Here is a 70,381-nt window from a genome sequence, read left to right as displayed (position 1 = left end):
GTTTGGTGTTGGCTTTTATTCAGCATTTCTTGTTTCTGATAAGGTATATTGTTAACTTATTATACTTATCGTCTTAGATGTGAGTTCAGAAGTTCTCCTGTGCCAGTTGCTAATGTAGTTGATTGTATTTGTAGGTTGTTGTCTCAACAAAGAGTCCAAAATCTGATAAGCAATATGTTTGGGAAGGAGAGGCAAATGCTAGCTCTTATACTATTCGGGAGGAGACAGACCCAGGGAGTCTCATTCCTAGAGGAACACGTCTTACATTGTATCTTAAGGTCTCTTAAGTAACAAACAATAGTTTAGTATCTTTATCCCTTATAAATCTTGAACTTAGTTTGTTTCTTGTTCTATGTGTGCTTTCAGCGTGATGACAAAGGTTTTGCACATCCAGAACGGATTCAAAAGCTTGTGAAGAACTATTCACAGTTTGTTTCGTTCCCAATCTATACTTGGCAGGAGAAGGGAATCACTAAAGAGGTGCTGTCAATATTTGCATTTTTCTTGATGACGTCAATCAACTAGTCTTTGGGATAACTAATCTGTTATGTTTGGCTTTTCACAGGTTGAAGTTGATGAGGACCCAGTTGAAGCCAAAGAGGATGGTCAAGATGAAAATACTGAAGTGGTTACCTTGTTTTATTATACTTTTCTGTGACATCATCTATAGGCTGGTTTGTAACATGCATGTGATTGTTGTATAACTTTGATGTAACAGAAGAAGAAGAAAACTAAAAAAGTTGTTGAGAGGTTTTGGGATTGGGAGCTTGCAAATGAGACTCAACCAATTTGGGTAAGTTGTAGAATTGGTTAATTTATGTGTTTGCACCTATAAAATGTTTCATATATTTCATTATGGTTAAATTCATTTTTGCAGCTTCGCAACCCTAAGGAGGTGACAACGGAAGAATACAACGATTTCTACAAGAAAACTTTTAATGAATACTCAGATCCACTGGCATCATCACACTTCACGACTGAGGTAGTAACAGGGATTATCATTTAGTAGGAAGCTATTTGCATCAACTATGAAAACTTTCTGCAATAAATTTTGGATAGCAATTGTCTGGAGTCAAGAAATTTGACTACGGCTTTACTGTCCTTTGAAGATAATGTTGCTGAAAAGATGTGCAACTGTAATAGGGCACTTGCAGCACTCATCTAAAGCGTTTCTTATTTCACTTTGTAAGTTTAAACATTGCTTTTGCAGGGTGAGGTGGAGTTTCGTTCTGTACTTTACGTTCCAGCTGTTGCTCCGATGGGAAAGGATGACATAATCAATCCCAAGACAAAGAATATAAGACTCTATGTTAAGAGGGTCTTCATTTCAGATGATTTTGATGGAGAATTGGTAATCAAATGTCTTTCCTTGATATGCATGAGAGGAATGTACTTGGTTGAAATGAAATCTGACTTGCGTATGCTTTTTTGTGTTCTCTGTTCAATAGTTCCCTCGATATCTAAGCTTTGTGAAGGGTGTTGTAGACTCAAATGACCTTCCGCTCAATGTTTCCCGTGAAATTCTTCAAGAAAGTCGCATTGTATGTCTTGATAGTGCTTTCTTTTTCTTTTTTTCCAAAAGTCTTATTAGTTATTGAAAAAGAAACTTTTTTTGTCAAAATTCTTCTAACTATAACCTTTTGCTGTTCTTGAAGGTACGAATCATGAGGAAACGTTTGGTTCGAAAAGCTTTTGACATGATTCTGGGAATATCCATGAGTGAAAATAGAGGAGTATGCCTGATAAACCTTTCGTCTCTCTTCATCTCTGCATTGTTCTCCGATTTATCTCCTATGTGACTGAGACTTAAACCAAAGCATGGCTTATTGTGGAATTTAATTTTTCATTTTGTGAGCAAATATGAATCAAGCAGCGTCTTATGCCATTATGTTTTTGTGTGCTTAACATCTGCTTGCATTGTAGGATTATGAGACATTTTGGGAGAATTTTGGAAAACATTTGAAGTTGGGATGCATAGAAGATCGTGAAAATCACAAGCGTCTCGCACCATTGCTTAGGTTCTTCTCTTCCCAAAGTGAGGAGGAGATGATTAGCTTAGATGAGTATGTTGAGAACATGAAACCTGAGCAGAAGGATATTTATTATATTGCTGCTGACAGTGTGACTAGTGCTCGGAATGCACCTTTTCTGGAAAGACTTCTTGAGAAGGATCTTGAAGTATACCTCTTTCTTTAAAATAATCAAAATCTATATTGACTATTTTCTTGAGCTTCATTTTACATGAATATTTTTGGGTGCTATCTTCCTAGGTCCTCTATTTGGTTGATCCCATTGATGAGGTTGCCATTCAAAATCTTAAATCATACAAGGAGAAGAATTTTGTAGACATTAGCAAGGAAGACTTGGATTTAGGTTAGTGTGTGAATCTTCTTGATCTCATGAAGTTTGACATTTTATCATTGGGTGTTCACTAAAGTTTTCAATCATCCTTGTACCAGCTTACTCCTGTGAATGACTTGGCTGTTAGAACATTAATTCTCATAATAGTGGTTACATTTTCCCCATATGTTTGTGGTTTGATTTCTATAGGTGATAAGAATGAGGAAAAAGAGAAAGTGGTCAAAGAGGAATTTGGCCAAACTTGTGATTGGATTAAGAAACGGTTGGGTGAAAAAGTTGCCAGTGTTCAAATCTCAAACCGTCTGAGTTCATCACCCTGTGTTTTGGTATCTGGGAAGTTTGGTTGGTCTGCCAACATGGAAAGGTGAATATTCTCTTGTTTAAGTTGCTGTTGTGATTAAGAATTTTCTTTAGCATTAGTTAACACGGAACTGGTTCTTTTGTAGACTGATGAAGGCACAAACAGTTGGTGATACATCTACTTTGGAGTTCATGAAAGGGAGAAAGGTGTTTGAAATCAATCCAGAGCACCCAATTATTAGAGACTTGAATGTATGGTGACGGAACAATAAACTTAATCTTACCCCATGCATTATCTTTTTGATTTTAACTTCTTGCACCGTTTGCAGGCTGCATATAGGAGTAATCCAGATGATGAAGATGCCTTGAGAGCTATAGATCTTTTGCATGATGCAGCACTTGTTTCTAGTGGATATACGGTGAGTTTGGTCACATTTTCTATAGTTTTCTCTGAGTTGCATAGTATGTTGCACTAATTTAGAATATAGCTGTTTCTTTACATCATACAAATTTTATGATAGTTTATTCTATAGGCTGAAGACACCTTGCCTTAGAGCTTTGTAGATGTCAAAGATTTGAAAGTTTCAGTTATTGATTGTTGTAAACAATGTCAGTCGTCTTGTGAATGTGTTAATAGTCCTCAAATGTATTTTTTGCCTAACTTTGATATGTGATTATGCAGCCTGACAATCCAGCTCAACTTGGTGGTAAGATATATGAGATGATGGGAATGGCTCTTTCAGGCAAATGGTCAACACCTGAAGTCCAGCATTCAGGATTGCAACCTCCCCGCACAGAGACATTGGAAGCTGAGGTGGTTGAGCCTGTTCAAGCTGGTGGTCAGAAATGAAAAGTGCATGGTTTTGTTTTTCCTCGCTCCCTCTATATGCATATATCAATATATTCAGTAAAGTTTGCCAGGGCTTCGTTACTAAGTTATGGTGTAGTGCCTAAGGTTTTTTTTTTTTTTTTTCTGTTGGCACAATCTGGTGCTAAGTTGAGCGAATACTTGGTTCATAAGTGCCATTGAGAGTTTGAGTAGATCTGACTTGGACGAAAATGTGAACCTTTATGCTCTCTGGCCCATTCTATAGCCGCTTAGCCTTAGGTTGCTGTTTCATGATTTATGCAAGAAAACTAAATGAGAAATAGATTAACTTGCATTCTTTCTTCTGTCTTTATAGTTTGCTTTTCTTTTTTTTTTTTTGCAAAAAAGGGGATATATGGCAGATCAAGTGGTCCGAGCCTAGTGATTGCTTTATCAAAGCAAATAATTCTTCTGACCAGTGAAGAAGCCCGGTTGCCTTGTAACCAAATGAAATCTAGAGTGCAAAAAAGGTGTGGTTTAGTTGAAGAATCTCAGCTGATCCGGAGTGTAACCCATTGGCTAAAATTGATATAAGCCGTTTTCGAACTCCTCCACCAAGTCCACTTCAACCACGAGACTAGACTTCCGCTGGAAACACTAAACCTCCTCGGTATGCCTAGGACTTCTGTTCCAAAGGATTTGCCTGAGCTTGGCAGTACCTCCACCTGTAGAGCCGTTTCTTGTTTCAGGGATGTTAGAAATATCTAATTATGAGTTTGAAACAGGTGGAGCAGGCAGGGTATTACCCAATGGTGCGCCTGCATTCTTGTCAAGATTTCCAGAATCAATATGTAATTTTCATGTATTGCGCTTGGTCCAAATAGCCTAAACACCCCAGAGATATACTGAACATGCACTCACACTAAACTAAGTTTATTACTTCTTTCTTGCTTTCTTCCCTTTATCCATCAACTTACTAACTGTAAAATATTTTGCCTCCAATACCATTATTCGAGGATAGATTGGTCCCTCAGTAAGTCCAAGTGTTTATTGACCAACTGAATACATCATTTCTTATAAAATCTGTCAATTATTTTGACAAAATTCAAATGAATATTTATTCTCTTGTTAAGTATATATACTTTTCTCTTCCGGCTGTTAGCAGGAGGCTTTCTGATGTACTAGGCTTGTTGTCATCTGGACAACCTACTTGCCCACGGGTATTAATCACATAATCATTTATAGAGAAGCAAAGGAGGTCTGGGCGTGTGGATCGGGCATGCAACTTCGTCTCCACACCCCACGTTGATCACTTTAGGAATGACCCAAAACTGTTTACAAGTCAGCTCAGCCTGTTTTTGGAGGACTGCGTGCTTACTTGTTGTAAACATTCTTGATTAAGTACATTGAAGCACTGACCATATCCAAATTTCTTGTTGGTAGTCCCCAAAGGGAAAAACCCATAGTTATATACTCACAAAGCATGTAGTGAACAATAGTTCATGTTTTTTTTTAAAAAATATTTATATTTTTATTTTGAGCTAAATAGGTCTTATAATTAATGGTTGATTAATAATTATTAAGTAAAACATTATTTATCATTTTATGTCATGTAGTGTTTATGTAACATGTTGATATTTTATAGTTAATAATGATATGACATGTTTATATGACGTAATGACATAATTACGTAATATTTTTTATCTTTCACATCAATATCACGTGAGCATAAAATAACAAATGACGTTTGGATTAACGTCACGTTATCAACCGTTAGTTAAAAGAATTTATTTGATCCAAGATATAAGTGAAGAAGACTTGACTGAAAGCAATAAAAGAATAAAAATTTATTTAATTTTTTTAAATAATTTATAATTTTTTTTAAAGTAGAAAGAATTAGAGAACAATTAAACACATCATAGGGATAGTTTATCTACAATATAATATTTATTTGATTACAACTTCATGGTTCTGGTTCATACATCAATCAACTCTTAACTCGCACTACAATTTTATTAATTAACAACAATATTAATAAAAAAAATGTTGACGGATATATATAATTACTGCATTATTCCTGATGAGAAAATAAATACATTGAATAACAACTTAAGAAATGGTCATAGACATAATTACACAAGCTGTATCTTAGTTGTTTTATTTTTATTTTCATGTTGACCCACTCAATTCATCTACTAAAAGAAATTTTATTTCATTATTAAAGTAGGCCCCCAAAACCTCTAAAAACTACATCTTTATCCCACGTCGGCATCATCGTTGCATATTCAGGAAACAAACGTGAGCCTTTGGATCAAAAAAGGCTATAAATCAAATGTCCCCATTTTCTTGAGCGACTCTCCGACTCGGGTCAATCTCTCCTTCTCCAGTCTCCGCCGATCGGACTCTACGACTCGATCCTCGTTAAAGGTATAACCTTTCCTTCAATTCTACTCTTTTAATTTTAGGGTTTTGTTTCATGATTTTAGTTTCATATGAGTTTCGAGTTTGTTTGATTAGTGAAATGCGCTGGTTTTTAGTTTTTGGTTTCTGGATTAGGTAAACATTTCCTAGTTGGTTGAATTTGGAATTGGGTTTTTTGCTAGGTTTTGACTTAGATTAGGGTTTTGACGCATCGATATCACATAGTTGACTGTACGGGATCAGAAGAACTTATGTTTGAAACGGATTTGTTTAGGATTTTTTTTGGGTTATTTTGTAAGATAGGTTTTTCTTTTTTTTTCTTTTTTTTCTTTTGAAAGGAACGAATTTGGGGTGGTTTTGAAAAGCCTTGAGTGTTTGGATGTTGACATCAATTTTGAATTTTGGATTAAACTCTTTGGTCAATTTAGTTGGGGTCACGAAGTAGATATGAACAAAACCACAATTTTTTCTAAGTATTGAGGATAGAGAATTGGTTATCTGTAATGTGGACTGTTTTAAATGTAATTTTTAGTGCTGAAATATATGATCTTAGTTTTATATGGAACAATTATATTGGAATAGAATTACATGTTAATCAGGTCTTTATTTTAAATCAATCATGATTTTGTTTTTTATTATTTGCTTTTGCTTTTGCTTTAAAACAACTTTTGAAGAAGTAAAGAAGCATATAGCGAAAATCAAGCAGCAATCAATCGGGAGCCTTAGTAGAAAGACACTTAAATTTATATTATTATGATACTAAGTCGTGCTTAGATAATGACTCAGAAGTTGCTCTTAGTTACAGAGTAATCAAGATTTTATCTATGGGAACATCATCTGGTTCTAATATTAACCACCAGCATTCGTCGAAGATGTTGCCCCCACGTCAACAACCACGACCAGGGAGCTTACAAACTTCGTTGTCCTTAGTATCCTCAGATCCTCGCTTATCACCCGATGCCCAAGAACCCAGATCAAACTCAGATAACATTCATGAGTCTCCTACCGAGAGTGCCAGCTCACGAGAGACTTGGCCTACTGCTGATGCTGTCACAGCCAAGAAAATGGAAAATGGGAAAACTGAAAATGATTGCCCTGAGCAGTCTGTCATTCGCCGTGTTTCTAGTGCTGATAAGATAACACTTCGAGACATTGCAAGAGAAAGAGTTGATGTTATCTCTGAAAAGATGCAGCACCTACCTGATGAGTTTCTAGATGAGCTAAAGAATCAACTCAGGGCTATCCTGGAGGGCAATGGTGGTTCACAAAACAGGGAGGAGTTTTTGATTTTGCAGAAGTTTGTTCAAAGTAGATCTGATTTAACAGCTAAGACATTGATTAGAGCACACCGGGCACAACTGGAAATCCTTGTTGCAATAAATATGGGAATTCAGGCATTCTTGCATCCAAACATCAGTTTGTCCCAAACTTCTCTCATTGAGGTTTTTGTGTACAAAAGATGCAGAAATATAGCATGCCAAAACCAGCTACCTGCAGATGACTGCACCTGTGAAATATGTGCCAATAGGAATGGATTTTGCAATCTTTGTATGTGTGTTATCTGCAACAAGTTCGATTTTGAAGTAAATACCTGCCGCTGGATTGGTTGTGATTTGTGTTCTCATTGGACTCATACTGATTGTGCTATTCGTGATGGGCAAATTTGTATGGGTCCTTCCGTTAAGAGTGGAGCAGGTCCTACTGAAATGCTTTTTCGGTGCCGAGCTTGTAATCGAACATCTGAGCTGTTAGGTTGGGTTAAAGATGTCTTCCAACATTGTGCTCCAGCCTGGGATAGGGAGGCTCTTATGAGAGAACTTGATTTTGTTAGTAGGATTTTTCACGGAAGTGATGACCCCAGAGGGAAGAAACTCTTTTGGAAGTGTGAGGATCTTATAGAAAAAATGAGGGGTGGACAAGCAGAGTCCGCAGCTTGCAGATTGATATTAATATTTTTCCAAGGTACAATGTCTACTAAGTTATTCAATTATCTTGCAAAATATTGTTTGAAACTTATTTGTTATTCGGTGAAAAATGTATGGGGAATGAAAAATACAACTCAGTCTTGCATGTACTTTTCTTCTATGTTCCATGGCATTTGATGAACATGAGAATTAATTTCATACTGCATCTGAAAGGAGTAGGGAAGAACCAGTTAGTTGCCATAAAAATTATCATTTGTTCATCAACCTTTTGATGATCCTGCTTTCCCACAGTTGAGCATCTCATACATTATTCATGCCATCCGGCTTTGATTAAAACCCTAATTTGGACTGATGCCTTTTGTTTGGACTTTAAATTTTTTTGGACATGAAAATTATTTGAAATGGCTGAAATGCAAGTTGGTTTTATCATTTGAGTTACATGATAATCATGATAAATATTACTTATTTGGTGCATGTGATTTTTCTATTTTTAATACTGGCTTATCAGTTTTAAATTTTTTGGTCCATCACATATGCTATAGTCTAGCTGAAATTCTGTGTGCTTTTTTTGAGAAATTTGCACTTCTCATCATGATTCTGATAAACGCAAGCCTCTGCTCTGTTTTTGGTTGGGATCTCCTTTTAATTTCGTGATTGATGTAGGATAGCAAGGGAGGGTTGTATAAAAAGTTTTTATATTGTGAGCTAAATGTTGTGATTTTACGACTTAGTTGGATTAGAAAAGATAATAGAGTTTGAGGGTTTCTGTAGGATGGAAAAGATTCAATCCTGACAGCTGCAAGCAAACAGAAAGGGAAAAAAACCTGCCCATTGCTCTGGTTGTGAACAGTCCCTGTCGACAGTAACTTGGGGTTGGGTTGAAATGTGATGTTTATTTTGTTGTGGGTTAGGTTGGACTATGTGGAAATCAGGTCAAGAGTTTCAGATAAACGATTTTAAAGTCTCAAAGGCTTCAGCACCTAGAATTAATTCATGCAATTATAAGGAGAGTATAATAGCACCTGAAATTCTCATAAATATTTTCTATGTTAATCAGGAGAAGTTGCTATTCCTGTACTAAAGCTTCTCCCACTAGTTGAAGGACTTGGACTCCACATCAGAAAGTCCAAAGAGCAAATTTCTGACAATTGTTAGACTTGGAATAAAAGAAGACTCAAAATCTGCAATTTTCAGTAAATCTAGAAATTAACAGGAGTCTTAAATCAGTATGATATTAAAGAAAGATCATAAGCTTCAGATATTCATGACATGTGATTCCGGCTTTGACTCTTTTTGTCTGAATCAAGAATGTCATGTTGCGTGAAAGTTCTCTTTTCGTTTTCTTAAAGCTTTTTATTTTTTTTTTGGTATAGAGCTTGATATGGATTCTCCAACAAGCTTGGAAAATGGTGAAGCTGGGCGGTTGATAGCACCACAAGAGGCATGCAATCGAATTGCAGATGTAGTGCAGGAGGCCATGAGGAAGATGGAAATGGTGGCTGATGAGAAGATGAGGATGTTCAAGAAAGCTCGCTTGTCTCTTGATGCTTGTGACCGTGAGCTTGAGGACAAGGCCAAGGAAGTAGCAGAACTGAAGCTGGAGAGACAAAAAAAGAAGCTGCAGATAGAAGAGCTGGAGAGAATCGTAAGGCTTAAACAGGCAGAGGCTGATATGTTCCAGCTTAAGGCCAATGAGGCGAAACGAGAGGCTGAGAGGCTTCAAAGAATTGCTCTTGCAAAGTCAGATAAATCAGAGGAAGAGTACGCTAGCTGTTACCTGAAACTTCGTTTGAGTGAGGCAGAAGCTGAGAAGCAGTTTTTGTTTGAAAAGATAAAGCTGCAGGAGAGCTCACGTGCATCGCAGAGCAGTAGTGGAGGTGATCCTTCACAGGTGTTGATGTATTCCAAAATCCATGATCTGCTCCACGGATACAATATACCCTCTAAGACAGAGTCCCAGCCAAATGAGCGCCACAGTTTTAGAACAAATCCCTAATGAATTCTGAATAGTATGTTATTCATTGAAGCAAGCTATGTGACTTACAAATGTGTTGCTTTGTTGGGAAACTAGAGTGTAAGATTTGCTATTTCATTTGATCTATGAACCTTCAATCAACGTCATTTAGTTTGTTATCCTATAAAAGTAATTACTAGTTGTAAAGTTGGCTTCTTTTTTGTTTTTTCCTTCTAGTTTTTGTAATATATCGGGGTGAGTATCATCCCGTCTTGTTCTTATGTATGAAATTACTCTTCTATGGCTTTATCTGCAGCGGTAATGCTCCAGCTTCGTGTATTTGCAAATCATGTTAATGTGTTTTGACAGGAATTTTATTCTGTGACTAACTGCACCATGCAACACTTACATAACATTTCTCATGTCTTAATATTGTTCAGTAGAATATATTGGAGGGCTAGATATATGGCAGTTTCAACAATTCAAGAATGAATTTATTTTACCTAATGCATGCTGCTCTATTTATTTCTTTTCTTATTGAAATAGTTGTTTATACCTGGCTTTCCTGCATGATAATGACATTTCCATGAGCATTAATTTCTCGGCACTGTGCTTTTGGATTGGTTAAGTGCAGATATGGAGTTAATTTTGCCTTTGTCATTTGCTTTCAGAGAACTCCTGAGCTCTTGTGCAGGGAGATTGACGGGTAAGGTTCCTCAGAGAGAAACGACACAGCTCTGCTGGTTCCATGACAGCTTATCAGAGATGTTAACATCAGTCTGGAGCAATGAGTCCTGCATTGGTTCATAATCGTGCCTGATCTTTCATGGTGGTTTATGCTCAGCCCTTGCCTGGGATGCTTGAAGTTGAAGGTACAATAGTATCGAAAAATGGAAGTCGTTAAAAATATAATCACTGTCGAAATTGGGTGACAGAAAATCAAATATCAGAAATGATCTCACAAAATGGCAACTCAAGGCAGTTCCTCGTCAATTAGCATCAGAAATTATATCTGCATTCTTTAACAAGTTGGGGATATCATTACATTCGAGTATTTGGTTCATTGATTAGTATATGATCTTTACTTAAAAAATAGAATTCGAATCTTACTTCCTCAATTCAAAAAAAAAAAAAGTTGGAATGTGATTCTGAAGGTCGAGGATAATAAATCCACAGTAAGACAGACCATCACCATACTGTGTGTGTCAACCATTGATACCTGCAGATCAGTTCGGTTGATTGATTTATGAGATTTGACAAATCCAACAAGTTGGACAAAGATAAACAGCCCCAGAGGCAGCCGGTGGGACTTTGGGATTGGAAGCAAGTTCTGTTGGGAGATGCTTTTTAAGATGCTAATTATTAATTCGAAATGCTTACTGCCTCGTAGCTAGGATACAAAGTCACGCGGTTTGGATTCTTAAAAAATTGAGATAGGGCACATGGAGCATGGCATATTTGCTGCACAAATTCATTTTCAAGGTTGGTGGGTATGTACTTTGTGCATCACAAGCTCCCCTTGTCCTTTCTCCGACTCCCCTTTTGCTTTTATGTTTTGGATGAATTTCTTTCCAGCTATTTCTAGATTAGGACTGTGAATTTCTACCTTCTGCTGCTCCTCCCCAGTCGATTAGAGAAGCCCCGGAAGCGAATTGGCAAGATTTCATTCTGGTTTCGGAAGCCCAAAATTGTTAGTCTCTCGGTACAAGTAGCGTGAGCATGATTTATGGACCATCAAGTTTTTCTGCTGAATCTGCAACCTTGGGCCTTTAGCAGTGGAGGGAGCTCCTACAACTTTTCAACCAAAATTATACATAATATCAAAACTAGCATCTTTCCTGTACTGTGTATTCATTTAGACGAGGTTAACAGAACTAATGGATCAAACCCCAGAAAACGAAAAAAAAACACACACAAAAATCAATTTGAAGCCATGCATGGAAGAATACACAAACTGCATGGCTGACCTTTTTGTGGCATGAGTAGCAGCCATGTGAAGGGTCAGAAATGGTTGAATGTTCATATCATGTGTCGTGTAACCCTTTAAACTGCCCTTTCACAGCTCTAAATAAAACCAAAAAAAAGGGCTGGGGACCCAATACTTGCAACTTCTTGGAGATTGACTTGGGACCATTTTTGGAGACTGCAGAGATTTGATAAGCTTTTTTCTAATATTCTTGTTCATGAGTTGATTACATCAAGTACCTGCAGGAAGACAAAATCCCTATACCTAACAAATCCAGCGTTCAAAGCTTCATTTTTGACCAGGGAAATAGTAATTGATAATATCATAAACATGTATACGTATGGACAAAGGCTGCAGATTATAATCTTCCTCCCTATTACACTACAGATATCTTTAATGGCCACTTTCTACTAGGAATGACTTCACCCACACTTTCTACTAGCAATTATAATCTGGTTGGAGAGGTCTACAGAGTGTATTTAACGTAATTCCTGTCCTTAGTTGATATATAATTGTATACACAGTTTAGAAAATCAAAGGAGTATACGGGCTTGTACTAACCACATGAGGAAGGGCATCAATCAAAAATTGTCAACATCCCATCCCAAGGGGGAAAAATGGAGAGAAAAGATGGTTAGGTGATGAACAGCTTTTCCCCATGTTTGCACCTTTCTTGTCCCTTGCCTCTTTTGACTACATTGTCACCTTCTTCTTGGTGTCAACTAAGAGCTTGTTTCATCCATGTTCTTGATGTTTTCTGCTTTTATGCACTGCTGACATATATGTTAATTAAATAACAATAACCAAGGTCAAATTTAATATTCGTCTAATCTTTTAAGGTATTTCTTACTTGTAAGTAAGAAACTGTGCTCATTAATAGGACAAAAACCATTTGATTATCATAATCTCGAAGGACCAATTACCACCTTGTACATATATATATATATATATATATTGTATGTGTATTGGGTTTTCTTGTACGACAGGGCTTGCATTTCCTTTCGTACTGATCATGTCATTTTCGTTTTTATGTGTTGGGCTACGTGTCACTGTCGAATTCAAAGGCATTATATATTTAAGGTTAACTAACTCTTAAACCAAAAACATCAAGGCTTTTCCATTTATATATGTATATGTCTATGATTGATAAACTTACTGGGGAGGGAGGGCTAGCTAGCTACATCTTTGATTTGAAATATAACTAAACTTTACCCATCGTTCATCATCCCTAAACTTTAACCTTACACTTCGAAACATGCATATTTTTGTCTTCAAACTTTTAATTTGTATTAAAGAAATCTTTTCATTACTCTAACCATCAACAAATTGTTAATAATATACATTAGATTTTCTCATATAATCAAAATGTGGAATTATTTTTATTTATTTTTATCAAATTCAAGTTAAATTGATTTAGTTTGGATAATGAGATAACATTATAACGTATAATATGATTTAATAAAATGAATTAGGTTTCAATATTTTACATGGGTTTAATGGTGTAGGTCTGTGTAAAAAATCCTTAATCTTATGATGAGTAGCATTAGAGATTTAAGTTTCCTCTCTTGTCTAGGCCATAGTGTATAGAGAGTTTAGCAATTAATCTATTGATTATGTTATTTTTAATTACATCAAAATCACAGATCAAAAATCATAATAGCTTTTAGATATTCTAAATTTCTATATATTATATGATAGATTCTGAATAAGCCGTATAGAAAAAAGATAATAGCATCATGCAAAAGTAGATTAATAGTGAACAAACATTCAATATATTTTTTTTAGCAATCTCATGCCAAAAAGCACTTGTTTTTGGATGAAGACAACCTTAAAAAGACCTGAAGGAAAAGAAAAAGGAAGAGTTGATCCATGTGCCACAGAGACCAATTATATCCATAAAATTGTTTATTAGGTTGCCTGGGATGTTAGTCCAAGATTCGATTAGGCCATACCACCTTCAGCAATCCATGCAAACTACATATAGATAATTAGCAGCTAATTAGTTGTCCTCTTTTTGCTTCACCACTTCAACATTTTGTTAATATCAAAGTCAAAAATGACAATCAAATCCAGAGACAACTGCTTGCACTCGAGCATTAGGTTCATTGGTTAGTACTTAATACCCTATTTAAAGAGTAAGATTCGAATTTTTTTTTTCCAATTATATTAATTAAGTTACAAAATGAAAGATTAATAGATGATTGTTATTTCATCCTTATATCTTCTCCACTTTAATACTTGTTAAATTCGAGTTTAAAATCTTATGGTAAATTTTGTTTAATTCAAATCATATAATAACGTTGTTTTTATTGTATGCATGAGATTGAAATCGATATCCAAACCTACAAAGAAACAACAACCAAAGAATAAAATCCAAGAATGTTAGGTTTTAAGCTCTCAAAATCTCTCTTTTTTTTTTAATTTTATTTTGTTTGTTTAAGCATTCAAATTCCTTGTCCCTCCCCAGGAGAACTTGGAGAAAATTAAGATACCTATATACAGCTTGTAGATAATATGCTCTATGTTAAAGTGAGCCTCTCTCCCAAGTGCAATGGCTAGAAGATTTTGTCATTAGTTTATTCCTAAAGTTGATTCTGTTTTGTAATGATTCATGACTTCTCTCTTTTCCTATTTAATTTACATTTAGATAAAGGTAAAGCCTATCCAATTTAATTATATTATCATTGAAATGTAAATTGCGATTAATTTATATATAATATTAGGGGGCCTGAAAAGAATCTTCTCCCTTTCCCCCTCTCCCATATCTTCTCACATGGCACACAATAAGATCTCATGCAATATTTATGTTCAAAGCCCATTGTTCTAAATTAACATAATTGCAAATGATTCTTTGTTATGTCTTTCCAGCCTCATAACTCACATGGAAAAGTATCTAACTTTACAATATTTGTCAATGGATTTAATTAAAGAATGTAAGATTGTAGGTAAACTAGTATATTAGTTTCAACTCATTGTACTCCTGAGTTTTTGAAAGATTGTTAGTAGCAATGGTGCAATGAATTTATTTATATTGGGAGGAGGGTCAAGTCAGTGCTATGAATAAAATGTATAAGTCTAATAACAAGTAAGAGAGCTAATGTTTCAAGGCTTAAATACTAATTAAAAAAAAACTTATGAAATCATATCAATTTACGCAATTGAATTCATATGTTTTCATTTCACTTAAAGAAATCTTTGTCTTTTAATACAGATTCAAAAAAGTTTCTATTCTTTTATTGAATCTATATAAACTCTTAATTTATAATAAAAAATTAACAATCATTAAACTCAATATTAATCGATATTTTATATTCACATGACATATAATGTGATCACTTGATAATTGATGTGAATTTATTTTCTCTTTCCCCTTTAACAACCACCACATGATATATGACGAAATTTGATGATGTAATCACGTAATAGTTGAAGTGATTACATTATCAAGCCATATCATATGCTACATAAATAAAAACATATCTATTGGTGTTAGGTCTGACCGTTGTTAATTTTTTTTACGAATTAAGGATTTAAGTGAATATAATAAAAGAATATAAAATTTTTTTATACAAATTAAAAGATAAAAAATTTTCTGGATGTAATAAAAATATAGTAATACATTTATATAAACTAATATAGTTCAAGGGTGTTTTTTTTATTATTTAAGTGATCATATTTCAATGGCTATTATTCTTTTATTGAAAAGAAAGAGAGAGAGTTGAGTGATTATGTATGGTTAATTCAATTTATTCAAAAACAACTCTTAGAAATATACTCCTAATTTAGTCATTAATTAGAGGATTATATAACAGTATTTTCCTCCTTTTTCTTTTCTTCCTTTGCTAATGGAAAAGGTTTTTAATCTAAAAGCTCTTAAATTAGGGTCAATGTGTTGTTTCCAATAAATTGTACAAAGAAAAATGGTTTTCGCAAATTAGACATAAAAAGAATATATGAGCTCATGCGTATAGGTATAGCTTCAAAATTTAAATAAAACTGTAAGATTAGTTTTTTTTTTAATTAAAAGAAAGAGATTCAAATATTACTCTTTAAGTAGGAGATTATATATCAATCAATAAGTTAAATGCTAAGGTGCAACTATAAAATTAGTTTATTGATGAACATATTCCCTCTTGCATGTTGAATTAACAAACATGATACATCGAAAGAAGTCCCTCAATTTCACAAAAATAATAATAATTCATGATTCTCTCAAAGATCTCATAAAAGAAACTCCATTGGTTTAACCATATAAAGCAGGACCCATGGCAAAGGTAATTAATTAGAATTAATTAAGAAAGTTTAAGGAAATATTAAACTTAAGATTTGAAATTCATTTTGAAAAATCTTTTATTGAAATCTTAAGATAAACAAGGCAAAAGGGGAAATTCACTTGAGGGGTAATCCCTTTTTAAATATAATTATTACATTTTACCACTTCCCCCCCTTTTTGGCAACCTAATGGAGCAGTTGGAAGATTCCTGCCTAAAAAAAGTTGAATGGGCTTCACTCGAACCGTTGGCATTGTTGCGGCCAATAGTGGACTCTCTGTAGATTAAAAAAGTTAATGCATGAACAGCAACTCCAATGATTTGAGAAGACAACCGATGAAGTCAAATGAAGCTCAGGACAGCCGTATGCCCAACAAAGTTCAAACATACTGGTAAAATTGCATACATGATTTCTGTCTTCCGATCCATGAAGAACTAAACAAGACGAAAGAGAGAAAGGGCAGCTAGACATTTCGATTAGTGGGTTTTAAGGACTCAATTGAACCGAGTTGAATTACACATTTTGGTGAAAGCTCGAGAGCTTTTTCTCAAGGAATGATCTCCAAGGACAAGAGGTTGGACTTTAATTTTGGATAGGAACCAGGTTGTGGGAATCTTGGTGAATTGAATAACTTAGGCCACTTGGTTTAGGAAGGACAAGGTTTGTTGGTAGATGGTATAAAGTCAGGAGCAGTAAATTTTAACAACATGCTGGGGCATTTATTGTGTCAAAGATGATTGTTGGATTATCAATTATGAGAAGTGCCCTTTATATGTGTACAAAAACATGTCCTCTCCAATTAATGTGGAAAACGTTACAACCCTAAAAATTAAATTACATGCCCTTCCTACTCCCCCAATGGTTTTTAGACGGCAGCAGGTAGTGTTGGCCAACACCCAACAATTGGGTATCGTATATTTAGAGCTAATATTCTGCTCTTAACATATGTAGCTCTGCAATAAAACCTAACCCCTTTGCTCTCTAATAAGTGTTGACACCTAGTGATTGGGGTATTGACATTTGGCCAATTTAGATTGGTTCAATATGTTACTTTCACATACGGTTCTTTGTTTGTGTGCTTGGGATGAGGTTGGGGTTTATTTTGGGTTGTTGGCTGGGTGTTTCCACAGATGGAATATTTGGGTCATTGCATTTTTCTCTTAATTTATTCTATTTTGTTGGCCTTGATTTACAATTTTGATAATTTGAAACAATTTTAAGGACATATTCAGTTTTAATAATAATTCACTTCAAAAATGTATTTATTCATATCTAATATCATCCTTCTTATTTGTCGCGTGCCTTGAGATGCAAATGCGTACATCAAAATTCAATAGATAAGGAAACTACTCATTTAAAAAAACAAAAAAATTGACTGCGAAGAATAAAGAGTAAACAAATATAAAGGCACAAAAGGATCGAGGAGGGCAAAATAGTACTTTCATAAAACCTAGGAAAACACTGTAACACATGTGTACAGTTTACTTCCAACTTTTGTCGCATAGCGCAATGGGGACTTTTCTCTGTCGGGTCCCCCCCCTTCGTTGGCTTCCCGTACGAGTTATAACCGAAGCGAAGCTGTTTTTTTTCATGTGGGACCCTTTTTTATAATTGACGTGTCACTCTTACATGTATTCGGGCCTTTTTTTTTTACTAATTTCGTGCACATAATAATAATAATAATCGGGGTGAATGTTAAAAAAAAAGAAGGAACGTGATTTGTCAGATCGAGCTGTCATGGGGTCCACCTGCTACAGTCACGACTCCCGTAGATATCTCCCCGCCTTAATATTTTAATACATTTAAACAAACAAGAATAGAAAAAGGACGTTTGGTTTGCGCCGATTAGGAACCCTTTTGGCTCGGCGTTGTTGAAATGTAGTGTGCGGCGTAGAGACATGATATGAAATGAAAATTCATTCATGTTTTCTTTTTCTTTCGATTCTTAAATAATTTCTCTAATTAAATAGGTTGGGTGTTCTGTCTGTTCTTTAGATTTGCTTTTCATCCCTTGTTGGATCACAAAATTTGAGGAAATTTTAATTAGATTTAAATAGATGAGTCAATAGGGTTGGGGGGGGGGGGGGGGTTTATACTAGTTATGGATCTATTATGATATTGTTTTTTTGTTAGGGTAATATCATGATTACTTGAATTCCATACGAAATTATAAAAGTAATTTTGAGATCAGAATTTCATACCTTTATTAGAAATGTTGTTGTTGTTATTATTATTTGGTAAAATCACTAAATCAGTGCCATTTTCACCTTTTTCTATAATTTGCGCTTTTATCTAAATCATATAGGGGAAGTATATTTAGTGTCATTGCCAGATTAAGCGAGGAAAGTGGATTACGAAGGAAGCCTTGCCTCAAGCATGTGTAAGAAGGCATAATTATGAAGAAGATGATAAAGATTTGAGAAGTAGCACAGTGAATGGGGTTTAGAGGAGAAATGATTGGCCAAGGTAAGTACTTGACCTCAAAAGAAAGCAAGAATAATAACTAAGTGTATATATATCTCTAAATTCCAGATCAAAGCCTCAAAATGCTTAGTGCTCCTTAATCATACCCATTCCATTTAACAGTTCCTTAACAACTTGAAGAAATCATGAGAGATAAGAGATAAGATAACTCCCTTCTAAAATTGATTAAAATTAAAATTAAAATTATAAAAAAAATTCAAGACATGCTTTTTCTGAATCCCTCATAATTTTGCTTATGAAAAGTGAAAAATGGATAGGTTAAAATAATTAGCTTCAACATTCATCAAAGAAAGGGAAAAAAAAAAATAAAGAAATCTTCATTGGGGGAAGAATACACAAAGTGGTGGGTCAATGTCCAACTGGATTTTGCAATAATTGAACCTAAATGTTGTTGCTTAAGATGGCCCATGCAATGAGGCACTTGCTGCAAGTACTTTGGGGAGTTCCCAGTCGCTAGAAATTGAAGGGGAAAAGAAAAACAGAAAAGAAAAGAAAAGGGATTCGCTTTGCTAATTGCTACTACATCTCTATAGCCTTCAATTCAATGACATTATATCCTAGTGGCTTACAACATAGAGGCATGGCCCTATCTTTTCAGCCATTATTTTATTGTTGAGGAGATTCTTGACAAAACAATGTCATTCAGCCAGTTAACCCTTGAATTGGACGGTCAAGAAAAATTAGAGTCCCATGATTTTTGGGCAAAAAGACTGGCAACAACTAGACTTCTTCCCTTTCTTTCTTGTTGGGGATGGATTGAGTATTGCTAGCATTTCACCCCTGCTAGTTGTCACCCTCCCCATTCTCACATTAGACATGATAAAGGGGTTTTGGCATTCATTGATATAACCAAAATTTCTTTGTTTGCCACACAAAATGCCACATCAATGTCAACTTTTTCAGTATGTTATTTTACCAAACATTGGGAGAGATGTTAAATTTAGAATCTCTTTTGCTGCTCATACAATTTTTGTACTTTTCTTCCTCTCCCAACCAGTCATATCTTGTCTTAAACACACGTTACTGTTCTATTTAGTATTTTTTTTAAGACATTATAAATCTTAATTACTAATTTTTTTTAAAAAATACATCTCAACAGTTAAAATTCGAGATTTACTCGATTTAAAATTAATCCTAATTAGGAAAAAAAGAGGGGGGGGGGGGGGGGGAACTTGATGGTCCACTAATGAATTGCTCAACGTGCATTCTTATTCACGAATTATTGAGAAAGGGTTTTGGTGATGGATCATAGTAGACAAAGGCATGATCATAACTTCAACCAATATGCTCTCAAGTTGAACGCCTACCAACTTCAAACCAGTTGCACCAATCAACCTTGTTTGAAGAAAAATGCACCAATGTTTTCACCAACTTTTAAAGAAAATGCAAGTCTACAAAAAGAAAAGCTAGTACAATTTTTTGACATTAATTGTTGGGGTAACGCATAAGGAAGGCATGTGCCACATTTCCTAATGTGATTAAAAGCCATAAAGTATTTGGACTGACTTTAAATCCAAAGAATTAAACCCCATACATGAACTGCGTGAATCAGTTGAGCGAAGTCCAAAACTCAAAATGCATAAAATATCAGTGTAATAATGGTCAAACTAATCATAACATTGATATAAAATGATTATTTTAATCCTTGCTTTAGTGCATTGTCATTTTATAATTTTTTCTCTCTTATTTGTTTAATGCTGGTGGGTAAGGTATATAGCCGACAAACATCTTCCTTGATGCCCACATCATCAATAATATTCCCATAAAGAATGGTGCACACATTAAACCCCCTTCCCCCCCGTGCGCAGGTTAGCACTAGCCGTCGCAACTGCCGATTTTTTCTCCCATTTTATTCCGCTCTTTTTTTTTTTTTTGTTTTCTCCTTTTTTTTTTATTTGTGGGCACGGAATAGATGCTGCCATCATTAGCAGAAGTTTTGATCACAATTTATGTGCAAAAAGATAATAATAGAAAGTATAAATAAAGTGTAAAAATTTTCAAAACTGGAGTCTGAAGTCTGAAGTGGAAGAGTGGAAGGCTAGGGGTATCTGGCGTGGCTTCTGTGGGGGGATGTGAAATACCAAATTTAGCCTTCCACAGTGTCTGACTCTGACTCTCGCTTCGATACTGTGTCTGAATCCGTATTCCTGAGCTGCACAACAGCAGAGAAAACAAATACCCTTCCCCCCATCTTTAAACGCTGAATGGTGCAGTCTCTTTCAACTCACAAAAAAGCAAAAGACACCCTCAGAAATTAAAATAAAAAAAAAAAGTCCCCCAAAAAAACAAAAATGAAAGTGGTGAAAAAGTTTAAGACTTTGATGTGATATTAAGTAATAAATTAATGAAAAAACAAATAAATGGGAGAGGAGAATACTTTTTTTTTTTTTTTTGTTGTTGTTGTTGGAAGGGTGGTTTCTGATGTAGGAGTTTGTTTGCTTTTGGGGCCTAAAACCTTCCCCACTAGATGATGAGATAATCATGTACCCCCAAGAACCTCATTTTCAAATGCTGGACACCAAACTGAGTATAGAGAGAAAGCTGGGGCCAGTGGGAGTGTTAAAAGGGAAAAAGAAGAAGTTACCCACCTCTTTTTTATCCAAAGTTTGATGATTGATTCCAGTTGGGTTATCTTAGAAACCAACTGGGTTAAAGTCCAAAATTTTGGTTTCAAGATGAGATTTTTTATAAAAAAGTTACAATCTTGATATCTTCTTTTGGTCTTACAGATTTTGAGGCAAGGTTGAGAGAGCTAGGCATAGAAAAAAGCCAAATTTTTTACTTACTTCATTTAATGATTCCCTTACAGGTTGCCGAAAAAAACACTGGGTTGGGTTCAGATTGTTTGTTTTGGCATGATTGCTAATCCTTTTTGGTGTTGTTTCAAAAGAAAGGCTTGGTTTTTGATGGGTGAAAGAAAAAAAAACCTCCTCATATTTGAACTATAAAGTGGATGGTAAAGAGAGAAGGCAAAGAGGTTTGGAGTTTGGACCACTTTGCTTTCTTGGTATGGTGCTAATTGGAGCTTGTTTTTGTTGAGAAATGAGCTCAGTTTTCTGCTGAGTTTGTGTACTTGGTTAGGTGAAGAATTTTCTTGGTTTCATTTTGGCAAATTTGAATCTGCTATGGAATTTTGATCTTGGGGTCACCTTAGAGGTTCTATTTTCATGAGTTGTTCTTCTGGAACTGGGAATTTTGTGAAGCTCTCAAGGCTCCTTGGGGAAATACGTAAGTGTGCTTTGGTCAAGATGTCTATGAACGGCAAGCTTTCTGGTTCTAATTGTAGATTATCAGCAAATTTCAGGCTGAAGAAGGCAAAAGAGACTATGCATGGGCCCAATTCTTTCAGGAAATGGAAGAGAAACCTTCTCTTTCTCTGGCTTTTAGGCTTTGTTTCGACAGGAATTATTTGGTTTTTCTTGAGTTTCAATAGTGTAGCTTCGGAGAGGAATGAGAAAAGTCCTGATTCTTGTGATGAGAAGGCAAGAATCTTGCTCCAACATTTCAATGTTAGCAAGAACCAGTTTCATGCTCTAGCTTCTTTCTTCTACGAATCAGATCAGGTAATTTTGTATCTTTGATAGCTTTAGACTTTCCCTGTTTTTGGTTTAATTTGTTTGGTTTTTAGTTTGGAATTAGTGTATACTGACAAAAACTTTTTTTTTAAGAAGGTTCTTGTTTGGGTTTATAAAGGCTGAATTCGGCAAATATAATAGGATAAGACAAATGTGGCTTTGTTCTATCGGGTTTTTCCTTTGTCGACGATGGTAATTGGTTTTTCTTAGTTTTAATTGTAGTTGTGCTGGAAAGCATTGAAACCATGAATCTGAAAATGGGATTATGATATGGTAACCTATTTTCTTATCCTGTTATTCTGGCCTCGTATAGTTGAATAAATGATTCCCAAAAACGAGTACAATCTTCCTAAAATTTAAATATGTAGAGTGGTTTAAACTCATGCATTACTCCTCATTTTCATTCAAGCCTGATGGGTGAGATCCCTTTGAATTGTTCACTTTCTCTGCTACGATGTTATTCTTCAAAAAGAATTCTTTTATAAAGGAAATGTTTTCTAAGTCTCTTTCCTTTTTTCCTTCAGAATTACATAATCTGAATGTTTTGATAGAGTGGAATTGTATGAACCTGTCCTATTATGAAATAATGGAAGCAAGCACTGGAGAAAGCATACTTTAGATCTTTTCTTGCTAGGAAATGCTTTATGATTTATAACTTGATAAATTACAGATTCCTTATTCTCTGACATCATAGAGAACTTTGAACAGTATATAAACCTATGTAAGTGGTTGAGATCAGGAGTGTCTGAAGTTTCTTTTGTGAAAAGGTAAGTGAGTCTGCATAAAGATAGTTGTATCCTGCCATTTATAGCCAAAGGAAGGTTTTCATGTTATGTATATTAAATTTTATAGAAAGGTTATGAACTTATGATGCTTTAGTTCCCACATGAATTGAGTTTTTGACTCTATCTTCCCCTTTTCAAATGATGACACACGGTTTTGTTTGTTGCGGAGTTGAACACCGTCTTTCTCACTACAAATGTTGTTGCAAAGATGAATGTCTTAGATTTTCTACATGTAATGTCTTTCATTCTCTCATTAGTCTGCTTATTACAGATAAAATTCCTCGAATGTACCAGAGATTCAGGACCTAAAAAGCCATCAAGTGATGGTATTGCCTGTGCTCTTAAGGTACTGTGTTCAGAGCACCAAGACCTCAGAAAGCAGCAGATGTGGGTTGTAAGAAATACAGAACTTAAGGATCAATGCCCAGTCCAAGTTGAGAATATTCCCAGCGAGCATGACTTGTCATTGCTGGAGCACGATACCTTATCATTTGTCTCACAAATTGCAGTTTCATTAGTATCATGGGAGCATCACAGTGGTGGAAAGGTAGCGGCCAGATTTTTTAAAACATCTGCAGTAAATATTCAACCTTTTAAATTCAAAAGCAAAATTAATGCTAAAATAATTCTTCTATCTGATGGGAAAAATTTTAACTTATTTCCCTTCCCCCTGGAGCGAAAAGAAAAAAAGAAAAGAGAAAAAAGAAAAAGAATGGACCATACGTGGCTATTAAATAAATGGTATGAAAAAATAAGTTGTTTAGACTTGTGGAGCTGTTTTTGGCTGCACAAAATTTCTGAAAAGAAGCTGATGTATTTATGCTGATTTAGTTAGGTTTATATGTGCTCCTAAAACTATTATGTGTAGAGTGAAGCAACATAAAATGTTAAAGACAATTCCATTACTAAGGGAATGCAATGAATTTTTACAATCCTTGGTTGCTGAATCCTGATTATCTTTATGAGTGATATAATGAAATTTGTTGTATGAGTTGTGAACTTAACTGTCAGGACCATACATATCATACAGTCAAGCATATGCATGTGAATTGAACATGAAGTAAAATGGCATTTATCCAAAAGAAAAACAAAAGGATGGAAAATGCCTATTTTTTGCCCCTCCAAACTCTTTTCGTTAATCAATAATGCCTGGGTCGTCTATGTATAGATAAACATACTGAAATTGCTTGTTGAAAGTGCTAAATAATTGGGATTATGCCAAATCCAGATATCCATGAATCCATGAATAATGCTATTAAATTTACTTCTTTTTGGTTGGTTTGTCATTAAGCAGAACATCTCACAAAGAAGTGCACTAGGAGTCGAATCAAAAGACAATTGTGAGAACTTGTCATTTTGTATGGTGAAAGGATGTTGGTTGCTTCTTGTTGGAGTGATACTGAGCTGGAAGATTCCTGGAGTTCGTTTGAAGCTCTGGAGGAACAGAAAGAATGAGCCAGCTCTGCTGCAGCCTGTGGCTCAGCAACTACCGCTGCTGCTGCAACAGAAGCAGCAGCAAACCCAGAGCCCTCCTAAAGGTGCAGGGAAGTGGAGAAAGAAACTCTTAATAACATTTGTATTTGTGGGGATCTTTACATCCTTCTGGTTATTTTGGCATTTAAACCAAAAGATCATTTTAAGGAGAGAAGAGACACTTGCCAACATGTGTGATGAAAGAGCACGGATGTTGCAGGATCAGTTCAATGTTAGCATGAATCATGTTCATGCGTTGGCTATTCTCGTATCCACTTTTCACCATGGGAAGCATCCATCTGCTATTGATCAGGTGATATTCTATATGCTTGGACCTTAATATCAAATGCTTTTCTAATTTAATTCATATAAATAAGACCATGCTAATGGATGATGGCAAGTCTCCATTATACTGTATATCTTACATCACTTTGCTTCGATTAACTGATTGACATGGTAATCAACCACTATGGAACTATAATTATTGGCTTGAATTGTATATGAAAGTCAGTGGCTTACCAAGTAGACAAATCTAGTTCTACTTGTATGTTGACTTGAACTACTAATTTAAAATCTGCAGAAAACATTTGGTGAATATACTGAAAGAACAGCTTTTGAGAGGCCACTTACTAGTGGTGTCGCTTATGCACTGAAAGTTCTTCACTCAGAGAGGGAGCAGTTTGAGAAGCAGCATGGATGGACAATAAAGAAAATGGAAACTGAGGACCAGACTTTGGTCCAAGATTGCCTGACAGAAAATTTGGATCCTGCACCCATTAAAGATGAATATGCACCAGTAATATTTTCACAAGAAACTGTGTCTCATATTGTTTCTATTGACATGATGTCTGGAAAGGTATGTTTTGTTTACCTTAGGCTGCAATCTCTATCTAATTTCCTTTTATAAACAACCTCTGCACTTCCAAACAACAAAATAAAGAAAGGGTCAAATTCTTCCTTTTATCTTTTTTACTGTTTTTATTTGAAATTCTGACACATTATTAAGGGTGCATTTGTCATTACTTCTTATTAATACTTACTTTCGAGTAAAACTATCTTACTCTCAATTAGAGCTATCTATGTTTGTGTGGGGCACGTGTGCTGGCATTAAGTGTGTGTGAGCATGCATTTGTGCTGATGCGTGCACACAGACACAGGCACACATCCATTTCCCGTTCTTAGAACTGCCCTCTTACATTATCTGGCTGACTTTGAATTTTGTCTATTGGATATAACCTAGTTTCTTTTGAAGCTCATAATGGAGATCAAGCTATATGATTGCAAGCGTGCATTAAATTTTGTGATTAATCAAATTATATGTTGTACTCCTACAAAATCTGTTATAAAAAGCTTAATGGATTCGCAATTACACTACTTGATAGTGATGCTGCTGGAATATTGTTTTATACAGCTGGTATGTGTGTGCCATGTGCTTTATTTAAAATTTTGACAGGAAAGTTAGGCACCTTTTAACTAGATATCAGTTTTAAATTTTGTGCGAAGGTGAGGAGAATCATAGGGAAGCATTAGTGCTGTACCAACCCAAAATGGACAAGAAAGAATGAAGTCCTTTAGCCTTTGAGACACCTTTGAGTTTGGAATTTTAGAAAAAAATCAGTTGAACCATGAGAAGGACAAATTCAAGAAATCAACTCGTAGTGAAGGTCATTGTGGTAAATAAATTTGCCAAATATGATCCTAAGCGTTGCACTTGGAATCAATTAAGTGTAAGTATTGCTTGGACTATTGGGTCTGCCTGGGACTGAAAGGGCCAAAGACAATGATAATACACAAGATAGACAATGATCGTCTGTGTGAGCTTATCAATGTGGCTTTCATGGTGAACCATGTTGTCATTGTCTTCTTGGTTGTCAGTGCATTCTTCCACTTTCAATTTCTCTCAACATTGATTGACCACAACTTTCACATGATCTTGGGGGCTTCAGAATGACATAGGGCTAGTACATGGAGCTATTCCTAGATGTGATGTGGATGATGTAGGAGGTTTAGAGCAAATGAACTATAGTCATGTTTTGTAAATGATGTTAGAAGTAACTAAAATCTGAGGTTTGAAATTACGGGTTGAGATCTGGTTGTATTCTTCGTTTTGGACCATAATCAAGGGGTGTGAAATAATAACTATTAACTATTAGCCTCACTAGGTCATTCTAGGAATATCCGAAGTAGAAGGAAGTGTTACGCATGATAAGCTTTAAAGAAACAAAATACTTCCTGAATTGTGATAATACTTAAGCTGTAAAGACTGCAAATATAAAAAGCTTATGCAGTTTCTCCATTGTTGTTATCCTAATAACAATTAATTCTTGACCTTTGAAGCTAAAACATCTGGAGCAAAACAATATAAACTGGGAAAAGAAAAGGTAAAAGACCTTAAATCTTCTAGAAAGAGTCAAAAACAAAAAAAACTGTTAATTAGCTTGCAACATAAAATTTAGAAGAAAGAAAAAAGGGATTCTGTGGGCATCTCTGCTATGCTGTGAATGATTCCTGCTAGGTGGTATGAAAGTACTTGGTACAGCAAGGGAGAAGAAAGCGAGTAGGGAGAGGAAGAAGATATGAAAGAGGGAGAAAAGGGAGAACGAAAGGAACTAGAGAGAGGAAAGACGAGGATTTAATTATCCCAAATTCAAAGTGACTGAAAATGAAAATAGAAAGTATTGATAGTTAGAACCCTTGTAACTCAAGTTCTTAACAAGTAGGAAATTTCAAGAATAACCCTTCCTATAAGTAAAGCTTAATAACCTAATGGAGGTGTTGCAAATTATCCCATTTCAGGAGGAAGAAACAAGTTCATCATCCAGCATTTCTGCAATCCCTTAAATTCCTGCAGAAAAACTATGAAACAGAGCAGGAGGCTTTAAAGTACCTTGGTTCATATCCTCCCCATTGAAAGCAGTACTAACATTTAAAGAGTAGGCAATCGGGTAAATTTGCTATAATTTCAAGTTTTTTGAATGATGAAAATGGTTCAATGGTTGTGGCATGCAATTTCTTGAAGCTATCCAGTAAACATTCAGGATGGGTTCATACTGTGACAATATTACTAAAACTAAATTTCTCAGCCATGCAATGCACAGTAGCAACAATTCTGTGATCCACATTATCCATAACAACGTTTTGTTCAATCTCAACACAAAAACATGAACGTAATAGGCAAAGGGATCGACAAGCTTGGAAACACAAGTATTAGGAGGGAGGACGAAATTGATAGGGGTATGGTGTTTATAATCATAGTACTCAATTCAATTTTTCTCAGAGACCAAATATAAGATTTAATAATCAACAAATCCCTTTTGTCCTGTTAAAATTGTAGGCCTACTATTTTAGTTGGTTCCCACTAGTAGGAATACATGCTCACTTGCCTAGTTGTAATGTTGAATACCATTTGCTGAAGGTTTTTACACATAAAAGAACACTCCTTAGAAGTGTGTCTACTTCTTCATTCTCTCTCTTCTTCATTTAGCCAATAATGGTAAGTTAATTTGCTCTTTCTACTGTTATACAGGAAGACCGTGAGAACATCCTGCGGGCAAGGGCAACTGGAAAGGGAGTATTGACATCTCCTTTTAAGCTGTTAAAATCCAATCACCTTGGTGTTGTTCTCACATTTGCTGTTTATAACAAGGATTTGCCTCCAAGTGCTACACCAAGGCAACGAACTGAAGCTACTGTGGGGTAATTGTCCCTTCAATTATCTTGATTTTCTATACAATAATTTTGGAGAAGTATTTTTATTGTTGTGAAGTAGCTTATTTTTATTTTTTAAGAAAATTTTTCAATGATGAATCTCGATTACAGGTACCTGGGTGCGTCTTATGATGTCCCCTCTCTGGTGGAGAAGCTTCTGCACCAACTTGCCAGCAAGCAAACCATTGTTGTCAATGTTTACGACACAACCAATGCATCTGCTGCCATCAGCATGTACGGTACTGATGTAACTGATACTGGCCTACTGCATGTCAGTAGCCTTGATTTTGGAGATCCATTAAGGAAGCATGAGATGCACTGCAGGTTAGTTTTCCCAAAAATTAAAAAGAAAATATTGGCAAAAAGGTGTAGGATGGTATATTTTCTCAAGTGTTTTTCTCTTGTAGGTTCAAGCAAAAACCCCCGTTACCTTGGACAGCAATTAATGCATCAGTAGGAGTCCTAGTTATTACTTTGCTTGTCGGTCATATCTTCCATGCTGCTATATGTCGAATTGCAAAAGTAGAGAATGACTACCGTGAGATGATGGAGCTCAAAGCTCGTGCTGAAGCTGCAGATGTGGCCAAATCTCAGGTGCATTTGCTACCACTAGCTAACAAGTTTCCCTCCTTTCTAGAAATTTGGCTTAATTGTATGAAAATTTTTTTCTCTAGTGATTTTCCATTTTGCATGTAAAAGTTTCTCCTAGAAAATTGGCTATAAAGGAGTAATTCTGCAGTGTTTTCTAACTTAACGGTTTTCCCTTTTGTAGTTTCTAGCAACTGTTTCCCATGAGATCAGGACTCCGATGAATGGTGTTTTAGGTGATTAGAAAGCCTTTCATTTGTATAAATATAATTCTCTATTCCAGCAAAACTAACATAATACTTATGTTTCTTTTCATAGGTATGCTGAAAATGCTGATGGATACAGAGCTTGATGCGATCCAAAGGGACTATGCTGAGACTGCTCATGCTAGTGGGAAAGATCTTATCTCACTGATAAATGAGGTCCTTGATCAGGCTAAGATAGAATCAGGCAGGCTTGAGCTTGAGGATGTGCCCTTTGATCTACGCACTCTTCTTGATAACGTCCTCTCACTTTCCTCAGACAAATCTAATTATAAAGGGATTGAGGTAAAATCAAGATATTCCTCTACTATATATATTTTAAAATTCATCTGATTTCTCTTTGTCTTTCTGCTTTTCTTGATTTCCTTGCATAATCTTGTTTGTTTGTGTTCTTTGAACATGAGAAGTTGGCAGTTTATGTATCCGATCGGGTTCCTGAAGTTGTTGTTGGTGATCCCGGGCGGTTTCGGCAAATAATTACAAATCTTGTTGGAAATTCAATTAAGGTTGGTTATGTTTGAATTTCCCTGTTTTCTCCCTTTCAATTTCATCATATAATTAAAACTTTAATTGCCACAAGACTAGGAAAATAATAAGTACTTGAACTGGATGCATTTTTCTTGCGGATAATTGAGGGAGGCTATCACCTCATCTTTTTTGTCAGGTTCTCAATCCTATTAAGTTCAGTTTGGCTCTGACCCTGTTTTGATGACTTAATTAGTTGATAGCGGTAGAGGTGGACTTTCCCAGGACAACACATGCCTTAAAGTAGAATATTCTTTGCAAATGAGAGAAGAACACAATTTTGATTGTTAATATTTACCGCTTAAAATAATTTTAAAAATGAATGCAGCTATATGGTAACTTAATGTAGCCAAGGTTTTCAACTCATGAATGCACGGAATTCACCATTCCATGGTTCTCTCATGTTTAACTTGCACTAGAAATCCAGGAAATCAGATGAATATTTAGGTTCATCTGTTATTTCCAGTTTCAGATCTTTGTAATTGTATGGTGAGTTGCTTGAGTGTGTTCCCTAATTTATTGCTCCTTAAAATTGCAGTTCACGCAGGATAAGGGACATATTTTTGTCTCAGTGCATCTGGTAGATGAAGTGAAGGGTGCATTTGATGTGGGAGACAAGGTGCTGCAACCAGGCTTGAACTTAGTTCAAGACATGTCAAGCAAAACATATAATACGTTAAGTGGGTTTCTAGTGGTGGACAGGTGGAGAAGCTGGGAGAACTTTACAATACTAAATGGCAAAGACTCAATGGAGGATCCTGAAAAGATTAAATTACTAGTAACAGTTGAGGACACAGGTGTGGGAATTCGTTTAGATGCACAGGATCGAATTTTCACTCCTTTTGTGCAAGCTGACAGTTCCACTTCACGACATTATGGTGGGACTGGAATAGGATTGAGCATCAGCAAACGTCTTGTACAACTCATGCATGGGGAGATCGGGTTTGTGAGTGAACCTGGCACTGGCAGTACTTTCTCATTCACTGCAGCTTTTGGAAAAGGTGAAGCGAGTTCTCTGGATTCAAAGTGGAAGCAATATGATCCAGTGATTTCGGAGTTCCAAGGTTTGGGAGCACTGATTATTGATAATAGAAGCATCCGAGCTGAGGTTACAAGATACCATCTTCGGAGATTGGGAATATCTGTGGATATAACTTCCAGTATGGAGTTAGCGTACACCTATCTGTCAAGCACTTGTGGCACAAGGTAGATAGAATAGTTATGGTGGTACTTAGAAGATTGAAGGCTTTTGATATTCTACACGAACATATTTCCATATTAGAAAGCTCTTATTTGAATAGTTTACAATATTAATCACTACACAAAGGACCTTAGGGAAAGATAGATCAATATTGCAATATTTTGCTCTAACTAACATGCATCACGGTAAACACTCTAGGTATTGTTCTGAATCTGAACAGCTGATATAAACTAGAAAACCAACATGTGCACTTTAATTAGCTGTGTGGAGTTTTTGAGGGCTTTTAATGGAGCAGTTTCTGAGAGTTACCTGTTCATATAAAGATAATCTAATACACACACGTGCACACACTATACTTTAATATATACTTTACGCTGCAGTTTTTGAGAGTTACCTTTAATGCAACAGTTTTTGGGGTAATGTATGCGTGTGTGTGTGTGTGTGTGTGTTATATCCTTTTTCACCTGCTTCAATATTTATAAGTATAATATTGACAATAATAAGCTTGCTGACTTATCAAAAACAAGAATTTGAAGACACTTAGTTTAGATATTTGAATTAAAGGTTAATGTCACACCATTAAATTTTTCTTGGTTTCGCTGATGCATTTTCCTTTGTTTCTTCTGCAGTGCATTTGCACATTTGGCCATGATTCTTATTGACAAAGATGTTTGGAATCAGGAAACAGTTCTTCAGTTACGATCTTTGCTCAAAGATCATAGGCAAAATGACAGAGTAGATGTTTCGACAAACCTTCCAAAAATTTTTCTCTTGGCTACCTCCATGAGCCCGATTGAGCGCTCCAAGCTTAAGACTGCTGCTTTTGTAGATAATGTGCTGATGAAGCCACTTCGGTTGAGTGTCTTGATTGCCTGTTTCCAAGAAGCCCTTGGAAATGGTAGAAAGGAGCAAGTACATAGAGAGAGAATGTCTACGCTTGGGAGCTTACTACGAGAAAAGCGGATTTTAGTGGTTGATGACAATAAGGTTAACAGAAGAGTGGCAGAAGGTGCTTTAAAGAAATATGGAGCAATTGTTTCCTGTGTGGAAAGAGGCCAGGATGCGCTGCACAAGCTTAAGCCACCCCATAATTTTGATGCTTGCTTCATGGATCTCCAGATGCCAGAAATGGATGGGTAATCAATCTAACTGCCTTTAACTTTACTCTGCCAAGTTTTATGCTTGCTTCATATCAGCATACACTTGAAACTATGCCAAAAGAGGCCTTAATGTCAAGCAACAGTGGTTATGATGCATTTACTAAGTGCATGCATTATATGAGGCAATATAATTATTAACTTTCTCCAAAACCAGTTATGTGGGTTTTGTTATGATGGGGTAAAACAAGCTGATTTGTTTGATAGATTCTTAGTCCAATAAGGTATTTGGTGAACTGTAATTTATTTTTGTTGTAACTTGTTACCTGTGGGTGCATCTCCGAGATATGTTCTAAATGGGAAGAGATCTCATATGCCATGAATGCTCTTAACTACTGATAATATGTTATGACCAGTTTCCTGTTCAGTTTTCCTTCAATTAGAGTACTTAACAATCCTAACACTCGAAATATTATGCAGGTTTGAAGCTACTAGGCAAATCCGCTGCGTGGAGAGTGAGGTCAATGAAAAAATTGTTTCTGGAGAAGCATCCATTGAGATGTACGGAAATGTGCATCAATGGCACATTCCAATTTTAGCAATGACAGCTGATGTCATCCAAACTACAAATGAAGAGTGCATGAAATGTGGGATGGATGGCTATGTGTCAAAGCCTTTTGAGGAAGAGCAACTTTATTCAGCTGTTGCAAGTTTTTTTGAGTCTGGTTGATAGAGTGGGAGGTGGTTGAACTTTCTTTGTCCAGGTTGACCCCTTTGTCATTTGGTTCTCTGACAAGTCACAAGCCATAACTGCCACGAGGCTGCACTTGACCTATGTCTTGCCCCATACCAGTGGTCGTCTAAAATATGGTAATTTTCAGCATCACTCTTATCTTTCTGTTCTAAATTGAATGTGTAGTAACCTAATATTTCATGTGTGCTTCTTGTATATTGCTTCACTCCTGTACTTCGACAAGGCTTCCTCTCCTTTTTCAATTTTCTCCACAATCGTTTTATATTGTGTTCTTTTAGCTCCAGGAAACATGCTTTCTTTTGTGCTCTAGTTTTCCTTTTTTTTTGGTTCAATATTACTTCAAAAATCTCCTTTCAAAGTACTCATTTTAGCAAACCTATTTCATATCTTTAATCTATAAACTGCAACTTCTATGTTTCTTGTTGTGGGTTTTCATTTTTTTGTTCTTTTTCTCTCTTGAAGGTGATAAAAACTTGCTTCTTCATGTACATATCACGTACGAAATCATGAATTCAGAATATTTGATTATGTTGGTGTGGGTTTTATCTTCAGGAATGCTGAGCTTGCATCCATGGTTTTGCTTTCAAGTGTGTTGAATACCAGGGAAGAGTAATCAAATTCTTCTGACCCCTCGGTAGTCATCCACTTGGCTTAATATATGATCACTTGCCAAGGACAAGGAAAAAAGTGGTGGCGTTTCCTGTACATACCGACCAATTTTTATTTAATTGTAATTAAGTGGCCTCCATTCTTTTTCCGCCCCCATATTTTATATGTTGTAAGCCAAACAATAAAATTTTATGTAGAGTTTCCACGTTTCAAGCTCTTGTAAAATGAGTGATTAAATTTAATCCGTCCTGTCAGCTTTTTGTGTTGGACAATCTGCACAAGGTACATGGATCAAGGTATGAAGTATTCATACTGTTCGACTCATATATGTGCGTTTTGAGATGTTAGTGTGTTACCCTTTTACTTTCAAATGGACTTAAAAGGGCGATATGACAAATAATGTTGCTGGTTGGAACTTGGAAATTCAGTGAAGCTTGAGCAAGTAGCAAACTCCCTCATCAGAGAAATTAAAGCTGGCAACGCATATGGGTATCTTTGCTGAAAGATTGTGTTCCTCGAGTCTTGAGTGCTTTGGTTGTTTGCTATGAAGAGGTCCCCTTGTTGTAACCATGACTTTCCATTGTCCATTAGTATTCTTTTCCTTTTCTTGGTACAATCAGTGTAAACTAGTTGTAGCATGTAATTTTGCGGTGGTTGTAAGTAATCAATTGCTTGATTTGATTAGAGTTGGTAAACTTGTTCTCTCCTTTTTATCTTATGATGTTGCCCAGCACTTGTGGATATGGTTATGAAGTGGTCACATGAAAGCCTTCTCAGCCATAACAGTGTGCTTAGTTGTGGACGGTGAAATTGGAGATTCTGCATCCATGATGTCAAAATCTAAGCTTGTTGCTCGAAGTGCCCTTCTTGTTCCTCAAAGATCATTCATTTGCTCTTTTATTTACTTATTTATTTTTCATCTTTTGCATACTAGGAACACTGCTTCCAATATTTAGTACTTGAGCAGTTTCTGAGTTGAAGATTGCTTGAAACATCCCATCCTTTCTCTGAGGTCGAATTTCTAAAAGGTTCACCATAACATGGCAGGCAGTGACCAGGTGCTAGCTGCTGAAAAGAACCCCACAGTAAAAATTGAATGCCTTCGGTACACATCCACACTGAGCTTTGCTTTTGTTACAGGGAATACCTTTATGTCTAGTTTGTCATAAAGTTAGAAGAAGAGCCAACATGAAGCCCATACGTGAGTTCACATGGCTCCTACTACGTCATTTTGCAAAGGGACAAACCTAAAAGACCACAACATTTTTAGTATGTTTCTGCCTTTCACACTATATAAGGGATATTGGCTGCTTGCGGTCATGAGATTTCTCAGTGGATAGATCATTTTCCCAGTATCCAGATTGAGTACCTCTCCCTCCCAGAAAAAATGTCACTCTTGTTGATAAGGATAACGCTTCTTCTGCTGTTGCTGTCAATGATTCCTCAAAAATCAGGCATGATTTTTTCTAACTTAGGATCTAAAGTTCTGTTTTTCAACCTCCAAATGAACAAACTGTCATGTTTGTTCTGCTCTAATCTTCTATGCCACATATACATCTCCTGTTTAATCCTAGCATGAAAAAACCAGGGTACATTGTCAAACATACAGAGTCACATATTTAAGTAGTTAGTCCTAGTTCAGAAAACTCCTAAGCCAGAAATGTTATCTGATGCATTGAGACAAGATAAAGCAATCTTGTATGCTGTATTTTCTAAAATGCCGTTTCCTGTTCTTGTTATACCAGTAGGGGAGTTTGAGCAATGGTGCATAGCTGATGAACAGACTCCAGATGATGAGTTGCAGGCAGCCCTGGATTGGGCTTGCGGGAAAGGTGGTGCAGATTGCAGTAAGATTCAGGTGAACCAGCCTTGTTATTTTCCTAACACTATGAGAAACCACGCTTCCTACGCATTCAACGATTACTTCCAAAAGTTCAAGCACAAAGGCGGATCTTGCTACTTCAAAGGAGCTGCCATGATTACAGAACTAGATCCCAGTAAGCATTAAACAAAGATACTCCTTTCAATTACTATATCGCATGAAAACTTCTGCAATATATAGTTAAAAAATCATCGTATTGATTAAACATATAGAAAATGAGCAACTCCCACGTGCCTGGAAAGTGCAAGTCATGTGAGATTGCTGTTGGTTTACTCGTTTAGAGAACATTACGGAGCAACTTGCATCTCAACGATGCTAAAGCAATGGATTAGCTGACGCAAAAGGCGAAAAGAAGATAAAGGCATAAGGGCAAAAGTGAATAACAGCTCACTACTTAACTCCTTTTGTCTATAATCAAACTTCTTCTTTATGCTTTAATGACTAATTTTCCTTACTGATTTTTTCAGCTTCTTTTTCCCCTTGGTAATAACGTTTCTTCCATGTATTTACCTGCAGGTTATAATTCTTGTCAATATGAGTTCATTCCCTGATCCAGAGGCAAATCAATTCATGTAATAAAATCAGATGTCGATCCCTTCCTCGGTCGAGTTTGTTCCTCGTTCTACTTCTACCTCTGCATTCATGCGTTGAGATTTACCATTTCTTGTCTACAAGCCGAAGGCTTTCAATACTGTGGTAGAAATTGTTTTCAGCCATTGTGATTGATTTTGTGATAATTGAAAACTATTGACTATCTTGCAGACTGGTTCCCCATTTTTCCTCTTTCAATTTGCTGGATTAATGTTTTTTTTTTTTATTTCAAGAAAAACAAAAGTTACTCATTTGCTGGGGGTCCAACTGCAACAGAAAATGCATAATTTCTTATACTTCAACAACCAAATTTTGTCCTATGATCATAAATTAACAATTAAAAGCATGTTTATACCATATAGAGTGAGGATGATCATGCCGGAAAACAGCAAATTCTACACATGCCACAAAAACAAAACGCACAAGGCAATGTTGATAATTACTTTTTTTTAATTCCCTTCCAAAAGGAGTGAGAATTATGTAACAGTATAGTTCTTAGATCCATCCACAGGGCATCTGATGAGACAATAACAAGCAAGTGCCTATACAGAGGTTACATTATAAACAAATGGCAAGACAACAGGACAAGTAATATCGAAAGGTATTACCAAGCTACTGTTCAATCCCAAAGCATATATGCCTCAAGTTGGGAACTTCTTGATGCGACAGCATAAGTCTTTTTTAAGATCATTCCAATCCTCAGAATAATAAACTCGCCCAACCTGCAACAAAAGCAAAGCCGCCCAATGGAGCTAGGGCAGAATAGTTTCTATCCTCGAGATACGCTGCAGTGTAACACCTACGCAGTCCATAACAACTTAATTACATTTTCACCATAGTTAAATACAAATTCTGCACCTGAATGAATTCAAGGGTGGTATAAACACATTTGAAAGATGGTTTCATTGAAAAGCACAGAATGGAGAAACAGTTTTTAAATGACACTCAGAAAGTGCAAATGCAACATTATCCAAAATTATGCACTTGAAATGAGAAGGATCAGAAGATATTAAATAACATTCAATTCCAACATCTTTATTTACATTATAGTATCAAGGTCCAGCCTATTCCCAAAACAGGGATTTTTCTTTTTCCATGCAAAAAGTCTTCAAAGTAGTTATCATGTAAATGGGTCCTAGTTGCTTTGAATGATATTTTGCGTTCGAGAAGAAAACCCCTTTGTAGAAATAAGCTCATTCTAGTATCAAATAAATTTACCCAACATTCCAAATACAGTTTGGATGGGGAAAAAAATAGCACTAGAAATTAGGAGGAATGCCGGTGTCAAGTTCAGTACTTTCCTTCTATAGGTATTTGAGTCACACAACCAAGCATGATAGAACTGTAACCCGTCACTGGAACAATCTTACAGGGGAGATGCAACTTGGACAGAAGACAAAATATAAGCGTGTGCAACTGATTACTTTTATTCATACTGATGCATAATACCTGTTTGCCAAGTAACTGTTCAAAGTTTCTATTTGTATATCAAATCACTAGGGCTTTAATTAGTTAAACAAAAGATACAGAGAACTCGTGCAATTGAATGAGTGGTGTTATAATCTATAAATATCATTAACAGGATGCTATGCCTATTCAATGCATTACTAATGGATGACATCCCCAGAACCATGAACAATTTCATGTTACAGCATAAACACATCCTGACACTTCAAGGAATCTGACATTCAGCAACAAAAATTTTTAAATAATGTTGTAAGGGTGCTGCAAATGATTGTGATGCAAAATTTATTTGCAGCAAATTTATACATTCTTCTTGCGAAATACAGTTCACAATAACTTATTGCAGCATCAGACCTTTTATAGTGCCAAAAAAGTCTCTCTCTTTTTTTGGCAACAAGATATAAATTGCTGCAAATAGTTATGACGCAAAAGGTATTTGCAACAAATTGTGCACTCTTTTGCTGCAAAATGTATTTTGCAACAGCCTAGCACAAGTCTTTTTATGCTAACAAAGTTCAAATTTGCAAAACTATAAAAGATGCTATAAAAGCATTTGTTGCGAAACGCTGACTTCCTACTAGTTTCTCCTCAATTTTATAATGAGCACCTCCATCGTTTATTACTTTATCATCACTTGTCAGAGTATGAAACATAAACTCCAGTCCATTCAAAACCATCACTAACTTCTGTATGGCAAGCAAGATTGAAACTGTGAAAAGAAAAGAAAATATAAGCAGCTCTCCCGCCTATATAAAAGCATAACTTTTTAAGAGAAGGATGAGATTAGAGTCCTAAGTGTTAAGGCAAAAGTCCAAAAATAACCCAACATATGTAATCTTCACAAACATAAATGGAATTCAAGTAACTTCAAATTCACCAAATGTTTTGTTTTCAAATGAAGCATTTATCAAATGAAAACTACAAATTCAATAAATACCAAAGAGAAGGGCAACTTACGATCCAGAGAAAGCAAGAATGCCAGCAGTCAAAAGGCCTCCAAACTGAAACATAACATACAAGAGCTCTTAAACCAATGCTAACTCAACTTGGAGCAATAAAATTCAGGGCATTATTTGATTAGTCTCTCATAACTAGAACAATAAACAACCACTCAATAAACAATAAATTAGTTTTCAACAATGCTAACCGAACAATGCAAGGAAAACCAATGGGAAAATAAATAAATAAATAAATAGGCAAAAAGGGGACTAACAATATGGGGGCGTTTGGTAACAGGGGCAGCAAGAAGAGCAGCTGTGTGAACCAAGTGGTAAAGAGAAGCAGTTTGCCATACCTGCTTTTATTATTCAATTATTTTGCACCAAAAAATAAGAAAAAAACCAAAAAAAAAAATTAAGCAACAAAAAGATTAAAACGTGAAAATTTTGAGTGAAAAAATGGAATGGGTATTCCAAAACTGACCTCTTTGAAAATGGGGTTTTCAGGTTTGAACATATGGAACCCATATGTGCCCAATCCAAGAGCTGCTATCCCTGGTTTTTTTTTTTTTTAAAAAAAAGAAGAAAAACACATAAATAAATATAGAACATTACAAAAAGAAAGGATTGAAAAAATTAGAGAAAGAAGTTGAAACCAGAAACAGCAGCAATTTTGTGCCAGTGATGAAGATCCATTTCAGGAATTTTCATACACTCTCTTGAGTCTCTTCTTTCTTCAATTTTGACTTCTGGTAGCATGATGACGATCCGTGCTGCAGCAAGCAAACTTCTTATTCTCAAAGACGGAGGTAAACGACGCCGTTAGTTACGGCTGAAACGCATACGTTTATATGGTTTTCCGCTTTTTGCCCGCCATTTTGGTTTTCTTCTTTCTTAACATTAATTAAACTTTTAATTAATTGGATCAAAATTTGAAACAAGTACATTAATATATTAATTACACGTGTTAGACAAGACAAGGTTTATATGATTTATTAAATAAATCAAATTTAAAATTTTATAGGACATGATTATGACATGATAAATTCATTTAAACATAATTAATTTATTTAAATGATATCATAAATCATAAACCATTAAAATAAATCATATTATATGAATTGATACGATAAAAGATAAATTAAAAGTGTCATACGTGACTTAAATGAGTTTAATCAGTTTAAAATAAAAAACTATCGTATCTTATTTGTATTGATATTTTTAAATTTAAACATATTTTAACTTTATATCGTGCTCGTATCGTGTTAATCAATAATGTCAAAAAATTATCAAAGTACCTAAATGGAATTTCATATAGCTGCCACCCTTAATTCCTTGTTTCACATTAGTGCTCTTCAAGGATCAAGATTAAACCACACCATTTTGTATCATGTAAATCGACTCTAGCAACTGAATCTTCATTCTTGTTTCTTTACTCTTGTAGAAAAAATCAAAGATCTAAGTAAAAAAACTAAATTGCTTGATAGTTAATTCGTTTGATTACTTGATGAAAATAAAAAATTACATAAGGGCTATTTATAATAGTCAATTAGACCTAAACCTATTTGGTATGCAAATAAAATAAAAAACAAATAAGGAAGTATTTTAATCATAAATTTCTTTATAGTATGAGTAAATTAAAAGGAAAATAGATAAATATTACATAAGAAAATATTATCTCCTTGACTTGAAGATACTCGTACATTTCGTAACAATTTCCCTCAAATTGGTGTGGGTGACAGGTTTGAACTCCATCAAGCTTACCATCGATATTATGGGTATTCTCGCCTTGTGCCTTCCTCAAGTTGGTGGAGAGTGAACCCCATTTTTGTAGTTGGCTTGTTTAGACTACCTAGCCTACTTGGATTGGTCTGAACTCTTGAGCTGTGACATTTTCTCTCACTCAATCCAACAATGTCTTCATTATTGAGAGATGTACTGTTATGGCACGGTCGTCCTCTCACACATCTTTACCTCAAACGATCTTGTTTTGTGCACTTGTGCAACACTAGGCTTCCTATGTGCGACTGCTCATTGGGTCGTTTTACATGCTAGTTGCCACTTTCTTTGCTTGTATCCTCCCTGTCCATTATAATGGCTACGAGCTTTTTATGCATCAGGTGTGGCTCCTTGTACAAGAAACATTTGAGAGGTTTCATTTCCTTGTCCTTCCACTTGGTGATTGCATATAATGATATGGCGATTTTTCGTTAACCTCTTCCTTTTCTGGATCTCTTTCTTTTAGTTTCAGTAATCTTCTATCCATAAATATCGGCTTGTGTTTCGATCTTAAAGCATTGACAATAGCTTTTTTCTGTGTTGAATAGTTGGGTCCCTTTGGTGCATGGGATATCAACAAATCACTTATGGCACGTTTGGTATGAGGAATAACTATGTTATTCCCCATTTATTCCTAGCCAATTCCTAAACCCTTGTTTGGTTTTAAAAGTTGTATAAGGAATAGAAATTCCTCAAGAATCAATATTCTTTAAAATGGGAGAGAAGTTTGCTTTAAGTATTCTCGACTCTCCCCATGGTTTTATCTATTTCGTGAATCATGGAATAGCTTTGAAATGTTTAATGACTAAAATACTTTTATTAAATTTACAAAATTACAACTTGGTCCATATAAAACAATTTTTTCTTCTCATTTTCCTTTTTTCTTTCTCTCTCTTCTCATGTTCTTTCCTTTTTTATTCTTTCTCTAAGTGGCACTCAACATCGGAGATGACGTTGGTGGTGGTGGCGACGGTGGCGATAGCGGAGGAGACGACGATTTCATGTTCGAATATGGTCAGACAAGATTCAAACGGAGATCCAACTAGATCTGGCACTCAACGGCCAGATCTGGTCGCGGGAAGCACTGGATCTGGTGCTTCCTGACCAGATCCCACGGTTGGATTTGGCATTCCATGGCCAGATCCAACCATGGGGAAATGCTGATCTGGCTCCGTAGTGGCCAGATCTGGCACTCAACGGCCAGATTTGGCCGCGGGAAGCATCGGATCTGGTGCTTCCCGACCAGATCCCACAGTTGGATCTAGCACTCCACGGCCAGATCTAACCGTGGGGAAGCGCCGATTTGGCGTCGTAGTGGCCAGATCCGACCACATGGTGCACCAGATCGGTGTTTTATTACACTGGTCGCCTTTCCGGCAACCAGCCTATGAAGAAGAAAAAAAAGGAAAAAAAAAAAATTATTTGTAAAATTTAAAATATTAATATTTTATATATAATTTAAACATTATTAATATTAATATGATTAAAATATTAAAATATTAATATTTTAGGGTATTAATGTTTTATTTATTAAATTTTTAATGAGTATAAATAAAAAATAAAAAATAAAAATTTTAATATTTTAATCATAATAATATTAAATTATAAATAAAATATTATTAATTAAAATATTAATAATTAAATTATACTAAGTGATATTTAAATTATAAATTATTAATATTTTAATTAATTATAAATTATTAATATTTAAAAATAAAATAAAAATAAATAATTATATATATAATAAAAGGTATTTTTATCTTTTTATTTTTTATTTCTTTTTTATTTCAAAATTATTGTTACCAACCAAATATTGTAATAAGTCATAATAATTATTCATACTCTATTCTATTCATCATACCAAACTACGTAATACTTATTCTATTCTATTCCCACTTCATTCTATTATCACGTAATAACTATTTTATTCTATTCTTATCTATTCCGCGAACCAAACGTTCCATTAGTTTATCAGAATTACTTAAATGATAATAAAGTAGTTGTTTTTTTTTTTTTGGTTAATGGGAAAATCTACTTAATAAAGAAACATTACAAAAGTCGAGGCCATCCAGCCTCAAGGCACAATTTATCAGCTAACAATAGTGAGACTAGGAGTCTCAAATATATGAAGACACAATGAAAAATTATTGTGGTTGGTAGCCATCCAGTCTGTACAGCTATTAGCTTCACGGAGTAGGTGAGTGAGTGAGCAAAACCAATCTCGTTGAAGAAGCTCCTGTATTGACTCCATTGTTCATAGTTTTGATAGAAAATTTTACTTCGGTTTCTATTGATTCTTGTGCCATAGAAAAAAAAAAATTTCACAAGAGAGAACAATTATATTTTAATACCATATAAAAAATACTAAGGATCTAAGCAAATAACTATTTGTAATAGCCAACTAAACTTAAAACTACTTGGTGAGTAAATAAAATAAATAACAAATAAAAAAATATTTTAATCCTATTTTTTTAAAAGTATTAATAAAATAAAAAAAATAAATACATAAAAAAATATTCTATTCTTGATTTGAATATACCTATTTATCTCGTAAGAACCCCTCCTTCGTCTAGATTGCTCTCACAATTTTTATGTCCTCATTTTGCTTCTCATCAATTAACAATTCAGGATTCTTCCCATGTTCAAGTGTGAACAGTATTAATGCATGGGTTGGTGCCATTTATGTTATTTTATGTTTTAAACTAGTAGTTTTGTGTATTGGTCTAAGATTGTAGCAGCAAAAGGGTAGGGTTTTTTTAGTTTTATTTTTTTTCATTATTATTTAATAAAATATTCATTGTCATTATTCTTGGAAAAGAGAAGATTATAATTTTTTAATCAATGTATTGCGTTAGTTTGGGCAAGGTTTAAGGCCTGAACCAGGCCGGGCTTGATTCATGGATAGATAGATCTAATTAACATTCGTGTCCGTCTAAGCCTAGCATAGCTAAAAGCCTAAAACAAAGCAACCACCGCACGGCGACCCATGAACTCGCATTGTTTTATCAATTATTGCCACAATATTATGATCTAACATCCAAATTGAATATATCTTTGAGTGATGCAAATTTCCATAGAAGATAAATATATATATATTTCATGCTTTTATGATTCTAGGTTTATTACAAAAAATTAGCACAATAAATGCAAAATCGACATGGATATGTAAAGGTAAACAAATTAGTCAATTTAATTGATACAAATTAAAACTTCAATGATTAAAATAGAAATCTTAAATAAATTTAAAAACCATAAGGTGAAATTTTACCTTACATGCTTTCTCTTTTGGCTTTTTTTTTTTTTTTAAATAATATCTTTCTCTTTTATCTTATTATATCTTATACAGCTCGCATGTGAATTAATTTGTTTATGAATGCTTATGTTCAATTAGTTTTAAGATGGGCACTCATCATAATTGGTAAGTGAATGATATCAAGTTAACTTGTATTATCAAAAGATGGGCATCCATAATTGATATTTTTGTTTTGCAAAAAGGGCAACAAGTCTTATTATGACTCAGAAATAAAAGTCTTCATTCAAAGTCTCCACTCCCTGGCTTGTTGAGTCGATCTCAAGGATGGTAATTTGTTTGCGGTCTTGTTGAAGGTCCATTGAGTGTTTTGGAGGTTTAGCAAGCAATTGACAAAGATTTATGGTTTAAGTATCTAGGAGTTATTTATTTATTTATGGATGTGTTAATTACAATTAGTCATAGCTGATGGAATATCATGTCTTGCGGAATTTATCTTTCCTCTTAATCTTTGTCGTGAAAAAGTCTTGGTCAATATTTGATCTCTAGTCTATTATTGAACTATATTGATGTAAAATTCTTCTTCAAACATTGATAAAATTAAGTGGAACTATGTATGGAGACTTGAAAATTAGAAAATTAGAGACTTGGAATATGGGAAATGTGTTTGCCTTAGTAAGTCAACTATCAAAGGCACAGATCTTTGATAGTAACATAATCGGACACTTTAAAATGGGTAGTTGGGAATGCTAACAACAGCTTGAATTGTTGCTATGAAAAAGGAGTACTTTTGCACCTTTGCTCATGTGTTGTTGTGATGATTTTGTTTTATATTTTGAAATAATGTTTTAAAAAAGTTCTTAAAATAAGTTATTATTTTTTTGCAATGTTCAATTAATTTTTTATATTTTTTTATTTTGAGTAAAATAAGTTTTTATAATTAACTAATAATTAATTATAATTAATCAAAATATCATTAATTATTTTTATGTCACGTGATATTTACGTGATATCAATTTAAAGAGTGAAAATATCATGTAGTCATATCATCATATTACATCACAATTCATTATAATATGTTAATATATCATATTAATATCACGTAACATAAAATAATACATGACATTTGGATCAGGATAATTGATCAATTGTTAGTCATAAAAGTCTGTTTAATTTAAAATAAATTATAAAGATTTAATTAAATATAATAAAAAATAAAAATTTATTTAAAAATTTTTAAATAGTTCATGATTTTTTTTTCTCTTTGTTTAAGTATTATACCTTATATGTTCTAACGATCTGACACTAAGCATTCCCATTAAACTTGTAACAGTAATCTTCAAACAATTTCATATTGAGTTTCCTAGAAGATTGATTATCTAGAAGTAATTAAATCCCCAAATAATTTTCACATATCTCAATAGTTGAACTTGAGAATAGGATCCAATATTTGACTTTATAACCTGGTAAGTAAATATCTCATTCCTTAAGTTAAGTTTACTTAAGATAACTTTTTTGTACGGTTGATAAGATTAGTTATTTTCGCTTATAACCGAATGAAAAGAAGCATAGTACACAACCACTTTAATTACATACATTTTACTACTACCTTACACGCGCGGTAAATTAATGAAACAAAAGGCTGAAAATTCAAAGGCATGGAGTTCCAAGGACAGACACCAAAGTAATAGGAAGGACCCACGTGAGACCCAAAATGGGGTTGGTGGACTCATTCGGAGGTGGCATTAGGGCAAACCTTTAGTCATCTTGGGAAGGCGAAGACAAAACATGCAGATGCAGAAAGTTGGAGGAGGCCATCCCTTATATAAAAAGCTTAAGCATGGTCGGCAAATGACAGGGTAGTAGTAGGCAAACAAAGTCAAGTTTCATCATGCCTCTTGGTTTGTCGTCTATTTGCTTCATGGAACTTTGTATACTTGGAAAAAGCAAAACCCCCTGAGACATCAGCCTTAGTCTTATTGGCAGCTGCCATGCGTGGAATTTGCATATTGGAATCATTCATTTCTGGGGTTCTGGATTTAGGACTTTAGGGAACACTTGACCCTTGCTTTCTTCATTTAATTTTCCTTTTTTCTCATCTCTTTTATTATTTTATTATTATGTTGGCGTGCAAATGGGACCAGCGCTAACTAGATTTTGTGATTTGATTTTTGAGATCTCGATCGGAATTGAATTTTGAAATTAAAGAAATTACATTTTATTTCGTTATTTTAAATTCTTATATACACAAAGAAAACATCAAATGGAGCATTTCTTTTTTCATATTTATTTCGAATTTTTGGCTAATTAGTCAACTCACTGTTGGAAATATGCTCTTGTCCCCAAAATCTTTTGACCGCATGCACATATTTTGGATTTTGTAGGTATCCCATACATATAAAGATTATGTTTTCGGCTGCATTTATAATCTACAGACAAAGGCCGGGACTTATTGGTTCATTCATGACTTCCATTATCAAGTTGGATTGTTACTAGTAATATAGTATTGGAGTTACTTTGACCAAGTGATTTAGGCTTGTTATTAAATTTCCGATTTCAATGTATGTAATTGGGACTAACTTCAAGCTTCAAAAGTATAATGATTTGCTTTTTGTTACATTTAGGTTTAGTGGATTTATGCATGAGAAGTGTGTTGGGTATATATTAAATCCTTTTATTTAATCTGTTAACTTTTGAATTGAATTCAACTTTCATACTTCCTCTAGGACATTCAATACGGATATCTACTTTATCACTTAAGGATAAAGCAATAACATAGCCACATTTTATTATTCAGTTTGTTTTTATGGGCACATCTTACCTATAAAAAGAAGAAATTAACTTGAAACCCCACTCTCTGTTCAATAAAAACAAAAAAAAAAAATTTATTAGCTTATTTCTATTTATATCTCCAAGGGTAGTATTATCCAAGAAAGGATATGGTCTCCATCGAAATTATAAAACTATATTATTGATTGATGACAAACATTTCTATTTTCGAATGACAAGTTTTTTGTAAGTATGCAAGGGTTCCCCGTCTTGCTTCTAACCCTCCATCCTAAGCTATCCTTCTTTAGCTTAAACTTTCCCTATTTCATTATTTTAAATTTGTTCAATGTAAGGTTGTAATTAATTCCAATTATTACATTAACCCATGCAACTAACAAAGAAAAAAAATAAAATGTAATGATGGTGATTTAGCTTAGATATGCACATCATTCATGTTGGCTAAGCTTGATCTATCTAATAATCTCATGCTAAGACTCATAGTATCCTCCAAACAATGAATCAAATCATGAATATATATATTTCAAAAGGATTTTGGGGGTCACTTTAACTTATTCTTAAAGGCACATTAACTTGAAGCTCTCTCCAATGTATGAGATCACAGATGACAAGAACAAAATTCCAAAATGGAATCGAGAAAGGGGGATAGAGATAAGAGGGTGTGGGGTCATTAGGGACACTAATTTAACTTTGGAGAGGGGGGACAAGGAAGAAACAAGATTCCCTTTTTCCTAATCCTTTTTGCACATTTTGATTCCAGAAGGACCAAATTAACCATGTTTTTTTACTTTGGAATCACTTGGGTTATTACATCAATGTTGGATTATCTTATTCCCAAAGGAAGGAGGAAATATCGTCTGCTTCACCAAGACCTGGTTATACTTAATTTAATCTTTTGGATTTTGGAAGTTACCAAATTAACCCTTTCTTACTTCCAGTGCATATAATGTTTGTAGAATTTAAGAACATGGGATAACTCTTTGTAACCCACTTAAAAATGTAACATATGTGATATTAAATAGTGCATTGAAGAAACTTACCATAATAATATGAAAATAAGATAGAATGGTAAAGATTGTAATGGGTTAAAAACATTTTAAGTCTATTAAATTAGAGATTAGAGATTAGTAAATACATTAGTACAACTTGTTTAATTGTGTGAGTGTTTATTATTATTATTATTATTAATTTAAAAATGGTTAAAGGGCAATTTGCAAAATTAGTGGGAGACATGGAGGAGATGCGATGGAGTTTGGAGCATGTTGGCTGAATTGGAAGGCACTACTTCCCACGTCATGTATGCGCGCCTGATGTTTGCCTACCATCCCCCTCAGCCCGTGTGGGGTCCTTTCCTTTTTCCAGTAAATTACAACGCTGCTCGTTAAACTTAATACTTAATTCCCACGTTACTCATCAAATTACAAATTGGTATCACTCAAAATAACTTAAACCGTGAAATGATTTCAGATATTGGTGCCTCTGCTCTGCACTGCACTGCACTGCAGCAGTTGACACCTTAAGCATTTGGCATGTCCTTTTGCTACATTATCCAAAACCCAATAACAAGAAGATGCAGAGAAGGGAACCTGACACTTTGAGAGGATTGGTTTGAATGATCTGAAAAAGTAAGAAGAAAGAAACAGAGAGGAAAGGAAAGGAAATATGAAAGTGGGTCGCAATTCCACCCACAAGTTCTTACAAAATATAAATCAACCAAAAAAATTTAATAATATACGTGACAAAATCAATTTGAATTCAAAAACCCACTCGGAATTTAAATTTATCAAAAACATAAAAAATAAAAATCCAAATGGAAATACAAAATGATCCGATATGGAAAATCATATGAAAATGATTATATCTTATTAAAATGAACATGAAACGTGAAAGGATCCGATCCGTTTACCAGATGCAGCAAATGGTATCAAATCCCAAATCCTAGCGAAGATTGAAATCAACGTATATAAGTTGAATAGTCTGTTTCCCCCATCTGAGTCATATGATTGAATACCAAGTGGTCAAAACGGTTGAACTGTCGGGGGGTTTTACAGCCACGACCCAAAACGTTGTAAAGACCAAAGAATGTAGTCGTCCGTTTTTATTTCCCCCCTCCCCTCCCCTCCCCCTTCCCCTTGTCTACAACCAAATTTCAATGAAGAAAGAATAGGGTCACAAGTTGTCCCACCCTAGCCTAGCTTTTCTGGTTTTGGTTTCTCAAAGGGGGGAAGTAACTGTAGTTAGAAGCTCTATATTCAAAGTCACTCCTCGCCCCCTTAGCTTTATGTGAGGAGGGAGAAGCAGAAGCAGAATTTCTAGTATCCCACTACTGAGACTTGTTTTCTGGCTTTTGTCTAACATTATCCAACATCTCGTACATGTGACTTTGTTTTTCCATGGATATACAAAAAAACCTTTTGAGAAATCAATCAACACTTAACTTAGTTGCTACAATTCAAATCACAGACTTCACGTGGGCTACACTTCTAACTGAAACGGAAATTTAAATAATACACTAACCATAGAATTTATGTATCCAATCTTAGATTTATTTTGAAGTGACATGTTCATTTTCAATATCAATAAGTCTAAAATGAATTATGATTGAATTCTAAAAAGGTAGAACTAATTTATCCAAAAGCTTTATGTACTATTACAGCAGTCAATAGTTGAGTAAGTTGTTGTCGATTTTGCACACGTAAGTATATGTATAGAATAAGTAATATAAACAGTAAGTCCAAAATCATATTCTATAGAAATTTGTTTCTAAATCTTTACTAAGTATTAAAATTATAACAAGCTCATCTTATTAAAGTAACTAATTTTTTTTTAAAAAATTAATTAAAACTAAATTAAAGTAAATACAAAATTAATTAACAGGACTTAAAATTTACTTGAGAAAAAGCAATAGACTAAAACCTAAGATTATGAGTTCATTCAACGCTTCATCCGATACCAGCTTTTTTTATTATTTACATTTATAGGTAGCTTTACTAATCTAAAATCCAAAACTATGTATAAGTCTCCGTCGAAATGCTTGCACAAAAACCTAACTCTATTGACTCATTATATGTCTATAAAAATCAATTAAATAAGGTTCATTAAGCTAGTGTTCTAATTTGCCTATGTATGACAATTGACGTATGTCTACCCGAATCGTAAATAAAATCACCTAAATGACGTAAACATACATTATTCAAATTTTAGTCCTATCTAAAATCTCTTTATCTAATCTCAATTAGATGTACAAATTAGTTAATTATTGATCAAGCAATTAAAATCATTAAAAACATATTTGAATAAGCAAAACTAGACCCATTTATAGTAAATAAAAGATAAACAAATATTCAAATTACATGTCAAAATCTACCATAATCTTAGAAAAATAGTTTAGCTCATAATATCTACTAAAACTTCATCCAAAGAAAATTAGCCAGTAATTCAAGTCAAGAAAATAAGAAAAAAAACAAAAGTAGAAAGAGAATTAATAATTGAAGCTTTGTAATCTTGTTTTTTCCTCAAATTTTCTTACTTTCTTGTTTTGTTTTTGACTTTCTATTTTTTAGAGAAATTGCGTGCTGCCTCTTTCTAAAAACTTTTGGAAAAAGTACCAAGACCCTATATTCCAAAATCTCGTAAGATGCTTGTTTTGAAAAATTTCTTCTATGCCGCGGCTCTAATCAAAGGTTTTGTCTTGACTTTGCTCTCTTAATGTAGTACTTTTATTTTGACAAGGATTTCGATCACCTTTCAATCAAAATTAGGTGAAGTGGTAAATATCAAAATTGTAGCTCTGCCTCTTAGTTTTCGAATGGTTTAAGAATCATATCATTTAAACTTACATAGCGAGAGTTATACTCGAACAGTTAAAACATGTGAAGATAAAGCATCAGTCCATTATGCAGTTTTTTTTCACCAATTGAAGTTATTTTCGATCCTATTCCTACACAAATATAAAAATAAACATAAACAACATAAAACTAATATTATTAACTTAAAATAAACATTTAAACATAAATTAAATTAAACTAATAAAATAACAAAAAACACCAATCATAAATCAAATCTAACTTAACCTAGTTAGATATTTAATCTCCGATTAAATATGCATATTTGATGCACACATCATTAGTAAATCTCATATTCAAATCATATAAATCTTTATTTTCAACTCATATCTAATTATTCTTCTACTTTATGATTTTTCATTAAATAATTTATTTGATTGGAAATATTTCTAAATTTTATTTTCATGTATGTTTTTATATAAAAATAATATAGAAATTTGACTTGATGTTATGCATCTGAATGAAATTAATGTAATGCCAGCTTATTAATTACTCCATATAACTCACATCAAGTTGATACCAATGAGATACTGATTCAAAATTTGAAGCTGTACTAGTAGTTAACTATACGAAGGAAAATGATAATTTAATCATAATTATAGGCCACATTAGCCTTTAAATCAAGTAATTAAGGGCAATTAAAAGCAGTACCAACACCTCCGTTAAGGAAGCAAACTCTCTTCTCCAAGACTCCTACCATTTAAAAATCAACTCAACCACCTTATCCTTATATAATTGGCATGCCCTAAAAAAAAATTATAAATATTGGTTGAGAAAACAAAATAAATATATTTATTATTTAGCAATTTACAGATTTAGGATGCAATTGACCACATGTGCATTTAACAAGGCTATTTTTGTCATTTCAAAAGTCCAATAATAGTATAAGTAACTTGCAAGACAACTCAGAATATATTTTTCTTTATTTTGATGGTAATCCTGTAGTTTTGGCACAATCAATGGGCTTTTAATAATTGATCAGTTTTATTATAACGCACATGTGGCTCTTCAGAAAAGAATTAAAGCACTTTGCTATCTTATTTCTTACCTTCTCTCTCTCTCTCTCTCTCTCTGTCTCCAAACTCAAAGCTGTGTTTTTCTGAAGTGATATTTACCATAGCTGAGGATTCCCTAGAATAAGGTGGGTACGTTAAACCCGTTGATTTGACGGTGGAAGTGAATTTATTCTCTCAAATTGAATTTAAGGTTTGTTTGTCTTGTTGCTTTTTTTTTTTTGAGGGGGTTCTTTGAATTCTGGTCTTTTATTGGTTCATTATTTCTTTTGGTGAGTAAACTTGCTGTTGGTTTCTTTATTGGGGGAAAGGTGAGTATTATGGTGAGTGGATTGAGTTTAATGAAAATGGGTCGGTGATGGATCACCTAAAAGTAAGATGGTTTTCAAGTATTTCCAGTTTTGCTTGGAGTTCTGGTTGTTTTTACTCTAAGATTCTACTCTTTGTGATGTTGAATGTTTTGGTCTTTTCTTTTTCTTTTTGCCCTTGAAATGGCTCTCATTGGGAGTCTCGGTGCCAATTTCCCATGTTTGTGGTTGACGCTTTCTTTTTTAAAGAAGGAATTGATTGCTTACTGGGCTGTTAACACTTGTTAGAAGTCTTGTTGGCAATGACAGAATTAAAGAAAGAAAAATAAAGTTAATATTTTTATGTAGAAGTAAGCGATTTTGTCACTGTTTTAAGGTTTTAGTTTAGTTAAAAACTAGTCTTTAAGTTCTAAAGTTCAAGCTCCTCCTCCTCTGCAAGAACAGGATGCCTAATGTGTAATGATCTGCTGCAGAAATTTGTTTTATTTGGTTGTGAAATGTCAAACTCAGTCGTTAGAGTTAGCCTATGAGAGAGAATGCCTATTTATAAGTTGAAGTTCTGATTGGAATAAAACTCGATCATTGGTAGACTGGGATTTAAGTTTTAGCTTTCATGGTTGATATATATATATATTTATATTTATTTATTTCTAGATGCTTTTTTAAATAGCTAATAATATACTTATTTTGTCCCCTTCTGTGTCAAAGATGTGTTTTGTAGGAAGGTCCTCCATGCACCAACTTATAAAAGAATGTAGCAGCGAGAGTAGGTCAGGTTATTCAACTTTGTTATGCATCCTTCTTGTTAAAGGTCTAGGAGCCTATTGTTGAAGTGGTATTAAGTGATGATATTGCATCTCTCATTTTTATCAATCTTATCATGAGGAAATGTTTCTTCGTTTCTTGATATAGGTTTTAAGATGTCAGTTGCATAGCAAATCTATGGGGGGGAAAAAGGAGATAATTTATGGATCACTTCTCATTCTCTGCTTTAAATTTCCAGGGAGAGGGAAAGGAACAAAAGATTTTTATTTGTTAAATAAAACATCCAGATTGTGATTCTTTTTATTTTGTTGTCTGTATAAACTGATGCATTCTCTAAATTTATGAATCTCTGTGTTTCCTTCCCTACTGAGCAAACAATATATTTTGATGTTAAACAAAATGTTTGCTTTGCTTTCCCTTAAATTGACTGTCAATACTATTGTGGTTGGAGTGATGTACCTGGACTATCTGTTGTATCCTTGATGCTGCCATTAAATCTTGCAGATAGAGAGACAGAGATGGGAACAATCTGGATACTCAGGGGCAAAGGATCATGGTGATGTTGATTTCTCTCTGATATGTTTGTATGCAACATTTAGCCTATCAAAGAGAGTCCAAGGCTTCTTAAGTTTCTGCAATTAGAACCAGGATACACCAATAAAATGCTAAATTCTGACTGTTAGAACTTTCATGTCAGTTTCAAAACAATATTCTTGCCAGGCTTGAATCCTTTGATTTCCTAAGCCCTCTACAAAGGGACAGAGAAACTGTTGAAGTAAATTATCCATCAGTGCAAGCATCCCAGCAATACAGAAGTGCAGTTATGGCCAGCAGATTGTACCATCAAGTAAAGCAGGAAGTTGAGCCCTACTGCTTGCCTCAATTCCCAACTATTGATCGCTCTCTCTGCTATAGTGACAGCAGCCAAGGATCCCACTTCTCTGTTAAGAATTCCAGTGAACTTTATTGCACTTTGGAGTCATCTTCTGCAAATGGAAGTTATACTGTCTACAACTCTTCATCAACTGTCAGTTTCTCACCCAATGGAAGCCCAATGTCACAGCAAGAATCTCAGTCATATCCATCTGACCTGCATCACTCTCCTGACAATACCTATGGGTCTCCTATTAGTGGTTCCTGCATAACTGATGATGTAAGTGATTTGAGGCATAAGCTGAGAGAGCTGGAAACTGTGATGTTGGGGCCTGATTCTGATATTATTGACAGCACAACGTCACCAGATATGGGCAGCTGGAATCTTGTAATGGATGCAATCTCCAGAGGGGACTTGAAACAGGTCCTTGTCTCCTGTGCAAAAGCAGTATCAGATAATGACCTGATGATGTCACAGTGGTTAATGGATGAATTACGTCGGATGGTGTCAGTTTCTGGGGAGCCCATCCAGAGGTTGGGAGCATACATGTTGGAAGGGCTTGTGGCACGACTTGCCTCCTCAGGGAGCTCAATCTACAAAGCTTTGAGATGCAAAGAACCGGCAAGTGCTGATCTATTATCTTACATGCACATTCTTTATGAGGTTTGTCCCTACTTCAAGTTTGGTTACATGTCTGCAAACGGAGCCATTGCAGAAGCCATGAAGGATGAAGATAGAGTTCATATTATTGATTTCCAAATAGGTCAGGGGAGTCAGTGGATCACTCTCATTCAAGCATTTGCAGCTAGGCCTGGCGGGCCACCCCACATCTGCATAACAGGTATCGATGATTCCACATCGGCTTATGCCCGTGGAGGAGGCCTAAACATTGTGGGAAAGCGGCTGTCTAAGCTTGCGGAACATTTTAAAGTGCCATTTGAGTTCCATGCTGCTGCCATGTCTGGTTGTGAGGTTCAGCAGGAACATCTTCGAGTTCGACCTGGAGAGGCTCTAGCAGTAAATTTTGCTTTCATGCTTCACCACATGCCTGATGAAAGTGTCAGCACTGAGAATCATCGTGACCGACTGTTGAGGCTGGTTAAGAGCCTGTCTCCAAAGGTTGTAACCCTTGTTGAGCAGGAATCTAACACGAATACAGCTCCATTCTTCCCAAGGTTCCTTGAGACACTGAACTATTACACAGCCATGTTCGAATCAATTGACGTGACTCTCCCACGGGACCGTAAAGAGAGGATCAATGTTGAGCAGCACTGCCTGGCAAGGGATGTTGTTAACATCATAGCTTGTGAGGGGCCTGAGAGAGTGGAACGACATGAGCTCATGGGAAAGTGGAGGTCAAGGTTCAGAATGGCAGGGTTCTGTCCTTATCCTTTAAGTTCCTTGGTTAATGCCACCATAAAAACACTGCTTGAGAACTACTGTGATAAATATAGACTTGAAGAGAGAGATGGGGCTTTATTTCTTGGTTGGATGAATAGGGATTTGGTCGCTTCTTGTGCATGGAAGTGATACACATATTTTTTGTTCTCTTCAATACTGTACTCACACATGGGAATGAGGGGACTCGAACTTAGACCCTCCTAGTTAACCTGTTCTTCTACCATTGATCAAGGCCTCTGGCATGCATGGAATTGAAAATTAGTGTTCTTTTAGGGGCCTGGGCACTGAGCTTTGGTAGAAAGTCTTTAGTTGTCTTTTTCTCTTAGCTGCCAAGAGCCAATTAGAGGGGTTTCTATAACTGTGTACTTGTTATGAATCAAAAGCTAGCCAGCTTCTTTGCGGTCATCCTGTTTCACTGTTGTATTCATTATGCGGGCAGGAAGAGAGGACGTATTACTGGTAGATTGAAGGCGTTGATATGCAATTTCTTGTTCTGAATGAGTGCCATGTTTGACGGAGATAGATGATTTGGCCATTTCCAAGTAAAACATTCTTCGTCGTACGAAGTAGGATGGCCGTAAACCAACCGATAAGAGGGTAAAAAGTAACTACCAGAATGCTCTCGGTAAAGATTAGCAGGGACGCCTATTTTATATCAGATCTTACCGTAAGATAAAATACTAGTACTACATGTTTAATCTCGCATTATTTAACCGGTTGAAATAATTTTACACATTGGGGTGGTTTGCCCAATATTGATACACCCAACCAACAGCACCCGAGCAGATCCATTTCAATACAGTGCCATTTAGGACCATAACTAAACCATCAGCCCCAGTTCAGCTTTGGACAGGTTCTGCACTAGGCATTAGTTGCTCATCAAAATTACACTCAGGATGTGGAGTGATATGGACCATCTTATCAATGCAAACAGTATCATTTTCTGATTTAGTTTCTAATTTGTTACTCAGTTGCTCCTTCGCTGTATTCTGAGAAATCGATTTACTATGAACAATCATATCATTGCCATCGCCCTTACTTCCTTTACTGGGTTGCAACTTCCCACTCCGTTGCTCATTTGACCCACTTTCAGGACCTGATATGGGTGCTTCGACCACATCAACACAAACAGCACCACTTGCTTCTGACTTAGTTGTAGACTCACCATTCAATTGCTCACTTGATTTATTCTCGAGTCCAGAACTAGAATGAACAACCATATCGACACAGGCAGTCTCACTTTCTTCTACCTTGGTGCCAGATTCGTCATTATGAGCTGCCGAATGAACATTTACTCCAGTTGTATTGTGAGTAACAGTCCTAGTTGGAGGAATATCATGGTCATGTCGTCCCTCATAAGTAGTTATAACCAACTTTACATCGTGAGAATCCCTCTCTACATGTTTCTTAACTGGGCATCCAGGATTTGAGCACCTATAGTAACTCCTACATCACATGTGAGCTGAGAGTCAACTTAAATCCAAAAGCTGCAGGTATCTATATACGTGTAAAGAAAGGAGGAAAACTTTCTAAGGTTGAAAACCATCAAGTAATATGCATCAACTGATATCTCGGCAAGAGAAATAAGGACGCATCTCCTCTTATAACGAGGAGACGTCTAAAGTTGGTGTAACAGTGTAATCATCTCCATAACCAATGAATGAAGATAAAATGTAAATTAGACAAATTTAAGGATTCGAAATGTGCATGAACAAATAAAACTTGATACATACCTGGGATTAGGATTGCCTTTAACTAATTTCTGCCCATATTTGCGCCAGCGGTACCCATCATTTACAATGTCAACCTCACTCAGAGTCTTAACAACCATCCGTGATTCAGTGGTTTGCTTCTCCACCGGAGATGCATCAGCATTGCTATTTTCTTTCTTCCTGTTCAGTTGATGACTGTTACATAAAGGTTAAGAGGAATAAACACACCAGAAATAAACTAAGGTACCTCCGTTTTGAGATCACATGATCATCATCACTATCAACAACATTTTGTATCCTGATTGATTTTGAAGGAGCACCTTTCACATTTTCACTGGCAGCAATAGCTAAAGGCCGAAAATCATCTTGTGGCTCAATTTGGCAAGGTGTTTGGCTACGTGCATCCGATGACTTGTCTTCAAATATGAAGTCAGGTAATAAATCAGGCAATTTATACTTAATTAGTTTAGACTAGTTGCAAATGCTTAATATGCTTTCTTACCTTTGACAACAGTTGGAGAAGCATTATAAGGTTTTTCTTCAACAACAGAGACAACAACGCCAACAGCTACTGGAAGGTTCAGTGGCTTTGGATGATCATGCTGACCAAAATAAACAGTGTCCACCATTTTCCCATCATGTGAACGTTCCAATTGCTTTTTCACAAGGCAGTTTGGATGTGTACATTTGTAATAACTTCGAACAAATTCATTTCCTTTAACAAGTTTTTGACCATATTTACGCCAGTTATACCCATCCTCTGATGCTTTCTCACGTACTATAGGAGTGCTCCCTTCTGTACCAGGCAATGGAGAGGGAGTCATATCTGGAGTAACCGAAGTTTTGTTGGATATCATACAGGAAACATTTCCTCCTTGCTCTGATTTTGAAGTCTGGACCATAGAATCAGGAAGTGGAGCTTTCTCTGATTTAATTGAGGGAGTTTCTCCTCCTTGATTGGATTGTGGTAAATGAACTTTACTATCAGAGATTTGTTGCAATGCATGATTTCCAGCATCTGGGCTTTGTAATTTATCTGTACCAACTTCATCTGTTATACACTCCCCCGAAGAAACCATCTGAAGTAAAAAACCTGTTTTCAGTTATCGGTATTTCAGCAAAACCAAGTTACCATTAAAATTAGCCCATGTTGCTTGCCCAAACCTGAAAAGGCATTTGAAAAAAATGCCTTATATAGACTAAAACAATAAATCAATAATATGTACATGATTAAATGGCAATTAGAAAATTCCAAAAAGGACCAGCTGAAGTAGATCAGCCAGCTACACATGTTGGCTGTTGGTATTGAATTGCCCAGAAATTTGAGAATAATCATATCTTATTGCACCAGGTCATGTCTAGCTTGTTTGATTATAAGTTTCAGAATTAACTACTAAAACCTTCCCCGCAAAATTATGCAATTCAAAAGCACTCTCTCTCTTTTTTTTTTTATGCTTATGTTGAGCATGATGGAAATGCTTCCAAAACGCCAAGCAAACAAATCCTAATTCAACTATGAACACAACGATGAAATTTATGAGGTTAATTTAATATAAGAATTAAGAGAATTTGTAAAGTTCGTTTATTTCTTTAAACTGAAACTAACACAAGACAACTATCAAATAACCTAGAACATCTCTCACTTTTAAACAATGAAATTTATAATATTTCAATTATGAGAAATTCAAAGGCCGTGGTTTTCCAAACTCGATAGCTCTTTTTCTTCGAATTTCTCAGCAACCAAACAGAGTCCAAATACATAAAGAGCCATAATTTCTAGAAATACGTCGGAAAACGGTAAATTCAATTCAATTCACTCCAGAAATAAAAAATGAAGCAGCTAAATACAGTGAAAAAGACAGAGTTACCTATGCAAGTGTCGAAGGGACCATCAAGAAACCCTAACCGTAGATCACGTGGAACGCACGTGAGTTTGAGAGCCGATCGGAGCCGTAGATCACGCCGGTTATCGTAATTGCAGCCAGGAAGCCGAGGTCGGTTAGCTAAAGGGTGGTAGTAGAGTGGGGAAATAGCGTTTCAGGTTGTTAATGTCTAATCCGAAAAAAAAAAAAGAGTCGGGAAAGGAAGAGGACAGCTATGGGAAAATACTTGAGTACGGTCAGTAGCACTGGAGTATCTGTGTTTCTTTTGTCTTGAGGCGCTGTTATTGGTTGCTTCTCGGATATTCTTTCTTTATTTTGACTTCTTGAGGGGGCCTTTTTTAGCTTATAAAACCCAATTACCCACTAAAAATTAAAAAAAAAAGGTGGTTTCCGTCAATTGTCGAATAAAAAGGTGTCCTACGACTCGTCCTGTACAAGGCCGGGAACTCTTTAAATTAGATTTTATAATTTTAAACACAGCAAGATATTATAATATAAAAAGATATAAAATTAAATAGATTTAAATTTAATTTTATCATATTTTGTGTTTTAATTGTATCAACACGATTAAAACATAAAAATTTAATCGTGTTAGATATGAGTAACATATTTAATTAATTGTTACGAAAATTTATCCGTGTTAGATATAAGTAATATATTTAATTACTCGTGTTAACTGTATTTAATCGTGTATACATGACACGTTCATTAACCTGTTAAAATTAATAGTCAAATATTATTTTAACTTTAATTAAATAATTTTAAATAATTATTTTAAATAATTTTTTGAATTTCATAAAGATGATAATGTAATAACGTCCAAACCCTAATTTTTTTCGTTTGCTTTCTTTTCATTTGGATATTTTGATTTTTATAATTATTGATTTTAAATTTGAATAATAAAATTATATTTAATTATAATATTTTAATTTAATCGTGTTAGAAAAAAATTATGTTTAATCTTGTGTATAAATTGTATCATGTCGTATAAAAACCCTTAACACGTTTAATAAATGTGTTAGTCTTGTCATATCGCATTACATAGTGATTAATGTATCCATGTATGTATTTCAAATGCTGACGCGAACAATTATTTATGTTGTATTTGAGTTTAGTTTTATTGTGTTTCGTATCTTAACGGTGTCGACTTACCAGATTTAGTTCAAGTTGAGTTTTAGATGAAATTACATTCAATTCAAGATACAATTATAATTATAATTATAATTATATTTAAAACAATTTTAATATAAATATGTTTTTAATATTTAGTAATAAATTTAATTTAAATTAATTTAAATAGATTGATTTAACTTGAATCCAAACATAATTTTTAATCATGTCAATATAAACACTTTTACTTACATCCTAAAAGTCATTTGGATTAAATTTCTCTCGTGATCTCATAAAGATAAAAGAAATGATTCAGGGGATGTGACTTTTTGTTAAAACAATTTTATTTTTGAAAACTGTTAAGGTGTTTAAAAATTTCATTGGTCGATTATTTGTAGAAAATAAATATTCATTGAGTTATTATTTCTTTGTTATGAATATTTTTGTGAATATCCATTTATTCTATCTATATCTAGATTTGATGTAAATTAGATTGGATTAAGATTTAATTCATCTAATCTTTAAGTGTTATCTTCATCTTGTAAATTCTATCAAGATAAGGGGGTTATTTGCCTATAAATAGGTCCTCTCAGTTCATTTGTAAACACAGTTCAATAAGATCTCTTTTCTCCCCTCTAAATACTTTCTTTCTTTTCTTGTTTTTTCAGTTATTTTTATTTGTTCTTTTAAGTTAATTTTATAACACGTTATCAGCATGATTCTCTCACACACTTAAGCTTCACAAAATCGAAGTTCAATTTTTCTTCAGGTGATTTTGTCTATTATCACTTCAGTGTTTTGCCCAAATTTTACAAATTTATAATAAGTCAATTTTCAATTTTATATTAACTATTTTTCATCAGTCAATTTATTGTTTTGCTTGCCAATTCTGATATATTGTGTAATACTAACATTTATTTTTTCTTTTAAGCTATCATAATGTCAAATCTTACAAAGCTTGAATTTGTGGCTCTTGATATTATCGGCAAGAACTATCTGTCTTAGATTTTAGATACTGAAATCCATTTAGATGCTATGGGTCTTGGAGACACAATCAAAGAAGAAAATAAAGCATTTAATCAGGATAAGGCAAAAATAATGATTTTCCTTCACTACCATCTTCATGAAGGATTAAAAATTAAGTATCTCATAATAAAAGATCCAGTCGATCTTTAAAAAAGTCTAAAAGAGAGATATGACCACTAGAAAACAGTAATTTTGTCAAAAGCTCGTTATGATTGGATGCATCTGCGATTGCAAGATTTTAAAACTGTAATTGAGTATAACTCAGCATTATACAGAATTAGTTCTAAATTAAAATTGTTTGGAGAAAAAGTGACTAATGCTGATTTGTTAGAAAAAACATTCTCTACTTTTCACGCCTCAAACGTGCTCCTGCAACAGCAATATCGTGAAAAAGGCTTTAAGAAATACTCTGAACTGATTTCATGTCTCTTTGTGGTTGAGGAAAATAAAGAGTTATTGATGAAAAATCATGAATCTCGACCAACTGGTTCTGCTCCATTCCCTGAAGTGAATGCGACATCATTTAGAAATTCTGGCCGTGATTGTGGTTGTAATCATGGACGTGAAAAAGATCGTCATAATTATTGCAGTTGTGGTGGTTATACTAATTATTATTCTGATAATAAGAATACCCACCAGAAGTGGATGAATAGTGAAGAGATACATGAAAAAGACAAAGGTGGACAAAGTCAAAGGAATACAGAAAATGTTTGTTATCGATGTGGAATGAAAGGCCATTGGTCACGTACTTGTCGTACACCAAAGCATCTTGTTGAACTTTATCAAACATCACTAAAAGATAAAGGAAAAAATATCGAAACAAATTTTGTTGAAGATGATAGCCAAGTTGATATAACACACTTGGATGTTGCTGATTTTTTTGCCCATCCTGAAGGACGAATTGATCATTTGATTGGTGATGGAAATCTCAATAATGAAATTTCATAAATTATTTGTTGATGTGTTTTAGTACAACCTTGTTAGGAACTTAGTATGTTTAGTATAATTCTATTAAGAAGTTAATGTGTTTTAATATGTTTATTAGGAATTTTTTTTTGTATTTTAATAACAAAGTTTATATTTAATGTTCTCTTATATGAGTTTCTTACTATATATATTTTATTTTCTTGAAGAAAATATGGATATTCATCTAGTTAGATCCAAGATCAATGATGAAGATATTTGTTTAATAGATAGTGCTACAATGCACACTATATTTAAAGACAAGAAATATTTTTCCCACTTGAAAATGGAAGAAGCTAATGTCAATACAATATTTGGTAGTACAAGATTAATTGAAGGCTCTAGAAGAGTCAATATTTCACTACTTGGAGGAACAAAGTTCATAATAAAAGATGCATTATTTTCTACAAGGTCTCAAAGAAACTTATTGAGTTTTAAAGATATTCGTTTGAATGGATATCATATTGAGACAACAAATGAAAGAGGCACTGAAGATCTTCATATTACATCTATTATATTGGGTGAAAAATGTGTATTGGAAAAATTACCCGTTTTGTCCTCTGAAATGTACCACACAAAAATTAAAATGATTGAAACTTATGTAAACCAGAAGTTTACTGATAATTTTAATGTTTGGCATAACCGGTTATACCATCCCGAATCAATAATGATGCGAAAAATTATTGAAAATCCATGTGGTCATCCATTGAAAAACCAGAAGATTTTTTAATTTAATGAATTCTCATGTGTTGCATGCTCTCAAGGTAAATTAATTATAAGACCATCACCAGCAAAAGTTGGGATTGAATCCCCTATGTTTTTGGAACGTATTCAGGGTGATATATGTGGACCCATACATCTATCATGTGGACCATTAAGATATTTTATGGTTTTAATTGATGCATCAACAAGATGGTTAAATGTGTGCTTATTATCAACTTGCAATTTGGCATTTGCAAGATTACTTGCATAAATAATTCGTTTGCGAGCACATTTTTCTGATTATGCAATCAAGACAATTCGCCTTGACAATGCTAGTGAATTTACGTCTCAAGCTTTTAATGAATATTGCATGTCTATTAGAATAAATGTTGAACAATCTGTTAGTCATGTTCATACACGAAATGGCTTAGCAAAATTGTTTATCAAATGCCTTAAATTGAATGCAAGGCCATTACTTATGAAATCCAAACTCCCAATTTTTGCTTGGAGACATGCCATTTTGCATGCAGTAGCACTTGTACGCATTAGGCCAACAAGTTATCATAAATTCTCCCATATACAATTGGTTTATGGTCATGAACCAAATATTTCCTATCTAAGAATTTTTGGATGTGCGGTTTATGTTCCAATTGCTCCACCACAACGCACAAAGATAGGTCCTCAAAGGAGGTTAGGAATATATGTTGGATATGAATCTCCATCTATAATTAAATATCTAGAACCTTCAACAGGAGATTTATTCACTACAAGGTTTGTTGATTATCATTTTGATAAAATAATTTTTCCAACATTAGGGGGAGAAAATAAGCAGCTGGAAAACGAAATATCTTGGAATACATTATCATTATCTAGTTTTGATCCTTGCACAAATCAATGTGAACAAGAAGTTAAAAGATAATTCATTTGCAAAATATAGCAAATCAGTTGCCAGACGCATTTACTGACCTACAAAGAGTAACTAAATCTCATATACCAGCTACAAATGCTCTAATCAGAATTGATATAGGACAATTTGTTGTTGCTAATGAGTTTAAGACACACCAGAAATGTGGAAGACCAATCGGTTCCAAAGATAAAATTCCTCAAAAAAGAAAAGGAACAAATATTCAAGATGGTCAAGAAGAGGATACAAAAACTCCAGAAGAGACCCCTGACATAATTTCAGAAGAAATTCAGGTACCTGAAATTAGTGAAAATAAAGAGATCTCAATAAATTATGTCATGACGAAAAAAAGATGGAACCGAAATGAAATAAACGTCGACGATATTTTTGCATATAATGTGGCGCTCAATATTATGAAAGAAAATGAGGATCTTGAACCTACATCTGTTGAAGAATGTAGATATAGAAATGATTGCCCAATGTGGAAAGAAGTAATCAAAATGGAATTAAATTCACTTGCAAAACGTGAAGTTTTTGGACCTGTAGTCCATACGCCAAATGGGGTAAAACCAGTGGGATATAAATGGGTATTTGTGCGGAAATGAAATGTGAAAGATGAGATTGTGAGATATAAAGCACGGCTTGTCGCACAAGGTTTTACCCAAAACCCTGATATTGATTATGAAGAGACATATTCTCCTGTGGTGGATGCAATTACATTTCGATATTTAATTAGTCTGGCAATACGTGAAAAGCTTGAAATGCGTTTGATGGATGTAGTTACAGCCTATTTATACGGCTCACTTGAAAATGATATCTGTATGAAAATCTCTGAAGGATTTAAGTTGCTTGAAGCACAAAATTTGAAATCTCGGGAGATTTATTTGATCAAATTAAATAAATCTTTATACGGATTAAAATAATCCGGACGCATGTGGTATAATCGCCTTAGTGAAAATTTGTCGAAAGAAGGCTATAAAAATGATCCAATATGCCCACGTGTTTTTATAAAAAGATTCAGATATGAATTTGTGATAATTGCTTTTTATGTTGATGATCTAAATATTATTGGGACTCCTGAAGAGTTATCAAAAGCCGTGGATTATTTAAAGGAAGAATTTGATATGAAAGACCTTGGAAAAATGAATTTTTGTTTGGGTCTTCAGATTAAACACTTGACAAATAGAATTTTTGTTCATCAATCTAATTATATAGCGAAAGTGCTAAAACGATTTTATATGGACAAAACACATCCATCGAGTTCACCAATGGTTGTAAGATCATTAGATGTGAAAAAAGACCCTTTTCGATCTCGTGAGGATAATGAAGAACTTTGTGTATTGAAGTACCATATCTTAGTGCAATTGGAGCATTAATGTATCTTGTTAGCAATACACGACCTGGTATTTCATTTGCTGTGAATTTATTAGCAAGATATAGTTCTTCTCCAACTCGAAGGCATTGGAATGAAATTAAACATACACTTTGATATCTTCGAGGAACAAAGGATATGGACTTATATTATTCAAATGCATTAAAATCAGATTTAATTTGTTATGCAGACGCAGGATATTTATTAGATCCACATAAAGCTCGATCCCAGACAGGTTACTTATTCACATATGGACGTACGGCTATTTCATGGCGTTCTGTAAAGCAAACTATAGTTGCTACTTCTTCTAACTATGCAAAAATTTTAGCAATTCATGAGGCAAGTCGTGAATGTGTCTGGTTAAGATCTGTAACTCAACATATTCAAGAAATGTGTGATTTGTCAACCAAGAAAGAAATTCCAACAATATTATACGAGGATAATACTGCTTGCACAGCATAGTTAAAGGAAAGATACATTAAAGACGATCGAACAAAACATATTTCACCAAAATTCTTCTTCACTCATGACCTTCAAGAAAAGGGTGATATTAGTGTTCAACAAATTCGTTCAAGTGACAATCTAGCAGATTTGTTTACTAAAGCCCTTCCTACTGCAACATTCGAAAAATTGGTACAAAATATTAGGATGCGCCGTTTTAAAGATCTTAAATAATGCAGTTATCAGGGGGAGTAAAATACGCACTGTACTCTTTTCCTTCATCAAGGTTTTTCCCATTAGGTTTTTCTTGATAAGGTTTTTAATGAGGCAGTATTTCATAAGCGTATTCGTGAAAAGAATTATGTACTCTTTTTCCTTCACTCGAATTTTTTCCCATGAGGTTTTTTTTCCTTGTAAGGTTTTAACGAGGCATATTCTTAACACAATGGATATTCAAGGGGGAATGTTATGAATATTTTTGTGAATATCCATTTATTCTATCTATATCTAGATTTGATGTAAATTGGATTGGATTAGGATTTAATCCATCTAATCTCTAAGTTTTATCTTCATCTTGTGAATTCTATCAAGATAAGGAGGTTATTTGCCTATAAATAGGCGCCCTCAGTTCATTTGTCAACACACTTCAATAAGATCTCTTTTCTCCCCTCTAAATACTTTCTTTCTTTTCTTGTTCTTTTAGTTATCTTTATTTGTTCTTTTGAGTTAATTTTATAACATTCTTATATTTATTTATATCATTTATGAGTAATCCAATAATCAAAAGTTGAACAAAAAGGCAATGATTTTTAACTTTTACATATATAATAGTACCTATATTTAGTCTTATTTTAAGAAAATTAATTAATACTCTATTTTAGGACGTCAAAACTTCAAATATAAATTCTAAATTTGAAGAATATATATCAAGCTTTTTCCTTCGAAGAAAAAAAAATATCAAGCTTTTTATTAGGATAAAATTCAAGCTTTTTGGTGAAGGCCATGTATCCACCCACACTCACTCTTGGGTGCATTTGGTATAGATAGGAAAAATAAGACACTTCCCTATGAATTTAATAAAAGGGGAGGAAATTGCTTTCCTAGGAAAATAACTTTACCGTGGTAATCTCCTTTAAAATCAATGGCAGAAATGTGATTTCCTTGGGGGGTGAGGGAAAGTGCAAGCTGTTTTGAAGGACATAATTCCCTTGGGGCTTTTTCCTCTCTTCAACCTATCGGCTACTAGCAAGCAGTAGCAATTTTGTTGAGTTTTGGATTGCCGCAATTTCAACATTTGCTTTCCTCTGATGAGTGCTCCCATATTCCCTTTTGTATATTTTTCAATTTTTAGGGTTTTAAGGCTACTACAACTTCAACATTTCCTCTTCGTTTACTTGTTCTGCGTTAGTTTGTAGCAACTCTTTGCTTGCACATAATGTTGTTAGGGTAAAATCTAAGGTATTTAATGACACAAAGATACACAAAATGATATTGAGAATAATTAATGACAAACTATTGGGAGAATGATAGAAGGAGTATTTGAGTATTAAAATGTCTATTTAACATATAAGAGGTGATGTGGTATTGGATTTCAATTTTTTTAACTATTAATTAATTGAATAAATATTTGAAAGGCTAAAAATATGATTTTGAAATAAAGAGAGTCAAAGCTTTTTTTTATGATAATTTGAGACTAGTTTTTGGATTTTATCTTATTGTAAGTGTTTGCCTAGCCTCAAAATGATAAACTTAGATGTAAAGGGGTTTTTGTGATAAAGAGAGGAAGCATTGCAAACAAGTAAAAGCTGTATTAAAGGTGATGGAGAGAAAGATACGAGTAATTTCTAAAGTATTGAGTTTCGTGCCAAGTGGAAGAGAATAAGTAGAGAATTACAAAATATAAGAAAATTAGTGAGAGGAGTTTAAAAGATAAGTTCTTGGTGAAAATGTGACGGCTTTGGAAAAAATCCTCCAAATGAATTGTGAAGATTCTATATATAGTGCTAGAAATGGAGGTAAGAATAAATTTTAATACTTGTAATGAATAATGTTATTAATAAGTGCTTTAATATTGAGTCACTGTTACTAAGCTTTAATGTTGAGTAATGGTTAGAAACTCATTATGTAACTATTTAAGTAATGGATTTTTTGACCACTAGTAATAAGATTTATTTTTTAATAGAAGGTAAAGGGAAGAGGTATACGGGTAAAGCTATACAAGAATAAGTTAAGAAATAAATTTACGTGAATAGGTACATGAGAATAAGGTAAGAAAGAGAAACACTTGTACTTACGAAAAGGTTAAGAGAAAGACCTTTGAGCTACCTCCATATATGAGCAATCAAGTCAAACTCTTCGGAACATCCTAAGATGAAAATAACCCATAAACCTTGTCACTTATTCTGAGTTACTTTTATTGCTATCCATGTGAAGTGGTTATTTTGTGAGAAGTAGTTGTCACACTTGTATTAGTTGTTCCACATAGAATAGTGCTTTATTTATTCTAGTTGTTCTGCATGAAATAATACTTTAACTGTTTTAGTTGTTCTCATTATTCTCTAGACAACATTACACTTTAAAATAATTCGTTAGAGAATAGGTAATAACCAAAATCAACTATTCACATTAGGCTGCTTTCATTTGCTGTAATATTTTTTAATATATTTTATTGGCATAACTTGCATGATTGAAGGGGTCAGTTTATTAATCAAAATGCAATATCATCATAGTATGTGAATCTTTTTTGTTTTACATTTCAAACAAAGGCCTTTTAACTACCAACAAGATTTCTCATGAATAGAGAGAAAAGAGAATATATGTATAAAAAAAACTTGTAAGCAAGCAAACTTGGATAGTGAGAGACAACAACTTTGCAAGCCTTTTTTAAGATAATCCTTAAGTGGTATTTTGGAATAACAAAGGTATTTTGAAAAGTATCAAATTGGTTTTCAACGAGAAATAGATGAAATTAATGAAGAGGGAAAAAAATTATATTACAAGAGTGTGGCTAATTTTACATGCTCAATTTAATACCTTATCTTAAAATGTTTGTCGTTACCCTTCATTTTAAATGCTTTAGGGAATTCACATTTTTACCATTAATAAAAATGAAACTGTTGATAATTTTATTTCAGGGTAAGTATCAGTTGGTTTTGATTTCTAGAGAAACCAAAATCGACCAAATTGATTTTCCCTAATAACTGATCGAAATCGATTGAGGAAGATTGAAAATTGATTAAACCGAAATTGATCATGGTTGGGTCGAATTTAGTTAATTATTGAGTTTAAATATCTTGGCCTTAAATAGCTCAAGCTGAAAAAAACCACTTGACAATTTTTATAAAGGCTTGGGCTTAATTGGACCAATCATCACAACATTAATACTTACCCATTAAGTATTTGAGCATTAATGATCAATCATCACAGTAACCAATAATACCCATTACAACCAATTAGCATTAATGCTTACTTACAAAGTCATCACAAAGTCACAGACATCAATAACATTTTACACATAAACAGCATTAATACCCCAATAATAATATCCATTGTAGGACTCGATCAAAGTTAAATGTCCATTACATAAATGATGATAAATGCTCATTCTTTACCTTGTACAGAAATGGGTAGGAAAGTTAAGGCTTGGGGTGACCAGAAGGAACACTGAGGTTAAGGCACAGTGATAGTAGAGTAGTGGCAGGGGCGATAGTGAAGTGATTAGTGAAATGAAGGGTTTTTAGGGTTTAGAAGTGATTTGAAAATTTTGTGACATGAAGAGTATATCAATCAAATGAGGGGATGGAAGAAAATAGAGATGTCAATATGGGTTGGCCTAGCCCAGCCCGGCCCACCCATTTTTTACAAGGACCATCAAAAGCCAAGCTTAGCCCACCCCTTGCCAACTTATGGGATAAGTCGGCCTTTCTTTTTTTTTTTTAAATACATTTTTACAATTCTACTTAATAAACACCTTATCAATAAAATTGTTTCATGATTCAATTTATAAATTGAATAATAAAAACATGTTACCAACAAATAAATTATATCAAATATAAATAAGTAAATAAATTACATCAAACATAAATAAAGTTACAATCTTTAATACAAACTACTATCCCTTAAACATAAGTATATAACAAATAAATAGAAACTTCAAAACTCATTTATGTCTTCCTTGATTCTCATCCTCAAGCAAAACATTTAAATCTTATTTAGACAACAATGATGTCTTAAGTTCAGAATCATTATCAATTTATCATCTAATAGTTATTTCCATAAAAGAAAAAGAGATAGTGAGTTTCAATCTTAACTAAAATTATTAATTTGACAAGTAAAGATTAAAGACATTGAAATATATAAAACAAGTAATACTATTGGTAACTAAATTATTAATTGTACAAAGCTAAATATATAAAATTATTAAATTAACTAAAATTATTATTTTTTTAGCTTACAGGGTTGGCTCGCCCTAACTTGGGAAAGCTCGTGGATAAGATAGGTTGGCCCAATTGAGCTCAGTTCTAATATGGGCCTAAATTTTCAAATCCAACCCACCTCATTTTTAATAAAAAATGGGCAAGCCTAATGGGTCAGGCCCATTTTGACAAGTCTAGAAGAAAAAAGGGGAAATTAATGAAGGTTATAGGGGTAATTTCCCCCATATATTAAAAATAAAAAATAGTCTTAGTTTTTCAGTTAGTTCGAGGGAAAAGAACTATCCCTCGACGATCAGTCGAGAAAACCAACTGTCGTAATCGACACTGAATAACCAACTATTCTGATTGGTTGTGCACTAACAACTGACCTCTGCTCAATCCTAAAGACAACAACAGTATGATAGACTGTCAAGTTAGTCACCCACAAGAAAAACACTGGTGCTACTACATATGTTTTCATTTGCTTGTAGCCTTATCTTATTTACTTTCATAATTTTTCTCTTCATCAATAATAAACTACTTTTCCCTTCACCTATTTTGGCTTACTATTCCTATTACATTTTCCACCTAAAAGCAACACGGATGGAGCACATGTGCAGTAATTCGAATTGAAAATCTATTCAAGATTATTAGGTTACACAGAAGATTACATAATTTCACAACTAAAATAATAATGAATAAACATAAACCTAAGAAATAAAATAACATATATATAAATCATTGATGCCTACCAATAATTGATATGGAGACTTAAATATTTTTTTATTAAAGCAAATATAAATACCTAAATTAAAATTTAAAATATTTCAAAATAACTAAATAACAACTATCAATATAAAATTTTATATAGGTGGTCGTATTTATATATATTTTAATGGCCATTATCATTATCTTGCTTCTTTGTTGGTAATCCACATTCGCAAATATCACATTTGTATTTGATTTCTACTTCTTTAATTTTTTTGGTGATTCAAAAATTGCTTCAAAGTTTTAACACGATAATTGCAAATCATAGTCTTTGCGACTAACATTCTCAGTAGCGTTGAAAGCTATGGAAAGATACAAGTTAAGTAGATGAAAATTCTTAGAACCCAAACATAAAATTTAGTAATATCAATAAAAAAGATCTCTTTTTAATAAGAAAAGAATAAGAAGGAGTTAAACAAGTAGCAAATAGTGTCTTTCTATAATGTTCTCAGCTTCACTTGATACTTCCCTGCCATGTCCTAATGCAGCCATGTGTCCATTGTCGGTAACTCACAGTTAAGGCTTTAAAGAAGAGCTATGGGATTTTAGTTCCTTCTAACTCGAACCCCAACTTAGCTAGGTTGAACTCGAGGAATGATTGCTACTACAATTACATGGATGATGAAGAATAAGATAATAAAGACAGGGATGGTAATGACGAAAATAAGGATTTTTTTTCTGATTTAGCAAGTGGCCGGATTAACTATAGGTCCCATGCTTCAAGTTCTGATGGTGGTGTTGTCAGATGTGGGTTGGTGATCGAACTATCAAATCATTTGAGGTATAGTTGGTTAAGAAGATAGAAGGGAAATAAGAGAGCAGAAGTGGAAAACTAGGCCACGATAATTAGTAGGGCCCACGAGGGGCAAGATAAAGTTGGTGTAAGCACAAGGTGGCAATGAATAAAGTAGGGGCAACAGAAGGGATGGATGAGGAATGGGTACAAGGTCAAATTTAAGGCGACTTTTGTGGGACAACCGTGAAGCCACGGGTCAAAGTGAACCTATCAAATTAATGGAAAGAACAATAATTATATAATAATAAATGTTGTTTATGTGAAGTGAGAGTTAATTCACATAAAATGAATGATGGTTATATAGTAAAAGTAAATGTTGTTTG

At 34.2% G+C, this 70,381-nt stretch overlaps 7 protein-coding genes across 15 annotated transcripts in view; 5 read left to right on the top strand and 2 right to left on the bottom strand.

Annotated features, from left to right (window-relative positions):
• The window catches only part of LOC18612439 (heat shock protein 90-6, mitochondrial), a 5,626-nt gene extending 1,788 nt beyond the window's left edge, over positions 1-3,838 (top strand). The window contains exons 6-20 of the mRNA XM_007049238.2: positions 1-43; positions 135-278; positions 367-480; positions 566-625; positions 719-793; positions 878-982; positions 1,211-1,351; positions 1,449-1,541; positions 1,656-1,733; positions 1,924-2,178; positions 2,271-2,373; positions 2,551-2,725; positions 2,808-2,913; positions 2,991-3,080; positions 3,344-3,838. The exon at positions 1-43 is cut by the window's left edge and continues 41 nt beyond it. Of these exons, the coding sequence (XP_007049300.2) occupies positions 1-43; positions 135-278; positions 367-480; positions 566-625; positions 719-793; positions 878-982; positions 1,211-1,351; positions 1,449-1,541; positions 1,656-1,733; positions 1,924-2,178; positions 2,271-2,373; positions 2,551-2,725; positions 2,808-2,913; positions 2,991-3,080; positions 3,344-3,511 (1,750 nt within the window). The 3' untranslated portion in view covers positions 3,512-3,838. The remainder of the gene's footprint in view (positions 44-134; positions 279-366; positions 481-565; positions 626-718; positions 794-877; positions 983-1,210; positions 1,352-1,448; positions 1,542-1,655; positions 1,734-1,923; positions 2,179-2,270; positions 2,374-2,550; positions 2,726-2,807; positions 2,914-2,990; positions 3,081-3,343) is intronic.
• LOC18612438 (OBERON-like protein) lies at positions 5,760-10,119 on the top strand. Of its 3 annotated transcripts, none has more exons than XM_018113831.1 (3): positions 5,760-5,896; positions 6,677-7,852; positions 9,189-10,119. In XM_018113831.1, the coding sequence occupies exons 2-3, from the start codon at positions 6,715-6,717 to the stop codon at positions 9,809-9,811; spliced, it is 1,761 nt and encodes a 586-aa protein (XP_017969320.1). In that variant the 5' UTR covers positions 5,760-5,896; positions 6,677-6,714; the 3' UTR covers positions 9,812-10,119. The 3 variants fall into 3 exon arrangements, with proteins under 3 accessions (XP_017969320.1, XP_007049297.2, XP_007049298.2); XM_007049235.2 differs by having other exon boundaries at positions 5,761-5,896; positions 6,696-7,852; XM_007049236.2 differs by having other exon boundaries at positions 5,761-5,896; positions 6,690-7,852.
• Positions 20,933-33,775, top strand: LOC18612437 (histidine kinase 2). 3 transcript variants are annotated; one of them, XR_001928789.1, is made up of 14 exons: positions 20,933-22,054; positions 23,123-23,398; positions 24,146-24,637; positions 24,905-25,180; positions 27,851-28,020; positions 28,144-28,356; positions 28,440-28,626; positions 28,805-28,856; positions 28,939-29,168; positions 29,291-29,389; positions 29,947-30,614; positions 31,239-31,745; positions 32,187-32,576; positions 32,923-33,775. XR_001928789.1 is itself a non-coding variant. In XM_018124708.1 (13 exons), the coding sequence occupies exons 1-13, from the start codon at positions 21,659-21,661 to the stop codon at positions 32,434-32,436; spliced, it is 3,816 nt and encodes a 1,271-aa protein (XP_017980197.1). In that variant the 5' UTR covers positions 20,933-21,658; the 3' UTR covers positions 32,437-32,581. The 3 variants fall into 3 exon arrangements, 1 of the variants encoding a protein (XP_017980197.1); XR_001928788.1 differs by having other exon boundaries at positions 20,935-22,054; positions 33,013-33,775; XM_018124708.1 differs by lacking the exon at positions 32,923-33,775 and having other exon boundaries at positions 32,187-32,581.
• LOC18612436 (glucan endo-1,3-beta-glucosidase 4) lies at positions 34,234-35,725 on the top strand. The gene is made up of 3 exons (XM_007049231.2): positions 34,234-34,523; positions 34,815-35,066; positions 35,468-35,725. Exons 1-3 carry the CDS (start codon positions 34,457-34,459, stop codon positions 35,500-35,502), a joined length of 354 nt encoding a protein of 117 aa, XP_007049293.1. The 5' UTR covers positions 34,234-34,456; the 3' UTR covers positions 35,503-35,725.
• LOC18612435 (transmembrane protein 256 homolog) lies at positions 35,951-38,703 on the bottom strand. The gene is made up of 5 exons (XM_007049230.2): positions 38,601-38,703; positions 38,429-38,499; positions 38,220-38,300; positions 37,964-38,007; positions 35,951-36,341 (listed from the first exon to the last, which is right to left on the bottom strand). The coding sequence occupies exons 1-5, from the start codon at positions 38,701-38,703 to the stop codon at positions 36,242-36,244; spliced, it is 399 nt and encodes a 132-aa protein (XP_007049292.1). The 3' UTR covers positions 35,951-36,241.
• On the top strand, positions 50,638-54,371 carry LOC18612432 (scarecrow-like transcription factor PAT1). Of its 3 annotated transcripts, XM_007049224.2 has the most exons (3): positions 50,638-50,746; positions 51,635-51,696; positions 52,196-54,371. In XM_007049224.2, the coding sequence occupies exon 3, from the start codon at positions 52,515-52,517 to the stop codon at positions 54,093-54,095; it is 1,581 nt and encodes a 526-aa protein (XP_007049286.1). In that variant the 5' UTR covers positions 50,638-50,746; positions 51,635-51,696; positions 52,196-52,514; the 3' UTR covers positions 54,096-54,371. The 3 variants fall into 3 exon arrangements, with proteins under 3 accessions (XP_007049286.1, XP_007049287.1, XP_017982760.1); XM_007049225.2 differs by lacking the exon at positions 51,635-51,696 and having other exon boundaries at positions 50,639-50,746; XM_018127271.1 differs by lacking the exon at positions 51,635-51,696 and having other exon boundaries at positions 50,639-50,811.
• On the bottom strand, positions 54,584-57,791 carry LOC18612431 (WRKY transcription factor 1). Of its 3 annotated transcripts, none has more exons than XM_007049221.2 (5): positions 57,547-57,791; positions 56,181-56,842; positions 55,926-56,094; positions 55,700-55,858; positions 54,584-55,412 (listed from the first exon to the last, which is right to left on the bottom strand). In XM_007049221.2, exons 2-5 carry the CDS (start codon positions 56,755-56,757, stop codon positions 54,806-54,808), a joined length of 1,512 nt encoding a protein of 503 aa, XP_007049283.2. In that variant the 5' UTR covers positions 56,758-56,842; positions 57,547-57,791; the 3' UTR covers positions 54,584-54,805. The 3 variants fall into 3 exon arrangements, with proteins under 3 accessions (XP_007049283.2, XP_007049284.2, XP_007049282.2); XM_007049222.2 differs by having other exon boundaries at positions 56,181-56,757; XM_007049220.2 differs by having other exon boundaries at positions 56,181-56,771; positions 57,547-57,747.

The sequence above is a fragment of the Theobroma cacao genome, chromosome 1 (genome assembly GCF_000208745.1).
Source record: "Theobroma cacao cultivar B97-61/B2 chromosome 1, Criollo_cocoa_genome_V2, whole genome shotgun sequence".
Taxonomy (NCBI): domain Eukaryota; kingdom Viridiplantae; phylum Streptophyta; class Magnoliopsida; order Malvales; family Malvaceae; genus Theobroma; species Theobroma cacao.
This window is presented reverse-complemented; position numbering and strand designations above follow the sequence as displayed.

Excerpts from the sequence above, each read along its gene's own strand:
- LOC18612438 (XM_018113831.1), top strand. The coding sequence starts at position 6,715 with ATGGGAACATCATCTGGTTCTAATATTAACCACCAGCATTCGTCGAAG. Across the intron at positions 7,853-9,188 it reads GATATTAATATTTTTCCAAG|AGCTTGATATGGATTCTCCA; the intron begins GTACAATGTCTA and ends TTTTTGGTATAG.
- LOC18612437 (XM_018124708.1), top strand. The coding sequence starts at position 21,659 with ATGAGTTGTTCTTCTGGAACTGGGAATTTTGTGAAGCTCTCAAGGCTC. Across the intron at positions 28,021-28,143 it reads CGAACTGAAGCTACTGTGGG|GTACCTGGGTGCGTCTTATG; the intron begins GTAATTGTCCCT and ends TCTCGATTACAG. Across the intron at positions 31,746-32,186 it reads CAGATGCCAGAAATGGATGG|GTTTGAAGCTACTAGGCAAA; the intron begins GTAATCAATCTA and ends AATATTATGCAG.
- LOC18612436 (XM_007049231.2), top strand. The coding sequence starts at position 34,457 with ATGTCACTCTTGTTGATAAGGATAACGCTTCTTCTGCTGTTGCTGTCA. Across the intron at positions 34,524-34,814 it reads AATGATTCCTCAAAAATCAG|TAGGGGAGTTTGAGCAATGG; the intron begins GCATGATTTTTT and ends TTGTTATACCAG. Across the intron at positions 35,067-35,467 it reads GATTACAGAACTAGATCCCA|GTTATAATTCTTGTCAATAT; the intron begins GTAAGCATTAAA and ends ATTTACCTGCAG.
- LOC18612435 (XM_007049230.2), bottom strand. The coding sequence starts at position 38,703 with ATGCTACCAGAAGTCAAAATTGAAGAAAGAAGAGACTCAAGAGAGTGT. Across the intron at positions 38,301-38,428 it reads AAAACCCCATTTTCAAAGAG|GTATGGCAAACTGCTTCTCT; the intron begins GTCAGTTTTGGA and ends TAATAAAAGCAG. Across the intron at positions 38,008-38,219 it reads TTACCAAACGCCCCCATATT|TTTGGAGGCCTTTTGACTGC; the intron begins GTTAGTCCCCTT and ends GTTATGTTTCAG.
- LOC18612432 (XM_007049224.2), top strand. The coding sequence starts at position 52,515 with ATGGCCAGCAGATTGTACCATCAAGTAAAGCAGGAAGTTGAGCCCTAC.
- LOC18612431 (XM_007049221.2), bottom strand. The coding sequence starts at position 56,757 with ATGGTTTCTTCGGGGGAGTGTATAACAGATGAAGTTGGTACAGATAAA. Across the intron at positions 56,095-56,180 it reads TTCTCCAACTGTTGTCAAAG|ACAAGTCATCGGATGCACGT; the intron begins GTAAGAAAGCAT and ends TCATATTTGAAG. Across the intron at positions 55,413-55,699 it reads AAAGGCAATCCTAATCCCAG|GAGTTACTATAGGTGCTCAA; the intron begins GTATGTATCAAG and ends CATGTGATGTAG.